Below are 72,089 nucleotides of genomic sequence, written 5' to 3' on the forward strand. Positions count from 1 at the left end.
GGAATGGAGCGCCGAGCCGACCAATGGCCAATGGCGGCGGCGGCGGCTGCCCCGCCCCCCGCCCCCGCCCCCCGCCCGCGTGCTGTCAATCACAGGCCGCGGCCCCGCTGCCATTGGTGGACGCGGGCTGTCAATCCCCTCCCTCCCCCCCCTCCCTCCCGGGAGCTGTCAATCAGCGGCGGGCGGGCGGGCGGTGTGACAGGTCAGTGCGGGCGGGAGCCGCCGCTCTCACTGTCTGTCTGTCTGTCCGTGTGTGTGTGTGTGTGTGTCACTGCGATACCGTGGGAACGGCAGCGGTACAACCCCGAGCGCTTCATTAATGACACAGGACACACGCACCTCCTCCCCACCCACCCACCACCCACCCCCCAGTCACCCCCCCCCCCCCCCTCCACCCCCTCCCACCAACACACACACACACACACACACACGGGGCGGCTTTCACTGTGAGCAAAGCCATGAAGCGCACTCACGATTTCAGCGGCTCCTCCGACAGCGAACCGGACGAGACGATCGAGGTGGTGGAGAAGGAAAGCGCGGACGAAAACGGGTAAAAGCGATGGATGTGTATATATGTGGATATATATATATATATATGTGGATATTATAGATTTTTTTTAAAAAAAAGCCAAATCCGTGTGTTTTGCCCCCCGGCCCCGGGGGGGGGGGAGGGGGGGTCACAGATTAACCGCACAGTGCGGGACATGGGGAGGGGACACTGCATTGGGATCAACATGTCCCATATACACAGATATCTATAGGTGCCCCTCAGTGTCACATATCTGTCTGTATATGTATTAATCTATATATTTATTTGTATGTATAGATACGATGTTATTAGCAACAATGATATTTGCCAAATCTTCTTTTCCCGCGTACGAACTCTCACACTGTCGGGAACCGCTGCGGCTCCGGTGATTCTCACTGTGAAAGCAGAGACCGTCTGTCTGACTGTGTGTGTGACTGTGATTGACTGACTGTGAGACTGTGTGACTGACTGAGTGACTGACTGTGACTGTGTGACTGACTGTGAGACTGACCGTGACTGTGACTGTGTGACTGACTGTGACTGTGTGACTGACTGTGTGACTGTGACTGTGAGACTGTGTGACTGACTGTGTGACTGACTGTGAGACTGTGTGACTGACTGTGTGACTGAGTGACTGTGAGATTGTGACTGTGTGACTGACTGTGAGACTGTGTGACTGACTGTGTGACTGTCTGTGACTGTGTGACTGTCTGTGACTGTGTGACTGACTGAGTGACTGACTGTGACTGTGTGACTGTCTGTGACTGTGTGACTGACTGTGAGACTGACCGTGACTGTGACTGTGTGACTGACTGTGACTGTGACTGTGTGACTGACTGTGTGACTGTGACTGTGAGACTGTGTGACTGACTGTGTGACTGAGTGACTGTGAGATTGTGACTGTGTGACTGACTGTGAGACTGTGTGACTGACTGTGTGACTGTCTGTGACTGTGTGACTGTCTGTGACTGTGTGACTGACTGAGTGACTGACTGTGACTGTGTGACTGACTGTGACTGACTGTGTGACTGTCTGTGACTGAGTGACTGTGAGATTGTGACTGTGTGACTGACTGTGAGACTGACTGTGTGACTGTCTGTGACTGTGTGACTGTCTGTGAGACTGTGACTGTGTGACTGACTGTGACTGACTGAGTGACTGACTGTGACTGTGTGACTGACTGAGTGACTGACTGTGACTGTGTGACTGACTGAGTGACTGACTGTGACTGTGTGACTGACTGAGTGACTGTGTGACTGACTGTGACTGACTGAGTGACTGTGTGACTGACTGTGACTGTGTGACTGACTGTGACTGTGTGACTGACTGAGTGACTGTGTGACTGACTGTGACTGTGTGACTGACTGTGACTGTGTGACTGACTGTGACTCTGACTGAGTGACTGACTGTGACTGTGACTGACTGTGAGACTGTGTGACTGACTGAGTGACTGTCTGTGACTGTGTGACTGACTGTGAGACTGTGTGACTGACTGTGTGACTGACTGTGACTGTGACTGACTGTGTGACTGACTGTGACTGTGTGACTGACTGAGTGACTGACTGTGACTGTGTGACTGACTGAGTGACTGACTGTGACTGTGTGACTGACTGAGTGACTGTGTGACTGACTGTGACTGACTGAGTGACTGTGTGACTGACTGTGACTGTGTGACTGACTGTGACTGTGTGACTGACTGAGTGACTGTGTGACTGACTGTGACTGTGTGACTGACTGTGACTGTGTGACTGACTGTGACTCTGACTGAGTGACTGACTGTGACTGTGACTGTGACTGACTGTGAGACTGTGTGACTGACTGAGTGACTGTCTGTGACTGTGTGACTGACTGTGAGACTGTGTGACTGACTGTGTGACTGACTGTGACTGTGACTGACTGTGTGACTGACTGTGACTGTGTGACTGACTGTGACTGTGTGACTGTGACTGACTGTGTGACTGACTGTGACTGTGTGACTGACTGTGACTGTGACTGTGTGACTGACTGTGACTGTGTGACTGACTGTGACTGTGACTGTGTGACTGACTGTGACTGTGACTGTGACTGACTGAGTGACTGTGTGACTGACTGTGACTGACTGCCGCCTGTGTTTGTTGGTTTGATTTTGCAGGAACCTGAGCACAGCCCCGGGCTCCATGTCCCCCACCATCTCCTCTCAGGTCCTCGCCAGGAAGAGAAGGCGAGGGGTAAGTCTCACACCGAGAGAGACAACAGCGTGTCAGGAACTCAGGGGAAATCGTCTGCATGTCTGTGTGTCTGTGTGTGTGTCTGTGTGTGTGTCTGTGTGTTTGTGTGTGTCTGTCTGTGTGTGTCTGTGTGTGTGTGTCTGTGTGTCTGTCTGTGTGTGTGTATGTGTGTCTCTGTGTGTGTGTGTGTGTGTGTTGTGTCTATGTGTGGGTGTGTCTGTGTGTGTGTGTCTGTCTGTGTGTCTGTCTGTGTGTCTGTCTGTGTGTGTGTCTCTGTGTGTGTCTCTGTGTGTGTGTCTGTGTGTGTGTTGCGTCTGTGTGTGGGTGTTTCTGTGTGTCTGTGTGTGTGTTTCTGTGTGTGTTTCTGTGTGTGTGTGTGTCTGTGTGTGTGTGTGGGTGTGTTTCTGTGTGTGTCTGTGTCTGTCTGTGTGTCTGTGTGTGTGTCTGTCTGTGTGTGTCTGTGTGTGTGTGTCTGTGTCTGTCTGTGTGTCTGTGTGTGTGTGTCTGTGTGTGTGTGTGTCTGTGTGTGTGTCTGTGGGTGTCTGTGTGTCTGTGTGTGGGTGTTTCTGTGTGTCTGTCTGTGTGTGTGTGTATGTCTGTGTGTGTGTCTGTGTGTGTGTGTGTCTGTCTGTGTGTGTCTGTGTGTGTCTGTGTGTGTTTGTCTGTCTGATATCTAATATTTGAATATATATATATTATTTAATAAAACAGATCATAGAGAAACGCCGTCGGGATCGGATTAACAACAGCTTGTCTGAGCTGAGGAGACTGGTTCCCAGTGCCTACGAGAAACAAGTACGTGAAGAAGTTCTTTGTCTCAACATAAAGTTGCTTTGAAGTTTAGGTTTGCTTTATTAACCTAAACAACGGAAATCACCAAACTTGTGCGTGTGTTTTTTTACACGATGGAGCGGATTCAAGTGTTATTTTTACACGTTACTTTTATTTTTATATATATAAAAAGAAAGTTTGGTCTTTTAACTTTGAAATAAACCTTTCTCATCGGGAAACCTGCAACGGTAAATAAAAGCTGCAATTATAAATATGTGACATCGTATATTTGTGCAAGTGATAAGGAATCTCAAATGCAAGGATTATTATTATTATTATTAGTGCCAGTTCCAAAATGACATTGTTTGACAACTACTGAAGCAATTTGAGACGTCCAGAAGACGTGATAAGGCGCTATATCAAATGCAAAGATTATTATCATTATTATTACTAGTTCACACAGATCCTTAACTCCCATCTTCATTCCTATCGGCAGGGATCAGCCAAGCTGGAAAAGGCAGAGATTTTGCAAATGACTGTGGATCATCTGAAGATGCTTCACGCAGCCGGTAGCAAGGGTAAGTTTCTGTTTATTGTCTTTGGTGCAAGATCAATGATCAATAAATAATAACAACAAATGGTAATAACAATAATAATCAAGGTGATGGTCGCTTGGGGGGAAGAACCTGAGTTACACTATTATGTACAGCTAGTTTGTCCACAAAATGTGCAGCCAATTCACTTTACAGTATAGGTGTGAAGTGTTTTAAGACGTCTCGAAGACGTGAAAAGGCGCTATATTAAATGCAAGGATTATTATAAATGCAAGGATTATAGCTATTAGCTAGTAGCTTTAATAAAGGTTCCTTTGAAATGGGCATTAACTAGTTACTTGCTGCAGTCTGATTCATTGCATCATGTCAAGTGATTTAGCTGTGATATTGCTGTAAATCCACTTTGGTTTACAACAACAACAACAACAAGATTCCATTTATAGAGCGCCTTTCACGTCAGGAGGACGTCCCAAGGCGCTGCACAGTTGGGTCATGACCCGAGCAGGGGGGAAATGGTCAGGGTGAGGGGAGGGAAGGGAGGGAGAGAGGAGGGGGAAATGGTCAGGGTAAGGGGAGGGAAGGGAGGGAGCAAGGAGGGGGGAAATGGTCAGGGTGAGGGGAGGGAAGGGAGGGAGCGAGGAGGAGGAAGAGAGTCGAGAGGGGAGCTGAAGGCACGGTCAAAGAGAACTTCTGTGGGCCTCGCCCTGCCATGAATACACTCTCTCGCTTACCCAGACTGTGTCCGTGATGTCTGCTGTCTTTTTATTTAATCTTTTTTAAAAGCTCGGTCAGAATAGGCCAATGCTGTGTATACGCCGTTTTATAATGCGCACACTTTTTTTTGCTATGGGGGCCTCTTTAAAATGACAGCGATTTCTTACGATGCAATGATGTGGCAAGGGAACAGGGCATTTAAATAATAATTATTAATTTCAAATTATGTTAGCCCAAACAGTCAGTAATAATAATAATATGCCTTGCATTTAATATAGAACCTTTTCACATCTTCGAGATGTCTGAATGCGCTTCACAGAATAAAGTGTAAAGTGAATTTACTGTTATTTTGTGGGCGAAACGCGGCAGCCAATTGTGCACAGCAGTGCCCCACAAACAGTCGTGGATTGATTGACCAAATTTATATTATTTAAAAAAAATTTTGAAGGGATTTTTGACATAATTCATCTGTGACTATTTTGAGAGCGAATGAATGCCTTTTACTTTAGAACAAAAGTACCTGAAGTGATGCGAAGGACCTTATAGTTTAGAAGTAATGAGGTGCTGATTTGAACCGATTTGATTTTTGCAGGTTATTTTGACGCTCATGCTCTAGCTATGGACTACCGCAGCCTGGGATTCCGGGAGTGTCTGGCTGAAGTTGCCCGCTACCTGACCATCATTGAAGGTCTGGACAACTCTGACCCGCTCCGTGTGCGTTTGGTCTCTCACCTCAACAACTACGCCTCTCAGAGGGAAGCGGCGAGCAGTCTGCCCACCACCCCCAGTATTGGACACCTGACCTGGGGCAGCGCCTTCAGCCACCACCCGCACCACCATCACCTGCACCCCCTACTGCTGCAGCCACAAGCCACCCACAGCAACACCTGCAGCTCTGCCTCGTCAGACCATCACCAGCAGAGCAGGGTCAGCAGCTCCTCACACACAGAAACCTCACCGCGTAGAGTGCCACCTAGTGGAAGCGCGGGTACAATTATTCCCGTGGTCACCTCCACCAAACTGTCCCCACCTTTGTTCTCAATGTCGTCCTTGTCTGCGTTCCCTCTCTCCTTCAGCACTTTCCCTTTGCTTTCCCCCAGCACCTTCAGTTCATCAGCTCAGGCGCAGACTGCAGCCAGCATCGGCAAGCCCTACAGACCCTGGGGGACAGAGATCGGGGCTTTCTAAAGACTTTCCTTTTGTGGGATTTTTCTCATCTTAAAGAGACAGCAAACGATGAGTTCTTACTTTTAAACTCAGCTGAGCTGAGCTATTACTGACACTCCTACAGTGGAATGCAGCGACGGGCTTCAATTCGCTGAAAGCCAAAACTGACTTCACACTACATATAAATCTAAAATTCCAGTGAATTTGGCTACATAGATAGCCTCTAGTTTAGCATTATAATACTTGATATAGTTCATGTTGGCAGTTTTACCTCCTTCTCACTCTGAAATACTGTACTTGATGCATTCAATCAAAAAAATGTTTCAGCAGTTAATTTTAATGGTAAAATTAATATAATTGTACAGTAATTCACGCGGAAGGCCTGAAGACTATTTTAAGCATCATTTTATCAGCTTCCCAGAGGCTTGGAGTGTAATGTTATTTTTTTCCCCTAAAAAATCTAATATAAAAATTGGATTTGTAGTGTTATTTGTGTTCAGTGTCTTAAATTTGTATTATTAATTTGAAAAGGGAGAGGGAGTGGTATCGAAACAAAGTGGAGATCACAGACTGTAATTTTAAGTCTAGGTGATTTGTGTTCAGCTACAGAACAGTCTTTCATTCTGAGGGTCAGGACTGTACACGTGTCACAGACCAAATCCCAACCTCTGGATCAGTTTATGTCTTGGTTATTTGCTTGGTTACAGATTGTCGATCGTTATTAACTTACTCCCTTCAAATCTTCCAGAAGTTTAGCAAATTGCTTTTTAATTCCCACTGGCACTGTACGTCTGTGTGTACACACAATGTCTTCTGTGTACGTGAACTCAATCATTACCAAAATGATTGAGGTAATGGAGGGACTGGACTATGAGGAGCGACTAAGTAAATTGGGCATGTTCACGCTGGGAATGAGAAGATTGAGAGGTGACATGATTGCTGTTTTTAAGATTCTAAGGGGGCGAAACAATATAGATCATGACAGACTGTTTCAACTTGTCCAGAATAGTAAAACCAGAGAACACGGCCAGCGATTGAAGGGGGGAAAATTCTGAACAAATCTACGCAAACACTATTGTGGAGTCCTGTAGCTCAGTGGTTAGAGCACTCGCTTTGCAAGCGAGAGACCTGAGTTCAATTCCAGGCAGAGGGCGAAACCTTGGGCAAGTTTCCTTACTCCACACAGAGCCTAATAATAATCCCTCCAAAACCAAAAACAATAATAAATTGGTCATTTTCAATCTACGACTGTTTGTGGGACACTGCTGTGCGCAATTGGCTGCCGCGTTCGCCCACAAATATACGGTCAATTCACTTTACAGTATATTCTATGAAGTGCTTTGGAACGTCTAGAATAATTATTATTATTTCAGTGAGCGAATAGTGAACCCTAGGGAGATGGTTGAAGCAGGAAGCGTTGATTCTTTCAAGCCCAAATTAGATAGATTTCTTTTAGGAAATAACATTATGGGATATAGTAATAGGTAGTTCAGGACATATGTGCATGCAACTGCCAGGAAGGTGGAAGGCGAAATAGATGTGGACCTTGGGCTTTTTTCATCTAGCGTTTCTTATGTTCTTATAACAGGAACTAGGGGAAGTATATACAGCTTCAATCCCGCAGGAGAAAAACTCTCAAAGTCAACTCGATGAGATCAGCATTTTTAAGTTCTTGTTATTACAGGTGTTTATAAGTAATGTAAATATTCCTTTTTCAGTGATATTTTTATATTTTATGTGGCTGAATGGAGCGATGACAAATCAGATTTCCAGCGATGTCTCAGTGTGTGTCAGATCCTGAAGGCATATCCAGTTCTGAAGCTGTTAAATTTGGGGAATGACAGTGGCAAGGATTAGCTGTTGGTTACTGTGTACAGGTTTGTATGGATTTACTAAACAGACAAATTAATAAACTACAAAGTGCAATTGAGTCTATCGTATGGTTTGTGCTTTTTCTTTTCTGAGAACCATTTAGGATTCATAAATTGGAATATGAAAGTCTATTGCCCATATGTGTAAGGAAGGTCTTAAGCCATCTAATAGAGACATGTTGTAAGGTGACCATTTGGCTCAGTTTGGTGGTGCTCTTGCCTTTAAAGTCAAAAGATTCTGAACCCCATTTTGGGACTTGATCCTCTAGTCCAGGCTGACTCTAGTTCAGTACTGGTGGGGTGCTGTACTGTGTGAGGTGCCACACTTTAGATGAGAGGTTAAACTGAGGTCTTGCTTGCCTTTTTAGGTGAATGTTAAAATTCCCACGACACAAGTGGAAAAAGGGAAGAATTTCTCTGGATGTTCTTGCCAGCAGTCCTCTGGATTAATTGGTCATTTACTGCATGACTGTTGGGACCTGACTGTGCCTGCAAAAAGCAGTCAATGCCAGGGAAATGTTTTATGATGTTGTTATGGGAGCTTGTCATCCTGTTTCTAGTTAATAATAACTCTGGTCTGACCAGTAATACTGCTAAACTCTGAACTGACCACATACTCTGCATTCATTTAACTAATAAATAATCCTTGGGCATGTATGAATGTTCTTGAATGCCATCAAAGTAAATGATGACCGTTTTTCTCAAGATATGAATAATGACCACTAGTAACAGGTCAGTACCAATAGTTTTGCCAGTGTGAATGTCACTTGTCATTAGCAGCACCCAGCAATCCAGGATGTATTTCGGGGTTGGGTTTAAAATTCTATACTAGAGAGTATGTCTCAGAGAACCTATCTCTCATCCATGACAAGAGTACTGGGCAATTGATCAAGCAACTGTCCCAACATGGCAACCACTGGTTCCTGGCTTAAAGGTCTTAATGAAACTTTGTGAAGGACTCACTGCAAAGGACAAAGCTTCCTCTATTTATGTGTTGTTAAATCAAATACCAACTCAGTCAGTCGGGGCGGGCAATCATTTGATTTCAATGTTAAAAGACGATCCAGAGAATAGATTTAGGGTAAAACAAATCTTGTTGCTATTTCAACTTTTTAGAATCAGGAATCTCTGCGTGAACAACAGAGAATCTACTCGATGGAGCAAAAAAAACCGACACCTCAGTATAGATCCAGGATATTTACATTGGAAATGAGATTGATGTGGAACAATGTGATGAGTGCAGTTTGAACCAGTCTTGTAGTGTAGGGAGGACATGCTGGTTTCAACATAAAGCCCAGTTGGGTGTGTACCTTACAGATGGTGAGTGCCCTCTGCTGGCTATTCTTGGGACTGCATTGCTCTGGTACAAACATTTGCAGTTGGAGGGGAGGGTGAGTGCTCAAAACCTTATACAACAAGAGGAAGATAATTCTCTATAAATCTCTGATCAAACCTATAGGTGCCAGTTTGACTCTTAATTCATTCACAGTCACTATTGAGCTGCCATTATTATCAGAATACACTTTCCACAGCAACAGAAGCCAGGATGCAAAAGTGATTACATATGCATGTTGTGATGGTATCTTTCCTCCATTTAAAGTAGTTTTCCCCCCTGTTCCTGCTCCCTGAGTCATGCTCTATTCACTGCGAAGAGGAAGGGGAAATGCACGACCACAATGTCCTGAAAGTGAAACACTGTCCTCAGGGCTATTCTCCCTCCCATTTCCTCTTCCTCTGGGGAAGCCCCTGGAGTCTGAGGTCCCATAGCTGAAACTCTGTGAGGGAACTCCGTGAGGTGGGGCATCCTGACCGCAAGAGTACATTCCGTCACTCTTGTTGCAAAGAGTCTGGGAGTAACTTACCGCAGTGATCTGTGAGAAAAGTCTCAAAAACTGGCACTGATATCTCTTTGTTTAGTTCAATTCCTGGTCTGGGCTAAGATCGCTGATAACAGTCAGGGCAGCAATAGGAGCACTGTACTGGAATTCAGCTCCATGGCTTAAGAGTGAGATAAGTGAATTGGTTGTTGCATTCATTTACACAATATACAATCGCTACACTTTACACGAAATCCTGGGAAGAGCTTTGAGATGATTTGATAAGGCGCTACATCAAAAGCAAGGATTATTACCATTGTGACTTCCAATTCCATCTGGCTCCATGTCAGACAGTGATCTCTTATTGAATGCCTTCTAAAAATTAAAGTAGATTTGTTTAGGTTGCTGCATTTAGCTGGAAATTCTCCCCGCAGATTGTAAAACAAGCCCAGCTTGCAAGTCAAGATTGAATTGCAGAAGATAACTAGCTTCAGGAAAAGTTTTTGTCAAATCTTACTTTGTTTGGGAAGTGAGAAGGATCTTAAAATGTATTTCTCATTTTGTTGCAGTTTCGAATCATAGGTGACAAGGGGTACAAAAGTACATTTTAGTGTGATTTACATCATGGCATTATTAAAGTCTTTCTCATGAAGTCAGTGACCCCTTTAAGGTTTGCTGACATACAACCAGTGAAAGGAATTATTGCGCTGCTGCCTCCCCCTTATAGATACTGTATAATCAGTGATCCTTACATTTGGGATAGCAACTTTCACATCAGGACGACATCCCAAAGTGCTTCACAGAATATAAGTGGGGTGACTGTGTTTTATGGGCAAACAAAGCAGCCAATTTGCACACAGCACTGTCCCAGAAACAGCCATGAAGTGAGTGACAAATTTTATTCTTGGCCAGGACACCAGGAGAAACTTATTTTTCTTTTTTTTTGAATAGTGTCATGGAATCTTTAAGTCCATCTGAGCTGGTAGACGGGATCTCGGTTGAAAGTCTTATCTGAAGGTCAGTGCCACTAACAATGCCTGAGCACCGCATTGGAGTGTCAGCTTAGACTATATGAGTTCCAGGGTAGGGCTTGAACCCATAACCCACACACACTCTGGATTAGAACTGCGTGTATAAAATGTTCGGTGAGCACGAGGAGAAACGGTTGCCTTTTTTGGCTTGGCTGGAAGGAGAGCAAGGCAGTGGGCATGCATATCACTGCAAATTGTTCAGTGCTGTGAGTGCATTTCAGGGTCAAAAAGCAGCAAGCACACACCTCCACACTGAGCTCATATTCTAAAGCTAAATACAACAGGTTATCAGATAAAATGAAGGGCAGCAGCGCACAAATCAAAACATTTGGCGTCAAGTAACTCATCTGATCTGTTATATTCATAACACTCCCTTTGAAAGTTTCACAGTCATAACTTTATCCTATTCTGTTAGGAAACTATCAAAGACAAAAAGGAAATCCTGTGTTGCTGCAGACCAGCACTTGACTGAAGCTCCTTCCTGCTCTATGGGAAGCTGCAACAACGGAGTCATTCAATAATGCGACAGATTATATTTTGGTTCCAGTGTCGAAAGGCTGGTTCACAGTCAGTTATTCTCTTGTGAAGGTGAAGCAAGTTATAATTGATAGATGTGGAGTGAGTTGGGTTGAAAAATCACTCTTTAAGAAAGTGGTAGCTTTTCTGGCTCCTCCTCACCAAAAGGCACTTTGTGACGTAAATAATAATACTAACTATCCTTGCATTTCTTTTAGGAAAAAAGCTCCTTATCATGTCAATGAGATGTTTCAAAGTGCGTCACAGAATATACTGTGAAGTGAATTGACCGTATAATTTGTGAGTAAAACGGCAGCCATAAGTAATCTGAGACTCCCAACAGATTATGTGGCACCAACTCCCAGTACTTGCACTCTGATCCAATCTTAGGTCAGAGCTCAGGTCTTGCAGGTCCGTGCGACATACAGAGACATCCGATCAGTGCTCTCTTACCTCAGGTGCTGACCCAATTGACCTGCACTCCATAAGATGTTCACTCCACTTCACGGAGCCAGTGTGGAATCTCGGTGCGTTGTTTGAACCCAGCAATGAGCCCTATATTCGGGTTCTCACTCACTCAACCTCTGCCACATTTCCCGCCTCCCCCAGTACTTCTCCCACTATCTCTGAAACCCTCATTTACACTTTCATTATGCCAGGGTCGATTATTTCAAAGTAGACCACCCAGAACTCTGCAACCTGTGTCCTCTCCCACAGCAGGCTTCACTCTCATTCCCTTCATTCTCATTCCCACTTTGCTCCACTGGCTCCCCATTCATCAGCAGATTGAATTCAAGTTCCTCATCGTCACATTCAATTCCCTCCACATCCTTGGCCCACTGTGACTGTGGACCTCGTACAAACATACCAACCTGGCTGTTCCTTTTGCTCAGCGAACACTGGTCTGCTTCATGTCCCCGCGGCCCATCTGCCCCAACACTGGTGGGCGAGCTTACAGCCATTCTGCCTTCGCTCTGTCATGCAAAGCAGGTAAGTCCCAGGTTCAATCCCTGGTTGTACTGTGTAAGTTGTTCGACACTGTGGGTTACTTTATTGCTAATTGTAATACAGTACATAAGACCTATAATTTTGAAACATCTGAAAGTGCATCACATATAATTACTTTCAAAAAGTGACTATATTTATAGACCTTGGTTGCTGAAACTGTTATATGTTATTAACAGCAACAACAACTTGCATGTATGTAGTGCCCTTCACAAGGGGTAGTGACCCGGAGCGCTTATTAAAGGTGAACTGCTTAAGATTAACAGACTGTGATGCTTTGTCCCTCTTTATTAACCACCATGGCTGAAGACGACAATGTCATTTTGTTTTTCACATAACGCAAGGCCAATATTTCGTCGGTTTTGCTCTTCAGGATCCATACTTTTCTCATCTCTTCCCTTATAGGTGTTTGGAATTAAAATAGTTGATAAAGGGAAGGAATTTGTGCCCTGGAGTGTTCTGTGGTTCCTCGCAAACATATGGTTAGAGAGTGTCAGAGCTGCTTGTTGCCAAGGTTAAGCAGCCACAGTTGCAGTGAGATCAGACAGTTCTTGGCTGGACGTCTAGGATGAAGGCCTTGCGTAAATGGAATGTTCCTGGTTTTCCCTGATAGTTCATTGAGTACCTCAGAGTGAGTCACTGAATCACAGAGATCTCAGCTGGTCTAGCGCTGGGTTCACTCCAATTAGCCTCAGTTCCCCTGCATAGGAAAGGGCTAAATCAGTTTGGCTTCAAGGGCCTTGCTATCTGACGACTGTCTCTGCTGTCTCTGTTCGACTGATTCCGGCCTTCTCCTTATCCCCTAGACCCTTCACCTCGTGCTTTCAGCCACTACGCCCGAAGCTGTGGAACTCTATCCCTCAATCCCTTTGCTTTGCCCCCTCTCTCCCCATTTTCAAGTAGTGCTTGAAGACTATCCTCTTCGACCGTGCGTACGGTCACCTTCCCCCTCCCCTGATCAGGTTCAATATGGAGTCCATTGTTGGATACTCACAGTTTGTCCATTGGGCAAGATAGCAGCAGTCTCCTTCTGCCTGACCAGCCCCTGAGTCTCTACCTTCAGGAGAGAAAGGGGAGATTGTGGAGTCCCATAGCGTAGTGGATAATGTGCTCGCCTTGCAAGCGAGAGGACCCAGGTTTGATTCCCAGGCAGGGTGAAACCTTAAGCAAGTTTCCATACTCCACATGCCTCTGTTTACTTAGCAGTCAGAAGGAACCCGGTTGTTAGTCGAATGGTGGATCGCTTACTGGGAGTAAAAGTCTCCCCCCACAAAATTTGGTCACTCAATCCACGATTGTTTGTGGGACACTGTGCGCAATTGGCTGCCACATTTCACCCACAAAATACACAGTCAATCCACTTTACAGTATATTCTGTGAAGCGCTTTGAGACGTCTCAATGATGTGATAAGGCGCTATATCAAATGTAAGGATTATTATAAATGAAAGACAGGGAGTGGTGGGGTGAATGAGAAGAAAGTGACATATGTCTGCATTGAGCCTCCTGTCAGCAGCTGTCTGAGTGGAGCTGGTGGTGGAGGTGAAGCTCGTGACCTGGGCCACACCACCCTCCTACCAGGATACAGTCATGTGGAGGGGAACACAAATAAAATAAATCATGGTACTGTTCTGAAGAAATACGATCCTTTGTGCTAACATTTGGGAGGCCGAGTATCTGCTGGCTGTTACAGTGCATGCAGCTGATAAAACAATTGGACCTAAGCTGGCTGGAGAGAGTTGGCTACCCTTATCCTCTTAGTGGCCCATAAAGCGCAAATTTAGTAACATTTACTTTCGTACTTCAAACGTCGAATCAGGCTAATTTGACTGAGTCCCAGCTCCCCCAGAATGACTTGATTTTGATTTGAATCTGGGATTGTTTCACAATGTGGAGCATTCAACAATGGTGAGTGGGTCCAATTTCTGTGATCAGTTTTTCAGCTCATTTTGATCACGTTATTTCACCGAGTGCAGTGCACCGCCCGATCACAGAACAATGGACCAAGAAAGATAAATTGGGCAATAAAGACTACATGGGAGCAGACTGATGATCTTTACCTGACGATATAGGAAATATAAACATACACACTATCCATCACAAGATATCATTGGCTTCTGTGCTTGAAATCACCTGAGTAGCGGAGCAGTGCAATGGGGGCATGTTAATCATTTCTAGCCCACAATTTACAACATACTAAGCAGAGAAATGGGTCCTTACACAAAGGACTACTCAGATGGCTAAGTGAACTTCTATGGTCTGGCCTCAAGCATACAGACCAAGAAGTTCCCAGTTTTGATCCTTGCTCTGTGCTGGGTTAACTGATCTTGGTCAGAAGCAGGCCAAAGTAGACATTCAAGGAGAATTTATATAATAATAATAATAATAATAAACCTTGCATTTGATATAGCGCTTTTCACGTCTTCTAGACGTCTCAAAGCGCTTCACAGAATATACTGTAAAGTGAATTGACTGAATATTGGTGGGCAAAATGCGGCAGCCAATTGTGCACAACAGTGTCCCACAAACAGTCGTGGATTGAAGTGACCAAATTATTCTGTTTTTTTTCTTGAGGGATTATTACCAGGCGTGTGGAGTAAGGAAACTTGCCCAAGGTTTCGCCCTGCCGGGAATCAAACCCAGGTCTCTCGCCTGTGAGGCGAGTTCTTATGTGGGTGCAAGATTACTGATCTTCCTGATGTTTGACATAGTGAAAGGTGCTACATAAATATAAATAGTATAATTACGATACAAAATAACATTTATATAGCGCCTTTCATGTCAGGAGGTGATTGAAACCTGTCACTGAGGCTGATAAAAAAGGCCTATAACTGAGGTCTGTAACTAAATCTGTTAAACAAGACCTCCACACTCATTACCCAGAACCCGAGTAAATTGACTCTGAAATCCTCCTCCTGATCTTTATCATCTTGTTTCTCTTTTGTCTGTAACAACAACAACAACAAATTACATTTATACAGCGCCTTTCACGTCTGGAGGACGTTCCAAAGCGTTGGACTGTCAGGGATTTGGATCTCTTCCAGACTTGTCTTTGTGCTTTTTACTCCCCGTACTTCCAACACTGCTGTCTGGGACTTTAATAAAATTCCCTCTCTTCGTTCCTCACTTCTTAAAATCTTATTCAGTCAAACCCTTGAATTCCCCTTAATTTCCTCCCTGCTCAGAATCCGCGCTGTCCTTGTGAAGCACTTTTAAGCCGTTCATCCAATGTGAAAGGTACTGTGCAGGGGTAGGTTGTTGTTACATCACTGTTGCAAGCTTCGGGCTCTCTGGGACGCTACTCTGCATGAGGGGTGCTATATAAATGCAAGTTGTTGTTATTGTTACACTGTACCTGATGGGGAAGAGCTTGACCCTGCAACAGAGGTTGCAAACATTTTTTTTAAAAAAAGTGCATGAGGCAGGCTTACTCTGAGCAGAGGAACTTTCTGCAAAGTACAAAGCAAGTTGCTTGCTAATGTTTGCAGGAAGCCGAAGCTGTGTTCGTCATCGGCTGTGATTGACTAAAACAAATCCCACAATGAAGGCAAGTGCTGAGCAACTCTTTTTCCTAATACTGCTCAAGAGGGTGATGATAATGATGAAGACAGTTGTTCATTCAGCGATGGAGTTTACAAGACAAGCTGGCTCGGTCTGAATCGCCTGAGCCTGCGAGGGGACTGGCAATGTGTTGAAGCTCTGTGTAGCAATTCTGTGCCCTAGTTAGAGCGTTGCATATTACACGGCATGGTGAGAACAAAGCTAACCACATCCAGAGGGAACAATGCTCTATTTATAGAAGACTTGGACCAAACTGGGAAATTCAGATCGTGTTCTGTATTATTTTTGGACGAGGAACAAAAGTGCTACTGCAATCCACTTCCTATTGAAGCTAAAACCATAGCCAACATTTAAGACCAACGTTTAAAAGGGAATCGGGTAAGACTTTGAAGAGAAACCATATAAAAAGGTTAAGAGCAGGGAATTGGGATCAGGGCATATCAGTTCCAGTGGGGTATCTCACACCAGCATCAGTTTGATGGGCCCAGTAGCCCTATTCTAATAACAATCACAATAATAGTAATAATAATAATACGTGCATTTGATATCTTATCACCTTATCACATCTTTAGACAACAACAACAACAATGTTTGTATAGTTCCTTTCACGTCGGAAGGACGTCCCAAGGCACTGAACAGCACAGAATCTCAGAACAGAATTGGGATTCAAACCTGGAGAACATAAGTCAAAGCCTTTACCATGAGGCCATCAAAGAAGTTTACAATTTTTGAAAGAAGTGTTTTATCCATCACTTCACTCAGACATCTCAAAGCGATTCACAGAATAAACTGTAAAGTGAATTGACTGTATATTTTGCGGGTAAAACACAGCAGCCAATTGTGCACAGCAGTGTCCCACAAACAGTCGTGGATTGAGTGACCAAATTATTTTTTATTTTTTTGAAGGGATTGTTACCCGCAGAAAAGCAATCCAGCAATCGACTAACTTTGCGCAAGTAAGGTTATGCTGACTCCTTTTTCACTATTTTGATGGGACGCTGGAGAAACAGTTCAAATGGAGTTGTTTGCAAAGTAACGAGGCTGCTAGTGTCGGGATCCCATCCTGTTTATAGGGGAATTCAAAGCACCGGTGCCAAGCAGGCAAACAATTGCAACTTGTGTGAATTTGTGCAAGTGCAGTTGTTTCCACGTTGCAGATTGGGACTTTGTTTCTGGCAGTGGACTTTCCTCTATCCCTGGGGAGGTCAGATCTTTATTTATACAAGTTTTCACTGTACGTGACAGTGATTCCCTCCCTCTGCGGTAGCAGACACAACACACCATCTACCTTAGTTGTAGCCTTCAGAAGAAGAATGAAGACCCACCTTGAGATCAGTGCAGGGAACAAGTGGTGTTTCAGCTATAATGCAGATCTGCTGCCAGGCGTTAGCCTGTGGTCAGTGTTGGTGCTGAATTACAAACGTGGCCTTTGAGAGACTTTTGCTGAGAAGCATTTCATTTATCGCTTAGCCTGGAGAACCCCATACAGTGATCTTGCATGTTCACACTTCATACACAGCAGAAGAAAAGGGGGAATTGCAAATTTACTGGACAAGAGGGCAATAGGTTAAGGTAAATCCCATCACACCTCATTCAAATAGATCAAGGGGGTGGAGGTTTAAAAATGTTTCTTTGTTCTACTTTCAATTAAGTGTGATCTTTGCCTGATCACTCGCATGAAGTACAAACTGGTTCTGATGTGGACTTGATGTGCTGCTGCCTGTCTGATGGATCAAATCAAAAGCTTGCCCCAAAACGTGTGCAGACAAATATCCAAAGCATCTCTACACTTCAGAAAGAAGGACTGGATTTTTGTGGTGCATTTCACACCAAAACATTTCAGTACTTGGCAGCTATTACTGACATGTGTGAAGTCCATATATATGTGAACATTTGTAAGAGTTGTACTTCTCACAGACAACTTTGAAGAGGTCCTGGGCACTCATGCCATTTCATCAGGGTTTAAGCCAAATCCTCTTAGGTTAAGAGGAAGCTAGCTCCCCTTGTAAGAATTGGCCTGTCAAAATGGAAGTTCTAATCTGATAGCGACACCTGTTGATTTCCTCAAAATCCGCTTTATTTTCAAAGTCTGATCTCCATAGCTGTTTTTTTAACCAAAAGGAAATCAGCTTGCACATTAAGACTGAATTTAGGCCTTTTTACATTTCAGGATAATAGTTAAAGATAACTCCAGGAGAGATTTTAGACCTCTGAATTATTCTATTTTTCTGATACTGAAATGTTAGCCTAGATTTTTGCTATGTTATTTTTTGCTGGTGCAAAGGCCTGAAATGAGGCTTTAATCCACAACCTTGTGATACCTTATAGGGTTGTTCCAGTGTGTCCTTACTATCAGTCAATTTGTGCTCTGGCAGATTTTAGATTCTGGAGAAGTGAGCCAGTTATTTCCACCATCAGATGAAACTGAACAGATGTGCAAGAGTCCTGACTCATTTGTTGTACTGTTGTATTTTCCTTCCCATGTTACTCAGGCTCGCCTTTCCTGTACAACACAGGAATTCACGTAGACACCAGACTGACACTCAGACTTCACCTGCATCTGAGAGTTTCATGACCTCTCATTTGCTGTAGCCTCAAAGGACGTTATTTGCTTCTCTTTAAAAATATGGAAAGATTTGAATGTTATAGCTAATGGATTTGAATGAGTTATAGAGAATGTTAACTATTCTTATTCAGTCAACGACTGATGACCCGGCAGCTGCTCAATACTCATCCTACGGAGAGCTTGTTTGCATTGAATGTCTCCTAGGCTGCTCTGAGACCCGTGTATTTACAAGGAGAATTCTCCCTTCAGGATAGGGGTAGGGAGGATTCTCAGACAAGTAGCTCAGTATTGTTATTGGGAATAGGCTCTGGATGTCACCTGCTGAACCATACCGTCCCACTGCACAAAAAGCATGGAGCAGACTATGGTCAATGAGGGTGAAAGTTTGGAGCAGACACACTGTATCATTGAGTTGCATGACACAGGTTCACAATCATGTTCCTGGCACGATCAGTAGCTGATCTCAGTTGGCATTTAGAAGCCGCAGTGTGGAGGTAACTATTTCCCACTGGCCAGTATAGAACCAGTCATTGCGGTTGGATATTACGCTACTCACCTGTCTTCGTGATATGGGTATTGTCGGTGGTGCAGAGAACAAGAGGAGAAAATAGATAAAATATTTGGCAAAAATGAAGTAAGAGATGTTTACGGATTTAAGCTGTGGTCAGATATTGTGGGATCTGGTTGCCCTCTGATATCTTGCCAAAGCCAACCACCTGGCATTCCTTGTACAGGTGCTTGGACAGAAAGTGAGGTCAAGCTATTTCACCATGAGCGCCACAACAGCTGAACCTAATCCTGATAATAAAATCACAATAGTAATCTTTACATTTGGTATAGCATCTTTCATGTCAAGAGGATGTCCCAAAGTGCTTCACATGCTTTTTGCAGGTCTCCCCAGCTCCACCATTCACAAGATCCAGCTCATTCAAAACTCTGCTGCCCGCATACTTACCCAGACCAAACTCTGTACCCACATCTCACCAGTTCGGCCAGGCTCCACTGGCTCCCCACTACCGAATGGATCGACATCAAGATGCTATTTATCGTGTTCAAATCCATTCACTTCCTGGCACCTCCCTACCTCTCTGAGCTTCTCATTCCCCATTCCACCACCCGGCGCCTCTGCTCGACTGGCACTGGCCTCGTGCTCATCCCTCGCACTCTCCGCCCCACCATCAGAGGTTGGGCTTTCAGCTGCTATGCCCCGAAACTCTGGAACACTCTCCCTCAATCCCCCTTTGCCAGCTCTCTCCCTTCTTTCAAGTCCCCCCTGAAAACATTTCTCTTCGACCGTGCTTACGGCCACCTCCCCCCCAGCTCGGAGTCAGGCTCCACCACTGTTAAGCGCTCTGAGACTCTACCCTGTGTGGAGGGCGCTATGTAAGTGCAAGTTGTTTTTGTTCAGTTTCCACATGCCAGTTCCGTCATATCTGGTCGCTTACTCTTTCCAGCAGGAGTGGCTCCCAGTGCTCAGGAGTTAGAACTCTGGATGATGTACTCCAATTTCTCCTTAAACCAGCATAGGGCGTCCCGTAGCTTAGTGGTTAAGGGCAAGTGAGTAGACCCAGGTGCGATTCCCAGGCAGGGTGAAATGTTGGGCAAGTTTCCTTGCTCCACACACCTCTGTTTACCTATCAGTAGTAGGAACCTGGTTGTTGGTTGATTGGTGGATCGCTTTCCGGTGGTAATAAAAAAAAATTTGGTCACTCAATCCATGTCTGTTTGTGGGACACTACTGTGTACAATTGGCTGCCGCATTTTGTTCACAAAATGCATAGTCATTTCACTTTACAATATATTATGTGAAGGCTTTAAGACATCTCAATGATGTGATAAGGTGCTATATCAAATGCAAGGATTATTATTATCATAGGACCTCTTCCCTCTACCGCTTCCCCATCTAATAACAATCCCTCCAAAACCAATTATAAATTGGTCATTTTCAATCTACGACTGTTTGTGGGACATTGCTGTGCGCAATTGGCTGCCGCGTTCGCCCACAACTATAGTCAATTCACTTTACAGTGTGTTCTATGAAGCGCTTTGGGACGTCCTCCCGACGTGAAAAGCGCTATATCAAATGCAAGGATTATTATTATTATTATTATCTACACCGGTTGTGATCGACTAGCACAACACAGACCAGACAGCACTAACGCTGCAATTTCCCTTATTGTTATGGCTGAGTGACACACTTTTCCCTGTGGGATACCCATCGTAAACCAAAGAGATTCCCTTTAGCTTAACATGAATGGAGGATTGTTTGTCCTGATGTTACGAAGAAGTCGAAAAAATTCAGAGTTGATGTCGAAAAAATTCAAAGACCAGCTCCCAATAAACAGACCTAACATTTTACAGTTCACAGAACTCCATTCTTTAATATCACAGCTTGCTCACAATGACATACATGAAAATACCACTAATGAAGATTAGAATAAGCAGGCAGCAACCTTCTAGGTAAGAACTTTAACAGCTGGGACTAACGTGTAAAGTATTGGGTGCTTGTACTTGGCACAAATCCCCCTCCCCCTCCCTCAAAACCAGGGAAATGCTCTGCTCACAAACCAGTAGGAATTGTAAAACCAACAGACCATGTTGCTTGAGAGTGAAGGGTCAAGGTCAGCATATGTTGTGTATACAGAACATGTGGTTTCTGGGTTGATGAACATGGAGAGGTCACTAGCACCATTGACTATCTGACCTTGATGCTCCTGTCAGGTTTTCTCGGCAGAGCTTCTGAAGAGCAGATCTAGCAAAGTCAAATCAGTGGAAAGAGACAACATCAAGAGCCTGTCACAGGACACATCAGATATGAACGGCTTGCATAACGTAGTACTCAAGATCTTTAACAAAAAAAAGTAGGTATTTACAAAATAAGACCCCAATAAAGTTGTGTTTCCACATCAAAGCTGCAAATTGATTGGCTCACTTTTGTTTGTGTCTTTTAAGTTACGTTTCGATTATAGTAAGTTGATTTGTTGACTTTTTTTTAAATGAATCCCATACTAATACATCACTATCCAGGATATAAGGGCAGGAGGGTTTGTTCAGGATGGTGAAATGCGTCAGGCATCAGCTCTCAGCCAGAGATCTCTTCCCGGAGTTCCTTGTTCCTGCGAACCTCTGTAGCATGCCTCTCCTGTTAAAATAGCAAAGCACATTTACCAAACATATGTCTCCTGCCAGTACATGATACAATATGATGGGATGTCACTGCTGGCAGTAGCAGCCACTCCGCTGTTCCTAATGATGAAAGCACAGTATTAATGAGGGCAATGCGATAGAATAAAAAGCAAACAGTAGGGGGTGAGAGAAAGTTTATCAGACTGTGAAGATGCAGTGAGCGGTATCTGTTGGGGCTGCTCTTACTTATTATATACATTAAGTCCTCACTAGGGAATAAAGCGACTAATGTCGGAAATTAAGCTGATGTTGCCAAATTGAGGGAATGGCTTGTGAAAGACTGCAGGAGGTCAAAGATAGAATGCAGAATCAGTTCAATGTCATTTTGGCGTGAAGAATATAAAAACCAGCAAACCATGAAATGGTAAGATTATAAATGCATTAAGAAGCTGAAACACTAACAAATTGTTAATTAAAAAAATATTTGTCTGCTAATTAACCTCCAGTTAATTTGAGCTACAATATATTACTGTGTTGGTTTGAAATGTACATAGTAAACTGCGACATGCAATGCATGTCAAAAGCTAGCTTATGGCTACCGGTAAGTAGTAATTGCAACTTTTTTATTATGCTGTTCACTCTTCCTTTCATTACTATGGCTGGAGTGCCCTCACTGCTCAGGAGATTTGGAGTCTCATTATTCCCTTCCCCGATGTCGTGTCTACATGTATGTCTGTTGTTGAAAGAAAGCCAGAGTCTTGTTTCAATCTCAGCCAGTAAACCGAGTTGTTCTCCATGGTGACTTGAGTATCTCAATGGGACTTGTTGGCTGCAGTGAACAAAACCCAGGCACTTAGAATTGTCCCTTTTACATCTCCAGCGGTGTGACTGTGTCTCTCAGACCACACGTAGAGACAGTGACAGAATCGCCTCTTCACAACCAGACCTGCTAACATGGAGGGAGCAGATTGGCTGTGTTACAGATGCACTACGGGCACCTTAACATAAAATGAAGCAGAAATTATTTTCCGAAAGATGGAGGTACTATTTCCTTTCTGTGTTACACCACAACATCTTTTAAAGGGAGTTTTTTTTTGCAGTAACCTTGAAGATGATTTAAAACTCTCCAAGTTATCCAGTTTCACAGAAAAAGGCAATAATCTAAATCCTTTCTGTATCCGCATCAATCTCAAGCTCTGCCTATTCCTTATCACTTTATCATCCTATTGTCTGGCCCGCCATCTAGTGACTAGAGTGAGAACTAACAAACTGCACCCATCTGGGCAGCCCTCGAGTTTGCAGATGGGAATCAGACATTTTACTGAGTGAGCAAGTCTAGTTTATAATTAAATTACTCGTCTGCTTCAAGTTATATCCAGCAAAATAACTTACCAAGTCTCACAACGTCCACTGTTGTATAAGATCAAATGTATTTAATCACAAAATGAAAGCAGGGGGGAAAAAAACAGCAGGTCTACAGAAAACATGTTTCGTTCTATTTTAATTTCCTGCAAAGAGCCATTAAGTGGCTGTTGTTACAGTTAAAGACAGGGAAAGAATGGGATTGAGTGATTGGGCGTGAAGTGGGATGAGCTCCCTCCATGTTAGCAGGCACAAATCTTCGCAATCACTGCCTTTGCTTGGTACTTACCCTCTCACGCAGACGTTCCATAAGTGCAGCTAAATGAGCCTCGCGGTTTTCCTTGTTCAGTTCCATCTTTAGAATCAGTTTCTCCTCTGCAGTCCTGCTGAAATTATTATTCTCTTCCACAGCCTTTTGCAACACCTCTCGCTCATGCTCTCTCTTTTCTGCAAGTTGCTTCAGGATCTGGGCTTCCTGAGACTGCAGACAATAGACAATACATGAGACTAACCCCTCACACCTCAAATACGTCACCTGCTCTTTGTATCGTGTACCTTTTAAGGACAAAAAGAATCTTTTAAAGGTGGTACAAATTATATTTATGTTGTCCTTTTACACAAATCAATCTATCTTTTACTGGGTGTTTTACTCAACATTCTGACGACATATCCAAGCTTAAAGAAACACCAAATCAAAAAGACCCAGGCAATCTACATACTTGACCATAGACATGAAGCTGCAAGTGAATATTTAGCATGTTAATTCGCTAAGGCACCACAACACTCAAGACTGAGAGAGGGAAGCGTAATAATACTAACCCTTGCATTCCTATTGCACCTCAACAGGTCGATGGGATGTCTCAAAGCGCTTCACAAGAGAGACTGAAAATGTTATGCAGAATTCTGCAGTGCGTGCCCTCTTCCACACCAAGCTCTGGGATCCCATCACCCCGTTCTTCACTAGGTTGCCATTCCTCAGAGAATTGAGTACAAAACCCTCATTTTTACCTTCAAGGCCCTCCACGGTCTTGCTCCCGACTATCTCTCCGACCTCCTAACCCCATAACAGCTTGTCCGCTCCCTCCGTTCAGCGGACAACGGCCTGCTTCAGGTCCTCCACACTTCCCGCTACACCATTGGCGCTCAGGCATTCAGCATCTCTGCCCCACATTCTGGAACTCTATCCCGCAATCTCTCCTACTCACCCTCTGTCTCCCGTCTGAAGACCTCCTTTTTCGACCGTGCCCTCAGCCACCCTCCCAACCTCCTTCCCTTCTGACCTCCAACTCCCAGCTCGGGTCCAAAACCCCTGATTGTCCAGCACCCTGGGATGTCTTTCCGATGTGAAGGGCGCTATACAAGTGCAATTTTTTGTTGTTGTACGACTGTATTTTGTGAGTGAAAGCGCCAGTCAATACGTGCAACGCAATGTTCTCACAAAAAGCCATGGAGTTAGTGACCAATTTTATTTGGGGATTATATCAGGAGGTATACTGGGAGAAACATCCTTTTTTTCCCGAATAGTGCACCTAAACAGGCAGATTCGGCGTTGGTTTAACGACTTATGTCATTAACGACAAAATGTAATTTTGTTTGTTGGTATCTGAAGGACAGCACCTTCGACAATGAAACACACCGTCAGCACTGCATTGCAGTGTCAACATAAACTATATTAGTTTCAAGTCCCGATGTGGGGCTTTGTCACCATTGTCAAAAACAGCTTGCTCAGTTTTCACTTAATGAAAAAGCTTTCAGCAAACCTTCACACAGCAGAATGACATAACACTCAACAAAATATATCACTCATCATTTGTGGGTGATGTCACTGTTTGCCCTCCAAATTGGCCATAAAAGATCTCCCTGTTGAGCTGTTGAAACTGTATCACCATTCCATGTATCGGAAACCTACTTTTGTTTCTCTGTTCTCCGTATCTGTACTTTAAGGAAAGGGAAGAATATCGTGGGGGGATGGGGGGATAACCTCCAAAAATATTTTGAAGACGCCAATGGACCTTTAAGAACAACCCCACAATTGCATTCAAAACTGTACATCTAATTTTGTGCTAATGTACTGAGCAGATCAGTAATTGCCTCGGGTATTAAATTTACTACTAATAATATCCTGTCATCATTTCTGACTGAGGTTTGTTTGTGTACTAAATCTATGGAAGAAGTCAGTGATCATTTGTTAAGAAACACTCGCCTGGGGACTGAATGGCACAGTGGGTAGACGACTGTCATTAATTTTGCTCTAATTAGCAGTAACTGTCAGTGTCTTACAGTGACCCAGTGATGCTGGTATGTGAAACAAAAGTCTTACAATAGCACAGTAGAAAGTGTCCTTTTGAGATCGGGGTTATGCAAGCTGCTGGCCACAGTAGAAGGAGCTCTACTCTATCCATAACTAATGCTGTACATGTCCTGGGAGCATCTGATGGGCAGTTTGGAGGAATGCTAATTCTATATTTAATCCACGCCATATTTCATCCTAGAAATCTAAACAGTCCTGTGTCTTTATCTGTTTACATGCCATAGAATAAATTCCAAGCATGATATTGTAGCTAGTCTGTATATTTTACATATGCATTTCCCCTCAATCACTTTGCTCATTACACTGTATGTGCATTTATCGGAGGAATGAAACACACTTCACGTTGCATTTAGTGACAGCGCAAAGGAATCTCGATTGAGTACATGTCATTCAGTATCTAACACTTGACAGCTAAACTTCAAGTGTATTCCAGTAGTCTGATCCTCAGCGTGGTCCAACAGGTGGTCCTTGGGCCGCATCTGGCCCGCTGAGTGATTTTATCCGGCCTGAGATAGTTTCCAAGATTCCAACTTCCGCTCCCTCCCTCCCTTGTGAATGTCCTCTCATGGCCGTGGCAGGAACTGGCGGTTTGGAGGACGCAGCGCAGAGAGTGAAAAGTAAACTGTCCGTTACTGCAGTGTGTACTGGAGCTGAGGGGAAGGCAAGCGAGTCTCCTTACCAACCGCGCCCTAAGCTACTGCTGGCTCCTGCCACTGCAGACAGTGGCCCGAGTGGCTGATTGGGGGAGATAGAGAGGGGAAAGGGGAATAGATGAAGGGGAAGAGAGGTGGGGGGATAGGGGGAAGAGAGGTGAGGGGAGAGGGGAGGGAGGGGAGAGAGGGGGGGAATGGAGGAGAGAGAGGGGCGGAAGGGGGAGAGGGAGGGAGAGAGGAGGGGAATGCAGAAGGGAGGGGGGAGAGAGGAGGGGAAGCGGGAAAGGGGGAGAGAGAGGAGGAAGGGGAGAGACGCAAGGGAGGAGAGAGGGGAAGGGGCAGAGAAGGGGCAAGGGGAGAGAGGAGGGGGAAGGGGGGGAGAGGAGGAAGAGGGGGCAATGGGGAAAAAGAGGGGGAAGGGGGAGAGAGGAAGGGAAGGGAGAGAGAGGAGGGGAAGGGAGAGAGATGAGGGGCAAGGGGGGAGAGAAATGGGGAAGGGGGAGAGAGGGGAGAAGAGAAAGAGTGGGGAAGTGGGGAGAGAGAGGGGGAAGAGAGGAGAGAAAGGAGTGGGAAGAGAGGAGGGGAAAGAGAGGGGGAATAGAGGAGGGGGAAGAGAGGAGGGGGGGTAGAGGGGGAGGATGGAAGAGGCAGACATTTCTCAGATAGGGAATCCGTCCCGTAGTAACCAAAAGGTTGGACCACCCTGTGACTGAAATGTAACAAATAGACATTCTGCATGAAGTGGTCTTCAAGGACTAATCAAAAAAGCACAAGGCAGTGAGGCATGTCTTATAGTGACATTGTTTAGGCAGTTGGACGAATGAATATGCCATACACAATGCATGATACATCACAGTATTACAGTGAGAGGTTACTCAATCTTCATGCTCTCCTTCATCTATTCAACCTTGCTCTTTAAATACTGAGACAGACAAATTAGGGCACCGTGGACTAAATTATCACATGCATATCATTTACATTATAAATGTAATGTGCACTGATTCCGACAAGGGCTGGGTCTATTTGCATGTATTCATTAGGCTAATCATCACAAGAGAGGCCATTAAGATGTAAGTTCACTTTGTGACAAATTAAAATAAAGATATTATAGCAATGGGGGTAATTATACTGGCTGCAATGTTCTGATAGATCTGGTGATTATTCATCTTGTGTGACTTTAAAATATGGAGATAGTATTCTGGAGTTCCTCGGACTCCCTCCCTCCCTCCCACCCACCCACGTTCAAGGCACATTTCAAAAACGTATCTCTTTGACAGCACTTTCGGTCACAACTCCCGTCCCCAGAACTTTCAGTTATTCAGCCTCTACTTTCTACTGCCTTCTCTTTCTGCCTTCACAACCTTAGTTAAAAAAGATATCTTTTCATCTTGCCTGTAAACAATTACTTTAAGTGCTCCACGATGTTACCCCCTGTGAAGGGCACTATTTAAATGGAATTTGTTGTGATGTACTTTACTCCCTGCTCAGTGATCCCCACAACTTCTGTGAACTGCTTCGAGACATCCATCCAAGGTGAGAGATACACCATGCAAATGCAGGTTGTTGCTATTTACCTTCCTCCTATCTTCAGCAGCCTCAAGCTTCTTCTGGATCTCATCCAGGGAGAGATCCTTCTTAGGAGGTGACAGAGCACGGTCCAGCACTGGAGCTGCTTCAGGAGAAGGTGGCTTTAAGATCACCTCAAAGGACTGACCTGAGGCACGCTTGTTGATTTGCTTAACTTCCATGTCTGGAGAAAAAAAATCATGTATTGTAAATAGGTGCACAGGCATCTTGTAAGAGAATCTCTGAGGTTTTAACATACAGCAAATCCAAACAGGATTCCTTATTATGGAATCCAAATGGTGAGGACTTTCGGGAACTGGATGTATATCACTTGTGCTATGCCCGACCTGCGGTAATACTACTAATAATAATAATCCTTGCATTTGATATAGCGCTTTTCACGTCTTCTCGACATCTCAAAGCGCTGTAAAGTGAATTAACTGTATATTTGTGGGCAAAACGAGGCAGCCAATTGTGCACAGCAGTGTCCCACAAACAGTCCTGGATTGAAAATGACCAATTTATTATTTTTTTTGGAGGGATTATTATTAGGTGTGTGGAGTAAGGAAACTTGCCCAAGGTTTCGCCCTGCCCGGAATTGAACCCAGGTGTCTCGCTTGCAAGGCAAGTGCTCTAACCACTGAGCTACAGGACTCCAAAAGTAGTTCCTGTGAATTGGCACGAGACTCCAGGTATATTTATTGAGGAATAACACACTCTTCAACCCTCTGAGATCCCCTGGTCTCAGTAGATGGGTCTGCAGTACTCCTGAGTACTGTTCATGGCAGACAGGCCAGCCTGCCTCAGTGGTCACTGGGGGCAGATTCTCATCAGCTTCTGTTACCTTGCAAGCTAAAGGTGTAATGATGGGGTGGTCCTAGCTGAACAAGCATTGGGAAGCTTGCAGGCAATGTTTATGATGGCAAGCAATATGGTTTAATGTGGTTAAACTCTAGTAATTACCACAATGCCTACAGACAGCACAAAGTAAAGATTGCTGAGAATGCAATGTTGCTCTCTCGCTTTCCTCTGTGGGTACTTGTACATGATTTTGGACTTGTGCCAACTATGGCAGATGTGAAGAATGTCCAGGCATCTGAGTGACGCTCAAAAGTGTAATATAAAAACAGGATAAAACAATCAACTTAAACCACAAGAAATTGTGTTCCCATCAGTGAACAATTGTGAACCATTAAAATCAAGAAGAAGTTGACATCAATTGCATGTCAACTAGAGATCACCGATGACTCACCATCATAGCTGTAAAGGGTGGTAGCATGTGGTTCAGAATAAAAGCAGGAACATATCAGCGAGAGCATAGAGAGCTCCTTCATTTTCTCTTTGTAAGCTGTAATAAAGCAGAGCACAAAGTCATTTGAGGAGAAACTCAATTTCTTCGGATGACACCAAGTGTAATGACTTCACAGCTGAAACACAGTGGAATGAGACAGTTCAGAGCAGAAGCTGTTGCTGATATAAATGACAACTGACTTGCAAAATTAATTTGATAATCGACTCAATGAGAATTCACGTAAATTTCAGAACCATTTTATTATGTGCTCATGTTTTATCTATTTGCTTAAAATCTTTCAGCCATTTTGCTCCCCCTCCCACCCCCTCTGGAGTTCTATCCCACAGACCCTCTGCCTTGCTCCTCCCTCTCCACTTTCAATGCCTGCCTCAAAACTTACCTCTTTGAACATGATTTTGGTCATTCCCCCTTCCCTTTCAAGCCTCCTTCCCCCACCCTCCCCCATCCCTTTTCAAGTGTTCTTCTCCCCCACTTCCCTGGCTTAGTAGCCCAGCGAACTGTGTAAAGCACTTTGAGACGTCTTCCTGAAATGAAAGGCTCTGAGAATCTTAATCATATTGTAATAGTTAGGATCAGTTACATCAGGATGAAGATATTAATAAATATGAACAAGATGTAGCATTTGTTCCTATGAAAAACTTTTGAGCATTTTACACAAAGAGAAAAGAAATGTAGGAATGAATACATTAACGTGACAATGGGGTCTAAATTGCAGGTTGGACTATTAGCCCATGAGCTAACTGTGTTCAACCACATGTCTGTGCCCTTAATTCTGCAGTTAACCAATGAGGAAGATTACAGAATCACATGGAATCCTTTTCTTTGGTGGATGATTACATAAGTAAAGGGCACTTGTTTATGTTTGAACATGGTTAACCCATGGTTAACCTCCACTTAGCCTCTTCCCAATAAATATTTACTTTTTTATTCTGAAATGTGTGTTTTTCCCTCAGACTCCCCAGGCCATCAATTAGGAACAATAAAGGGGAAGCCCCCTTCTCATGCCAATGGCAGTCTGAACAGGGAGGTGTGTAAGTGTCTTTTCTATTTTACTCTGTCAGTGGCAAATGTTTTCCGCCTTTAACTACTCACTGTTTGGCTCAGATCAACAACAACAACCACAAGATTGCATTTATAGAGCGCCTTTCACGTCGGGAGGACGTCCCAAGGTGCTGGACGGTTGGATCGGGACCCGAGCAGGGGGGATCTGGTTAGGGTGAGGGGAGGGAAGGGAGGGAGCGAGGAGGGGGTAGAGAGTCGAGAGGGGAGCTGAAGGCACGGTTGAAGAGAAAGGTCTTGAGACCGGCCTTGAAGGAGGAAAGGGAGGAATCTGCAATCACCACTCCCTTGCTCTATACCTATTTGTCCCAATACAGCTGTTCTCAACCCACTACCACTCTGCCCTGCCACAGTGATAGGGCTGACCACTGTCTGGCCATTTCTTACTCGATTGCTTGGTTCCCTCCTCCATGAATCATTTACCTCACTTTCAGGCTTATTATTCAGTGAGTAGGAGAGGACTTTGATTCAGTGAGTCTGACAAGGTTCTGGGTCACAAGTTCATTCAGCAACTCGGATAGAAAATTTCGCTTAGAAAGTCGTGTGATTTGAAGGTTTAACTTCTATAAGTGCGATAACCATCCTGTCTTTTCATCGCTACAGATCATGATTCTTTGTATTGTAGTACGTCTAACATTAAATATGGTGGACTGGTCAATACTGTTAATATATGGCCTATTTCAAAAATACTGTAGAATGTGTAAATATTTAATTTGGATTTTGCTTGAAGTCTCAACAAGCGACCTTGAAAAAGCAAGGCGACTGTTCAACATGTGCCATTTGTCAGCCTGACGCACATCAATGAGTCATCAGAAAATGTCGACAAAAATCAATTTCTTGTCTAGGAAAGCTGATGCTATCAATACCTTACTAGCAAGTTAATACTCACCAACTCTTCATGTTTGCACCAGAGTCTTATTCCACTGTGCTTGATATATATTTAAAACAAATTAAATATGGTTTAGGGGTGACCCATTCTTCTCTGCAGCAATTCTCATCAACCACTCAGCCCCTCATGAGACACTAAACTACTTCAGACCAGTCCTAGACATCCGTTGAAACAGAGGTTTGCTAATGCCTTAAAGTCCTTCAGAGAATTTTCAAGCCTGGTTGATTTATAAGTTAATGGTGATTTACAACAGTAAGCCATGTTTAATGGTTATTTGACTGAAACACATGAACACAAGCTTTACACCAAGAGACATGGGGGAGAATAACTAACACCAACAATTCTACATTTAATGCATGAAAGAGATGTAAAGTTATTGTTTGTTATTCTCTCCATGTTGCTTGGTGTAAGACGTGGGTCTGTTTTTCCATCATTGGACAAGCTTCATTATGTTTACAAATCTCCTCCCTACATCCAAGCTCCATGTATCAACACAAAGTCACATTGTCTATTACTGCCCTATTCTTTCTAAAGACTTTAAGGCTAACGTTCTGGAAACTCTTTATTTCTTCCAATTAATCTATTGACTTTTAAAACACAAGCATTGCATCATTCAACTACATCTACTTGACTTATTCATTTGCTATTCAGGTGATAGTACCTGCTCTATGGAACTTAACACTTCACTTGGACTCTTACATTTATGGACTTGAGTGACTGACTAGGTTGCTTGGCGCTCCTTGGCTATCATTGCAGGAGTTCAGAGCAGCACATTCTGACAGACATATCAGCTTTCACAGCTAGTTAGGTTATTCTCAAGGATATACTTTGGATGCCTCAAAGACAAGTGCACTCCCTTGCAGAAATATATCCAACATAAATGCTCAGTTTTGTGAAGAGCATTTTATACAATCACGAATGCTTGTTAAATGATGGTGTCACTTTCAACAACAAAAAACAACAAAATTACATTTGTATATCACTTTTCACATCGGGAGGGCATCCCAAGGTGCCAAAGCTTGTCAATAACACAAGCTATTCTTTCTCCCATATGTAGCACTAAGAGCATGTAACTACGCTATTTTGGAATAAAAGCTGTATTATGTCTTTTTTATTTATTACTCAGGAGTAAAATAACTATCATGTTCCACCAGCAAAGCACATCTGAAATATTGCCTCTAATAAACCATTTTGTTCATTATGTGCTATCTATTAGACTGATAATAATTATGATCTAATTTATGACTGAGAACTTAACAGTAAATCTGTCATATTTAATAGACAATCATTGACACTTTCAATTGGCCATTTAGATCATTTTGTTCAATCATTCTAACCATTACACTTTAAACTATCTTTTATATAAGATTACATCCAATTTGCAACTTTTCCCAATTGTCCTTCGAATTAATATATTCGTTAAACGCATCTTCCCATTGAGTCAAAGGTACATTTGAACCTCTCACCAGACCATTCTCTAATCTGTGTGTTGATATCTACACACACAGTACATCTGTCTGGTGGTCTAAATGTCATGCAGTAATAATGGAACAATGATCTTTGCCATGAATAATGCAAATGAATCACCATGCTTCAAATGACAGTGTATCCATTCACATCATCAATGCTGCCAAATCTTGAATATCTATTTGGTTGAGTAGTGCTTTTTGGTAATTTAATGCAATATTTGATATCATTGTAGTAAAAATATAATTTGTTTAGCACCATTTCTGGTTGAGATACCTTTCACTGCACCATAAATATATACAATTTACATTAATAGCTCGGATACCATTCTGCAACGTCAGATGGTGAGTTTGTTTTCATAGTCGAGACATACGGAGATTCAGCAGGTAAAAGGAGCAAATTTAGCACCTAGCAGTATGGTGCTACCTGACTAATGCCTAGTGCGTCAAGGTCTTATTATTAGTACACCTGCCAGCATTCTCTGAAAGCAAGTTCAAATGGATAGGGAATTGCTGATGGCAACCCAGCCAGCCTGGCTCATCAATAGGTGTCGGAGGAGCAGAGCGCTCACTGGGGACAGGGAATGTTCATACTCAGCTCCTGTTAACCCTGGAAACTACAGCCCTAATAAGTAGGGTGGTACCAGCTGGACAAGCAGAGTGAAGCTTGCCAGATAGTACTTTAAATTGCAAGCTACGTGGTTTTAGCTGGTTAAACTCCAGTGGTATCCCAACGTAAATGGAGCCTTGGCTCCTGGCAATCTATGTCTAATACTTTCAGGAATTAGGTGAGCAGGGTGCATAAATAAGGATTTATTATTTAAGTTCAACCTTACCTTCATCCGACTGTCAACCACATGCCCCTTCCTGCCTCCGTAGGACTTTACACATGAAATTGCCAGCAGCAATTAGTTCCATTTACATTATAGAATACTGTAAATATTCAAGATTTTTCCTCTTCAGACACGTGATCTTATGGGGGCAGATGCATTTGTCTTGTGTGTTGGGCTGCAGTGGTATCGGTTGTAATTGCATTTGTCTAAGTGAAGGCTTCTCCCAGTGGAGTCCAAAAAATGATTGATGAATGTATATCCTTCTAAAACAATAAGATTAACCTGCATCCATTGAAAATTCTCAACCATTTATACTTTGTACGTGCCTATATGTACAAAGCCACTACATTTTAAGGTAAATCCTGCTAAGAATATTGAAATGATTCAATGGCGTGTTGAGGTGCAATATCGAATAGAAGAATTTATTATACTGCATTTTATTAATTTAATACCACATTGGCATGAAACACTTAAGAAACCTTCTAATAATTCAGCCTTTGATAACCACGGTAATCACCCAACTCACAGAAGAGTCCCCTGAGATTTCCAAACTGTGAGTAGAATATAAATTGTCATTCTGAAAGGGTGTTACAGTTAGATTCTCTGTATTTTATGGCCAAAGGAATTTGATTTATAATAAATTCAATATTACAATGGGCTACCTACTCTGGCTTAGTTATTGTATTCTATGTGCATTATGATTCAGTGCCGTAATCACAGCGCAGTTTGCACTAAACATAGAACACCTGGCATGGCAGTGCAAATCTGAAGAAGCCCATGAGACAGATTACTCATTTCAATAGACAAGCAATGTACAAGCGGGATTGTCTCAGTGGCTTAAACGCTAGTTATAACCACATTACAAATGCCTCAGCAAATAAGGTTTTGTAAGCTACACCTTATGCAACGCCCTACAACTGAATGTCAGGTTGGCGAAAGGACTGCCTCCTCACAATGCCAGGAGTTTAAGCATTATTTATTGTAGGGATTTCTTTTTTTCTCTTTCTTCTTCATTATGTGTTATTTATTACATTGGCATCAACTAGGATCTAATTTATGACTTGGAACCTAATCTAAGGATTTTTTTCCAATGATACTTCAACTGAATATATACTAAAACCTCAAAACCAATGGACCAATGTGGGGCGAGTGACTAGAGTCGGTCTGGCTGACAAATGCCAGTAAACGCTTTGTTTGAATCCCGTGAGCAAAAGATAGCAAATAAGCTATGCCCAACATTTCATCCTGCCTGGGAATCAAACCCAGGTCCTCCAGGTCAAGGTTTGCTTGCGAGGCGAGTGCTGTAACCACTAAGCTACAGGACTCCAATATAAAATGAAATAATTCCAAACAACTTGAGGTGCTGTCAAAAAGATCCATTGCACAAACTCTTAATTTCCACTCTTCTGCTGAGCACAATGGTAACGTCAATTCAATTTCTTATCTGATCTGCTTGGCATTTTTGTTCTAAAAGCATTTATAGATTTCCCAAGTAGATCAATTCTCACTTCTCATGTTAGCTCTGGGTACGTGGTGGTCACTGAATTTTACTTGTGAGATACAGTGTTATTCCTCACGGATAGACTGAAATGCCATCCCTCAACTTAACCCAGATCTGTCAGCAAAGACATTTTCATTTTATGAGGTTTATAGGAGAGAGAGAGCTCAGGACTAAAGTATCTCTGAGAGAAGCCAAATACAAGTATATTGCATTACTTTGCAAATATACCAATGATTCACATAATTCTATTCCACAATCAACGAAGAAGAATGAGGCCCATAGCTGTTATTGAAACGAAACCACAAGTGCATAACAGGACATATTTTTCTGTCAAGTCTGGTATGAATGGTTCCAGAAACATATTACAATACTTAATGCACTCAAATGATCCATAAATCTTTTTTGAGAATGCAATTTTGTTTTAAACCTTTCTTACTGAAAATCTGATGGGCACCCACTCACCATTATTAAAATATAATGCTTTAAGGATTTTCTTTTTGCTGCTTTATAAAGTTTTGAATTAAAGGTTTGAGTCGTGAAATTTCCATGGTTCTTAGTCTTTGGGTGAAAGTCTCAAATCTTGTGATGGTGAAAACAAATTCAGTCTTAATTTGGAAGTTGATTTTTTGCAGCATCTTTTAAGAGAATTGCGGACATCTGTTGTCTTTCACAATGACATTTCAGTCAAAAAAAGGTAATTAGTTAACATATTTAAATCAAATGATTTTATTCAAAGGTGATAGCATATATGAACATTTAAGAAATTAGGCCAAAATTTAGTGCTGAAAATAGTAAAAAGAACGTTTCTTTTTTAAATTGTAGAGTAAAAATCATAAAACAATATAAATGCTTAGAAAAAGAAATATAAAAGGATACTGAAGGAGATTGCCTTAAGATTGGGGAAAACCATTAACACAAACTTGATGGTGAAGTATGGTGTATTTCTGGGCTATAACATTGTGTGAATCTGAATGCACGTATGTAGTGGTGAATGTGTATGTATTTGGGGAAGGGGAAGAGAAAGTGAGAGGAAGAGTGAGAGATAGAAAGATAACAAGAGCGAAGAAGAGTGAGAAAGAGCAAGAGGAAGAAAAAATGAGAGACAGAGAGACAGCAAGAGAGAGCTCACGAAAGAGTGGGTGACTCAGAACTATTAAATAATCAATTCCTTCTCTTTGAATATGGAAATGTGGTTCTCATCTGGGGATAATGACCTTCTCACTGATGTCAATCAGAATCCAGTCTATAAGGAGATAAATTTCAATAATAATTATTCTAATCTGTTGGGTTTTCCATTTATCCATTGTACTTTCTCTGACCGACATTTCTAAGAATTGTCTTAATGCTTTTTCGAATATGCGTAATGATTTTTCTCCTTGGTTAGATTGTATTACACTGAAACGGGATGAACAATGCTAATGTTTTCAAGAAGGTAATCTATAAATATGCTAATTCACGACTAGGAAAGGGAATGCTCTCTTATTAAAAAGGCTAATTGATAATAGGATATATCAAAGCAGTTCCTTTTTTTTGTTATACAAAGCTGTACTACCTGCCTTTAGTTAGAAAACAAAAATAATTTTGACTGATGGATTTTAAGGTTAGAAGTCTGGGGTAGACACACCCATCATATGCTGGAATGTTACTATGTGCTTAAAGCTACAAAAGTATCACCTTAGTGTTTGGCTCTTGTAGAAAACAATAAATAAGGTACTGAGTTAAGACTGGGCTGATAGGCGTGCAAACTAGAGGGGTGAAAATATGTCAATAGTAACAGGAGTCTTAAACCCAACTCTGGGTCACAAATAACTACTCATGTTGGTAACTTAATACAGTACTTAGCATTTATTGATGTTACCAGTAAAAAATTATACTATTGTATTGATTGTATATGATCACTGAGGGCATGACCTGAAGACGATCTTGCCTTTGTGATTTGCATGGTTTCTCTCTGGCTACCAGTAAGTATAGACAGAGACATGGACAGTCATGGTATTAAGGGGTATAATGAAAGGGTGGAAGCATTGGGATTAAAATATCTAACAAGACTTAATAAACTGGTGGAATGGATATTCTGCCCTGGGACTCTGGTACTCCAACCTAGAGTCCTTCCAAAACATACCCTCCCTCCCCACTTTCAAATCCCGCTTCAAGACTTACCTCTTTGATTGTACTTTGAGTCATCTTTCCTCCCCTGCAGCCCCTCTTTGGCTCCATTACCCCCTCCCCTAACCCGCCCCGTGCGGCCCAGCCAGCTTTAAAGGCTTTTGAGAGAACCTCTCAATGTGAAAGCCACTATATAAATATGAATCGCATTGCACTGAGAAGGGATTTAGCCCTGTGCATTAATTAAGCACCAGGAGATGCCACCCCTCAGGAAGGGGGCCATATAAATGCAAGCCATTGTTATAAGCATCTTTGTCCCCTATTCAACACGGAATCTGAACATTACTTAGCAGTATTATTTATCATAAGATAACCATCTATAAATCGTACTGCAGAATCTGCTGAGAAGATGGACAGAGAGCACTGCATAAACCATAACTGAATGTCATTTGAAAGTAAGTGCTTTGATCTAACTCTAGGGGCAACGAGCTGAAATGCATCTGCATTAATTTTTCACAGGAAGTTTTTTTTTGCTGACGTTCATGGTGATAGTTTTGACTCTTGACTATTCCAGAAATTGTGATGTGAAATGATACACACCTGGTATAGTCAGGCATTGCGTGTATTTAAAGAGCCTTTTATGAGCTAGGTCAGTGAGAGGATTTCTGATTCTTCCAATACTGTACTGCAGATATTGTAACATTTCTTTCCCTTGCTATTATTGATTCTTCTGGAGAAACACTATTGGGTGTGGAATAAAATGGGATCCAGTCTCTTGGCTGTCAGCCAAACAGTCTCTGCAGAGCCTTGCACTATTTCTATCTCCTCAGCGTGAGGCTGGGATAAGATTGGTAGGTTATTTATTACTTTGCAACAAAACACGTGACATACTTGCACAACCAGCATTTATAATTAATTATATATAACAGTCAGTCTAGTGCGTTTGTAGGTAGGTGTCTCATCATTAGTCAGCGCTCCGAGACACTATTCTGCATGAAGGCCATTTAATATCTATATAATTTATAATAAATAATATTTGTATATCCTTGCCTATAAATTCAAGTTGCTGTTGTTGTTCTTATGGGTTTTTTCTCTTATTATTATTATTTTATAATTTTATATATAAAGTTCTTCTGACTTGCTCCCTCCGTCTGCCTCTCTTTATGACAGTTTTCAAAACATAACACTGTACTGACAGACAGACCCTTTCTCTCCTCCCTCCTAGCCATTTTGGAGGTATTTTTTTCTTTTCTGTTCAGCTTCACTTGTGTCAATCTCTCCACCTATGATTGAGAGGCTAGGGGAGAGGAGGGAGTGCTGCTTCCAGGTCCCACCTGTGATCATTCTGCGGTGATCAGAGGGAAATCCACTACTTTTTTATTTCTTTCCTTCTGCAACAATTCCCACCCCCACATCTCAATGCTGGGATCTGTGAATCCACTTCACAGAGCGTGCCAGCTACAAGCCTGAGTCTCACACTCAGAGGCTCTGAACACATTAGTGCGGTAGTTCATCGCCCCACTGGTTGACCTCATCACAGGTTTCATTAATCCCCAAAATAATAAAATAATTGCTATATTTTCTCGCTCCCACGTGTACCCCCATATTTATCACCTCTTTCTTCCCCCATCTTCTCTAAGCAATGACTATTGCTATGGTTCCATCTCCAACAATGTCTAGTCCAAATATGACTATTTTCCATGTGTTGGCCCAGAAATCCAAGGTCAATATGTCCATAGAGGAGCATCACAGGCCAATACTGTTCTCACTTAATGTCCACATTCCAGTAGCAATCATCTGATCAGATCAGGAACATGAACCCTTACTGATATTTCTCCTCCGCAGAGAGTATTTGTAGTATCCCCACTTACATCACATCTGAGATCAACAAATTTAAACCAAACCAAGAATAAAAACTGTAGCCTTCCTGGTGTGCATGACTTGCTGCCATCATATGATATGTTTACCCACCAATGGGAATCCAGTATAGCTGTTTGCAACTGTAAACATAAATTGAATGAGTTTGTTTGAAGATATAATTTATATCTTCATGAAGTAGGTCACAGTATATAATTTAAATTTTTGGCAAATGTACTTAAGTTAGTGACAGAGCAGTAATGATCACAATCTCTACATTGCAGATCAATATGTGATATCTCACCAAATACTGTACCAGGATCACAAATCTGTTTCTGTTTTAAAGGTGATGGTTAAGAGGAATGCAGTATGAATTTACCATGTCACAGAGGTAGACATCTCTGCATGTTCATTGAACCTATACTTGAAGCAACAGTAAGTATATACGTAATAAGTAAGATATGGGCCAAACCCTTTATTGTGCTTATTTATATCAGAGCTTATTTGTGAAATGGTACGGAATAAATGTGCAGTAAGAAACCACAGTGGTTGCTTTTTGCTGATGCAGCCAAAATGAGCTATCTTATTCAAATATTTCTAGACATATTCCAGTTACGTTTAATTACATATCAATGCATGGCCCATCATTTGATGCTGCTTGAATTGTTTTGGTAAAGCTTGCAGCTGAGTTATCTTTCTATAAAGAGCATTAATTAAAATGGGACTTGCTTTCATTAAAGCAGAAATATCCTGTTAAATATTTGATATGCAATAATGCTGCACATCATTTTGAATATCCATCCAAATGTACAAGCCTTTTACGTTATTTATGAGAACAAAACCTTCCATCTCATTTTTCCAATGGTATGTGTTATTTATTTACTAAATGTCTTCAAGGAAAAATATATTCATTTGAATTCTCATAAAATAGTGTCAGAGATACTTAGCTACTTAGATAATGGGCCATTCGGCCCATTGTGCCATTGCCGACTCTTTTAAAGAAAATTAATGTAATCTTTTTCTAAAAGGTGATATCTATCTGCAGTGCTTTGTAATATTTCTCATCTCTATGTTTTGTGTTTCTTGCTTTAATCCTTAGCCAGTTGTCAGGTCTGCAGAGACTTGTACCTCTGGGGACAGTAAATTAACTCAAACATCAGGATATCATTATTAATGTTCTAATATTACGCTTGACACTAAAATAAATACAAAACTTACAGTTTTAAATGAAAATAAAATGTAAAGATAAATAATAATCCTTGCATTTGATATAGCTCTTTTCATGTCTTCGAGACGTCTCCAAAGCGCTTCACAGAACACACTGTAAAGTGAATTGACTGTATATTTGTGGGCGAACGCGGCAACCAATTGCGCACAGCAGTGTCCCGCAAACAGTCGTGGATTGAAGTGACCAGTTTATTATTGTTTTTTCTCTTGAGGGATTATCATCAGGCGTGTAGAGTAAGGAAACTTGTCCAAGCTTTTGCCCTGCCGGGAATCGAACCCAGGCCTCTCGCTTGCGAGACTAGTGCTCTAACCACTGAGCTACAAGATTCCACTTTACCTGTGCTCGTCCAACTATCACTATTTCCCTTCTATTTATTCTTCTTCCTTGTTCTGTTTTACCCTATCTCTACGTTTATGATATTTCTCCTCGTCTCATAGATTTTGTAATTCTATTTCTAATTTTCCAACCTGTCACTTACCTTTTCAGATTCTTTCTTCCTGCTCCCAAAGTCCACTTTGGAAGGTTTTTTTTGGTCAGCTGAGGGTGTCTAACATATGCGGAAACCCATCCCATGCTTAAATGTATCCAAAGCATACTGGGAATTCCACTTATGCATGGAAATTTCCTCATGTTTGGAGTCACTTTGGAAGATGGGGAGCTAGTTTTTCCAAAACAATTATTTCCATTGTCCCAAAGCCAATTTTTCACTCAAAAAAGGGCCTAAAGGCTCAATGATTGGCAGAGTCTGTCATAGATGTCACTGGGTCATTTGTCAAAGAGACGCACGCTTGATGGCAACCTCTATGACCCTTGACGTGATAGCCCCTGGACAAGTTGACCCCAAGGGTTAAATATCTGGTGTGAGGTAGTCTGGGAGTAGACTTTTTGGTCACAATTCACCTGTAATAACTTCATGACATTCTGCTCCACAATGGGGATTGCAGTGCGTACCCCAATGTTCCCAAATTATGTGGCTGACACATATTAAAATTGCTTTGCAACCACAGTGCAAGCTGATGTATGTATATCTTTAATATATAGCATATTCATACTCAAAGAATAAAACTATGTATGCTAAAAATGACTATATTTGCAAACCTTGCTTGTAAAGCTGAAGCCTTTTACTGATTATTTGGTATTTCTATAGAACTGCCAAGGTCTTAGCCATTTGTTTGGATGTTATACAACTATGATGGATTAAAGCTCCAACACAGAGAGGATTTGTTTGAAAGCGATTTGCTTTGCTTTGTGCTACAATTCAGGAAAATTCAATCATTTTCCTTCTAAAAGCAAAGTATGAATAATTTCACATTTGGAAATACGTGAAAAAAGAGATGTACACAGGCTGCGGTAGCTCTCTTATAACAAACAGTCATCAACAATGTTTAGTGTTAACGGTTCATTAATACTAACAGGATAGCTTCCATATGTAGGTGGCCATGCATGTGCAGAACTCTCTGTCTGGTTCAGATAATAATCATCCTCCTTGCATTTGCTATAGCGGCTTATCACATCATTGAGACGTCTCAAAGTGCTTCACAGAATATCATGTAAAGTGTATTTTAGGATACTGTTAATGGCGCTGGATGGGTTTCCGCATGTGTCAGCCTGGCTGACCAAAAAACAAAAAAATGATTAATTCACAAGCAAATATATGCATATTCATTTTGTTTGGAAGCAACTGTGTTCAGCGCTGATGATATTTTGTGCATCAAGCAAAAAAAGTGTGGGAGGTGAGTTGTTGTTGTACTGGACACGAATAAAAAAAGGCTTTAATTATATATATGTATATAATATACACACACACACACATATATATATATGAACAGTGTTCTTCTGTTCAAGGTCATACTAAGGCAAGGAGAACACTAAGTGAATTGTAGCTGCAGAATTCCCACAAAATGATTTGATAAAAGTCTTTAAATCTGTTTCACGTTGGCCCAGGAGCGTCAAATGATCTACTTCCAATCAAAGTGGTGTGACTGCAGGTCCCAGGGCTGTCTGCCTCAAGTTAATTCAATTCTTGTCAGCTCTCAGACAGCTCACAAGATAAAGCACGTGTACAGTACAATACAATTTACAGGCATAATGTTGCATCTGTGATGAATATGTGTGTGTGTTGGGGGGGGGGGGGTCAGCTAGTGAGAATTTACTGAGTTTATCTTTTTGTTATACCTCAATTGCACCTCCTGGTGGCCTGTCATGGAAAGGCAGTGACTTTGTTTGTGGAGAACACAATGGGCCAGGACAGCCTGCCCTGCCCTTCCATCCAAATGGGAATGTCTGATGGAATGTGCCCTGAAGAAAGAACCTAATCCAGGTTGTGCCATCCGGATTTATGTAACACTGCATTTGGTGGACACTGACATGAGCTGAATATGGCTTTTTTTTTGCACAACAAAGAACCATTTATTATGAAGCTTCAGCGTTTCTGAGTTAACGGTCACAAAATACCGGACAAGATAACAACTTATATGTTCATGACCCACGCAAGGAATGCGTTTTCTTCTCCAGGAAATACGAATAACTGCCTCTTCTACAGCAAAAAAACAGCGCAGTAAAGGAGCCAAGCAGACATTGCTAAAATCCTCCCCAGTATGCCAGCATCATTTCATCAGCCAGCTGCCAAGAAGATGGCTAAACGACAGTGCAGATTAAAGGCAAACTGAGCCAAGAGGTATTAGATTAGAAAAAAAAGAGAAAGCTTCAATTCCCAGAAAATTATGCAGTAGCAGAGATTTTATATAAAATGCAAAGGGAAGGACTCGATGATGATGAGCTGTGTCACCTTATTGCTTTTATTCCCAGACACCGCCCAAGGCTTGTTTTGGCTACCTTAATTTGCACAGGCACATCTGATCAGGTTTCAGCCTTTTATTCACATCTGTGACCNTTTTTTTCCTCTCCACCTCCCCTATTAACCCAGCAGCCTCTTGTTTAGAGCAGGCATGTCCCTGACCTGCTTGTTGGTGGCTGGAGAAAAAGCTTTGCATTGGCGACAGAATTTTTAATGGCATTTTCTGCAGTGATCAGCCTCCCACCAACTACAAATTATCAATACTGATTACACAGTGCTGCAGTGGGGAGGGGAGGTAGCTGTGAGCTGCGCAGGGCTGGCTGCACTCCCAGACTTTCGTCTCCAGCCATTTGCATACTGTCTCCTAACCAGAACACCACACCCAACCCATCTTCTCCCATGCAATCCATTGCACACTCTATTTTCCCAATAGATCCTCTATTGGGGGAGAGCAGGCTGGAGATAACTACAATTGTCTCCAAAGAGGGAATAATTCTAGCCATGCATTTGCTTCCTCGAAAACTCCAGATGGTAGCATTTATAGAATAGCACAGATTTGGCATCTGCCAGAATTTTGAATGCAACGCGTTTTCCCTGTTCTGGTTCCAACCCATCGCTCTTGTGCTAATATGAATTTACAGGGCAAGTGCAGCCGCATTAGCTGATGGTTATTTTCCATTGCAATCTTCCCACTTTCTTGCTGAATGGTGAAGAGATAACTACACCCTGCAAACACAGCACTTGTTCAATTGCATGGCTAAATTTATATGGAAAAGGTCATCCGTTCCGGGTATTGGAATTCCATGATTTAACGCCGTTTATAAAATCAAAAGTTTTGCCATATTATTTATCTCCTCCCTTTCTCTCGAAGGATTCCCATTCAGGCAGCACCAAAGCTGATGTCTTTTACACTGTGTCTCAACGCTGTGAGAGAACAGACACATACATTACATGGGTGGGGTCTGCCTGCATTGTGCGCTGTGTTCTGTCAAAAAAAAACGTAAGCAAAGCACATCACTGAAATAAATTGCACAAAATGCACCTTTATTCTCGAAAGATTTTAGACAGAAATCGACCCATTTAGAAATGCACGATTAGAAGAGCACTTTTGAAAAAGATAAAACATAGCATGAGACTCATACCTTTTGTTACACTTGCATCTTACTTTGTACAATGGAGCTTTCAAGCCTTAAAGATGTTTTTTTTTCTACAGATAAAGTTGGTTTCGTTCAATGCCTACTGTTGCAGATTCAAGCTGGTGCGTAATTTTAAATTAGATAAGACTAATTGTAGACGTTTTGAAGGTCTTTGTCTTGAGTACTTTCTCCCCACTCCCTCCACCCCCACCAAATGCATATTATCACCAGGCTCCCAGATTAAAATCTTTTACCAGCAAAAAAAATTAATAAAAATATATAATTTTTACTTAGCCATTAGCAAATATAATAATGCATAAATTCCTAGGAGCCTCGCGAGAGGGAACGGGATAGTGATTTAAGAGATAGAGAGAGAGAGAGAGAGAGAGAGAAAAAAAAACAGTTTCTATTGGAAAATACACGAGATGTCTTGCTGAGAAATATCAATGCAAAAGGAAGAAATTCTTACCGATTGCTGTTTTAGACATGGTGGAAGATGCAAAAGCTCAAAGGCTGGAAGGGAAAGGGATCCAGCTACAGCAACGTAGAGAGAGACGACTGAATAAGGCACTGAATCAGCAGTGTGGAGCTCTGGAAAGGAAAGAATACAGGCAGACCGCTCTGAATAATAATCACCTGCTGGGCAAAGCAGATTGGCTCAAGAGGTCCCCTGACATGACTGGTGCATACTCTGAATCTCCAGGCATTAAATATTGCTCCACCAATGATGCTAAAGTACAAAATGCCAGGATGCAGTTTGAAATGCAAATCAAGGTTTGCCCCCCCCCCCCCCCCCCCACCTCTCTTATTCTGGTAGTATATTCCAAGTAAGATGCTCAATGTCTGGCATCAAGAACTGATGCTGTTTGGGAGCATCAGTTCCTATCCCTCTCTGCAATTGTCTCCCCAATTGTGAATCCCTTGTGGAATCGACGGGAGCTGTCCCTGGTGCTGAACAGGAGCTGCCTGAATTCAGAGCTTTTTTTTCAGCACTGTAATCGCAGTGTTGCAGCATCCACAGAGAGATGGATAAGAGGGAGAGAGAGAAAAAGAGCATGTGCCACGCCCTTCCTTCATGTATTCCTTTCTGCCTCAAACCAAGCCCAAACATCCATTTTTAAAAGCAATTTCTACCGCATTCATTGTGACTGCAGCCACTGCCCAAACCCACTCCTTCACTCAGCTGTGGTAACCAGAAGTGCCAACATATGCTGGGAATGGGGTGTTTATTCATTCCATTTAGTTTAGCATTAGAATGAAAAGTGCTGGCAGCAGACTGTCTGAAAGCTCAGAACAAAAAACGAACAAGATAAACCTCAGGGGTGCGAGCAGGTGGCAAACGGAAGGTCTTGACACATTTTTAGGAACAGGCTTTTCTGCAGTGATTGCTGTCTGTGTGGAGATACATTGTCTCTTGGTTCCAGTTCATTGATTTGATTGACTCTTTCCAGACGCCAACTGGTTAATGGAACCAGAAGGTTTAAACACACAGATCTACTGGTCGTGCAATTTTGTGGACCTCTGCGTCGTACCCGCAGTCCAAATTTATTTTTAAGAAAAGGATATTCAGCCTGTCTGACCCCACCCTTTGGAACTCCATCCCACAGTCCCTTCGCCTCGCCCCTCCCTTGCATCCGCCAAGGCCCATCTCAAGACCTTACACTTCGACTTTGGTCACCCTTCTACCCCCACCCTCCCTGCCCTCCACCCCTTCTGATCCCAGCCCTCAACTCGGGTCCAAATCTCTGACTGTCCAGTGCTTTGGGACATCCTCCTGATGAGAAAATGGGGCTAAACAAACTTAATTTGTTGTTGTTTTTGACATTTACCAGTTGATTAAGATCTTGCCCACTAGAAGCAGCGTTCACTATGGGGACATAGACCTTAGTAGCATCACACAATCCTAGGTTTGATAATGCAGTGCGGTAACCTCAAGGGACCTTACCTCACCACTACTACCACCACCACCAGCTATTTGTTCTTCAATTCCCATGAAAGCTACTTCCATCACAGCTGAATATGTTTATTCAAAGCCCACTTGACTCTTTTGCAGCTGACACAGCAGAAAAGGTTAACTTCCATCCTGCTCAAGACAAAATCAGTCTGAACTGTCATATTTTATAAAATGTGAAAGTTAACCAAATGGCTTTAATTACTGTGTCGAACTTATTCCTTTACACCTATGCCACCCTTCACCTATTTTCCTGATAATAAAATAAATAAAAAACTTGTACAGTAATTTTCTTTCATGATCACAACATCTGACTCATAATTCCAACCTGCCTGACTACTACAGTTGGAAATGTTAATTAGGTCACAGTTAATCTTGGTCCTGGCAGAGACAATATAGGGTGCAAAGATTCTGAGGCTGTGCTTTAACTGCATTGCTGTTGTATGTGGGTGGAGCAGAAGGAATGCAATCTTGGTTTGGTGAAGCTGGAAGCAGTGAATACTCTGTGTGTCCTTAAGTGCCAGTGGGGTGGTACATGATCCATAGCTCTAGTATAAGGAATGATTTCCTGCCTGTGGCAGCATAATGGAGCCCATAGGGTTTAATCACAGCCCTAGCAATCTGATCTGAGTTAAATGCAAAGGCTAGGCTATCCTGCAATGCTACACTATTGTACAGCAAAAGACATGGCAATTATACATTAATGCACAACGGCTGCTATCAAACCTTGGGTCATTAGAAATTCTTTGGACTCTTTTACCCCTTGCAAGCATTTAAAAGATTAATAGTGCAACATCATATTTTTTTATGTACAATATCGACATCATATTGAGGCTGTTAACCTCTAAACTGCTTACATTTATTTAACAACTCTTTCAAAGCTGATTTCCTGGAGACATTTATAAATGAGCTCATCAAATTACACATCAATGCTTAATTGTCAAAGGGAAGCATATTATTCTTCCAGACAAATGTCTGTTAAATACATTATGATTTGATTTAGCTAAAATATGTCCTGTGTCTGGGTTGAAAGAGTTAGATCCTTGACGATTGACTTAATCAAAACAGCTACATGACTTATAATATTTTATTGTTACCGACAAATTATATTAAAAAATCACTTAAAAATAATAATAATAATTTAGTCAATCAATCCACAGCTGTTTGTGGGATACTGTTATATGCAATTAACTGCTGTGTTTCGCCCACACAATACACAGTAAATCCACTTCACAGTATATTCTGTGAAGCACCTTATCTCAAAGTTGTAATAAGATGCTGTATCAAACATAAGGATTATTATTATTATTACTGTATTCTTTAAGTTGGCCTAGGAAATTCATGCTTGCAGTGGACCTTTGACAAAAATGGACTGGATTTCCACAAATGTAACACCATTAACGTCAATTGCATGAGGTTGTAAATTTAAAAGTTCTAACATAAAAAATTGATTGGAATAAGAAAGAATAGCCTTTTAATATATACTCTATAAAGGACTACTATTACTACAATGGACAGTGTTTTTCAATCACAATGCTTGCAGCTCAAGCGGAGAATCAAACCCCTGTTCAAATGTAGCTGAGAAAACAAGAATACATTTTTTGTCATATCAAATAGTAAATACCAGTTGTTCTATTACCCCCAACCCCCTTACCTCCAACAAATATTTGGATTAACTTTCTATCAACAGACTTCGAAGGACTGTAGTAGTTAATGGTAAATTAACCACTTATGTGTAAATAATATTTGTAGATACTGTAGTCCATGCTCTGTCATGTGTAAGTGTTAACATGAATGGATAAGTTGTGAAATGTAGCAGAGAATTGCCACAATTAAATTTGTACTAGCATTAGCGCAGTATTCTCCATAATGTATTTTTTGGTCGTTGAAAGTAAGAGTATCAGGAAATGTTGAAAGAACAATTAAACTGATAGTTGGCGCATTTAAGGCATCCATAAAATTTGCATGCAACAACAATAATTTGCATTCCCTCTACATAGGATGATGTTTTGGAGTGTTCCATAGGCACGGTCGAAGAGTTAGGTCTTTAATTTGGATTTAAAGATAGAGAGGGGCGAGCAGGAGGCATTGAAGTTCCAGTTCCAGTGGATAGGGGTGTTGGTGGCATGGAGAGGGCTCTGTTGGTCTCATGTTAATTTGTTACTTTATTCTTGCAAAGTAAAGGATTTTTAGTTTTTTGTGTTGTTCTAGTAAACTATGGATGGGGTGGGGGGGGAAATGTTTTCTTATTTTAGGGAGGCTTACTCTTTTGAGTTTGAGAACCTCTGCTCTAGATTAATTTGTTATTTACCTCATGGATTCTTGTGGGACTTTGTTGGAGCAAATGGCTCCTGCATTTGTCCAAAAATACAGATCCTCACGTGACAGGGATTATTTGTGAAGCAATTGAGACATTTTGATGTGATAAGGGTCTAAAAAAATACTGTTGTTTCTTAATTTCTGACGAAGGGGACTAGCATGTCCCAAGCTGCCTCCTGACCCCGGTAAAACACATCTACACATGTTTTTCTGTGTAAAATGCACAGTGTCAAACTGGCTCAATTAGTAACACTGTCTCATCTGAGTTAAAGGTTGTAAATTCAAACCCTTTATCAATACATTAAGCTTACAATCTTGTCTGCCACTTTGGTACAATGCTGGAGGAGCAATGCATTGTTGGAGGAGCCGTGTTTCAGATGAATTGTTAATCCAAAGTTCTACCTCTCTGTTCAGATAGATGTTAACGAACACAGGGCACTAAGTGAACAAAGAAGGGAGTTTCTTCCAGTGTCCTGGTTAACAATCCCTCAGATAAAAATATTCAGCACTGGAATGAGGGAAAATTTATTCTTTTAGCCTGTTTGTAGGACATTACTGTGTCCAAATTGGTTTGCAGGTTCCTCTTCAAAATATACAGTCACAATACTTTATAGTAAAGTTTGTGAAATGCTTTGAGGCAGTTACCCAATGTGACAGGTGAGATATCAAAGTAAGGATTATAATTGTTATGAAGATAAATGCAAGCTGTGGTTTTTGAACAGGTTAATCGGAACCACAGTAGCTCCATCTTTTCTTTAATTATTCAGTTGTAGCCATGGGCATTTCATTGGCTGTTCAAAATGGAGCAAGTCTTTGTCCCAGAACAGGATCCTAGTGGGAACAGGGAAAATAGTCAGAGAAGGCTATATCCCTGACTGACGTGCATGAATGACATACATCATGATTGTGTCATTATGAATGTCCCATACTGCATAAACCTCACTGAGGTGCAAATAAATATATGCAGGTTGCAGAATGAGACTGAGCAGTGGAACATTGAGATTTACAGAAACGTGAATGCAAGTAGATTTTATTGTTTAAGAAATTCAGGGCACTATATTTTATCACCAGTGATAGCTTTAAGATGAATGGCTTTCACAAACTTTCCATTGTTCTGAATGGAGTAAACAGCAAGATGATCTCGCTATAACAAAAGACTCCTGTGGTCAGAAGGAATTCCTAAAGATGCTAGGACAGTTGTATGTTTCAATAAAATTGGCTGCATTCAATGCAAGTGACAGACTGCTTATATGATTTGAATGCTTTGGGTTAGCAGCTGTCATGAGAGTAACTGAGCACTTGCACTTGCTTTTTGCTATAATTAAAACAGTATTGCTATTAATAATAATCAGGTAGCATTGTTCATTGTTCATCTATCCCATCAAATCTGCACTAAAGCTTTCCTCCATGAGTCACCTAGTCTAATTCCACTCCCCTACTTACTTTCTGTACCCTTTAATATTGTTCTTTTATCTGATACCCTTTCACAAGAATTTATGGGCAGAATCGTGGTTGACCAGAGAGTGCAGAAATGAAAGTAGACTCAGTAGATTTAGTACATATCCCACCCCAATGTTCGACTTTTATTCCAGATCTCTCCCTCCCTTAATTACCAATTGACACGTTTCCAGCTAACTACTCTTCCACCCCTGTTCTCTGTCTTGTCTCTTACTTGGTCTTAGTATGTATCACTATTCATCAACACTCAGTTGACAGTTAGTTAAGCAAGTGAAGCCTGACCTGCAACTCAAAGCCCTAATGGGTTGGGTGGTCCTAGCTGGATAAGCAGTGGGAAAACTTGCCTGACAGCGATATCAATGGCAAGCTATGTGGATTTAGCTGATTAAACCTCAACAATACTCTGGGATCTCCAAGCCTTGACTCTTGCCAGCCTGTGCTAATATTAACTGGAATTAGGTAAGTAGGATGTCTGCCTCCTGGGCGATAGAGGGCATTCCATTCCACAACTTGGGAATTTCCATGTGTTGGTAGGATGCATGGAACTCCCGGTTTTGGTTTTGAAACTCTTATGCATGGTGATGGGTTTCCGTATTTGCCAAACAAAAAAAGCCTCAGTTGCTTCTCATACTTTTTTCTTCTGTTTCCCATCCTGTCTCCTTAATGATGAAAATAAAACTGGGACAAAATGACAAGTGTACCATGGCCTTGCATAGCTACTCGACCCAACATCAAAGGCCTTGAAATTCCCCTAGTCTTAGCCTAAATTTAAAAGCAAATTAAAATTATACAGAATTAAGTGTTTGTCAAATATCCCGAGATGCGACCCAAGTGAAGGGCGCTATATAAATGCAAGTTGTTGTTGTCTACAAAATACATAAATTTTACAGTAAATCCCGTGAAGTGATTTGAGATGCTCTTCCGACATCAAAGGCATTCTATCAAAAGCAAGGGAAATTACAATAAAGATTATTATTATTGTAAGTGTGGAAGATTCTTAAATTCTTATTTTGGAAGCTATTTTGTGTTGATTTGGTGTATTAGCAGAAATCAATGCAATCATGAGTAGGAGAAACGTAAACCCTGTTAGACATTAGACCGTAGCAACAGCTTGTCCTTTGACTTCCAGAATCTGTCGCCCACATTTTTAACTGCTTTATTGGTCTGTAAACCACTGCTTCTTGTCATTTATTGCCTCTTTGCTATCTTCCCCTCACCCTCCTCCCCAAGAACACCATTAGAGCTTTTTCATTCTTTGTTTCTATCAAGGAATTCTTTGTGAAGGCTGGAATATCATCAAAGCTCTCAGATTCAACAAGCCCGATGGCCTGAAAATTCAAAACAACACAAAAAAGCCTCTTCAATTCTCCACTTGAGATGGAGGTTATTAGACGTGAGCTTCCAGCATTGCCTTGGTGTTTTGATGGAAATTATAAATAACTGGGGACAGTGAAGGACATTATTGGCAGTAAAAGAAAGAAATGGTTATTAAAGGCTGCGCGTGCCATTTATCACATGATAGTGAACCTGCAACACTGCACAAAAACAGGGTTGTGGCACCAGTAACAGACTGCCATTATTTGACAAATTTGTCCTCTACAGCTGACAAATAAGTACCTTATAATAGTCTGAACCGAACAAGATTAATTCAACTTTAACTAAATCTGATTTGCATCAGAATTTAAAAAATGTTATGTAAATACAGAAAGATATTGTTGCTTTTTTGGAATTAGCTATTAGATGTTTCACTCTTTTCAGCGTATTGATGTTTTCATTCATACACAGTCTGCTTTATGGCAATAATCCTTGCACTAGATGTAGTGCCTGATCACATCGTCGAGACGCCTCATAGAGCTTCACAGCACATACTGTAAAATGATGTGACTGTGTGTATCTTGTGGATGAAATATATCTCTGCTTCTCTATAATATTATTTTACCTGGTGGGGGATTTTTAAAGCAGTAACCAGATACTGGATGTCCCTTCAGTGATTTGCAGGCTGGGAGTCACGAGGTAAGCCACACTGATTCTCAAAGAGCATTGATATCAGGGTTTTACAGCTGCAGATTTTATGGAAATGTCACCTTCAGTGAAACGCTTATCTATTTATTTCTAATCACTGTGCGACTCTTTACATTCAGCACTCAATAGGAAAACTCATAAAAAAGGAATAAGTGCAGTTGGTTTGACAGTGCCATTGTGTTTCCTCCCTCCTTCCAATCTTCCGACAAGCAGTACAATGAGATACATGAGTTATGCTGTGCTGCAGTAGACAAATGATCCATTAGCAGCTTTGAGAATCCAAGGCCAAAACATAGTCTTAGGCTGGAGTTCATTTCCTTTAATTTTAAGATCATTTGAATTTTGGCTTAAATCCTTAAATTCAATCTTATAGAATCGTAGAAATGTTCAGCATAGAAAGAGACAAATCAAGCCTGTCAAATCTACCCTTTTTTTTAATATAATAAGCTGCTTATTTAATCTCACTGCTCTGCCTTATCCCCTTGAAACCTAGCCTCTAACCTACATATACCCTTCTACTTCACTCTTGATATCCATGGGCTTTGCCTCTACCACCATACTTGGGAGGGCATTCCATATTCCACCAACTCTTTGAATGAAATAAATACTCCTCTGTTCTCCTTTTGCTCTTCTTATGGTAATTTTAAATTTACGTATTAACTTGGAAGTTGGTTTTCCCGCAGTTTTGATTTTGACCCATAAATCCCAATCTGCCACCTTTATATTTGGATATGGTTTTAATTCTTTTTCATTGCTTAGCTTCCAACCGAAGGCAACAATAACAACAACAAGATTCGATTTATTGAGCGCCTTTCACGTCGGGAGGACGTCCCAAGGCGCTGTACAGTGGGTCAGGACCCGAGCATTGGGGGGGAGATGGTCAGGGTGAGGGGGAGGGAAGGGAGGGAGCGAGGAGGGGGTAGAGAGTCGAGAGGGGAGCTGAAGGCATGATGAAAGAGAAAGGTCTTGAGACCGGCCTTGAAGGAGGAAAGGGAGGAGGCAAGGCGAAGGCACTAGGGGATAGCGTTCCAGAGCCTAGGGGTTGAGAGGCTGAAGGCCCGGCCACCGATAGTAGGGCGGTTGGGGCGGGGGATGTGGAGCAGACCGGAGCCAGAGGAACGGAGGGTACGGGCGGGTAGGTAGGGGGATAGTAGGTCGGAGAGGTAGGAGGGAGCGAGGCCGTGAATGGCCTTGTAGGTGAGGATGAGGATCTTGAATTCGATCCTCTGGGGGATGGGGAGCCAGTGGAGGCGAGCGAGGGTGGGAGTGATGTGGTCCTGAAGCCTGGTGCGGGACAGTACACGAGCTGCAGAGTTCTGAATGACCTGCAGCTTGTGGAGGGAGGTGCTGGGAAGGCCGGCGAGGAGAGAGTTCCCATAGTCCAGCCTTGAGGTGATAAAGGCGTGGACCAGAGTTTCAGCAGTGTGAGGGGTGAGGTAGTGCCGTAGTCTGGCGAAGGCACAATCATCCAGCCAGACTGTATGGTAATGGAAAGTCAGGCCTTCTCACAATCAGCACCTTTGCTCTGTTGTGGTCTGGCCAGGTTAAGGTATGTGCCCACTACAGCGTAATTACCAGTGAGGCAGGCTGCCAACGAAGCTTTCCTGAACCCATTCTGTCTGCAGAAGCGTAAAGGGCAAGTTGCCAAGACTCAAATGCATGGTGATAAAAATTCAAAGCAACTGTTAACCTTGTAGCTGAATAACATTTCACCATCTACTCAAAGGTTACAATCATAATAATAGTCCTAATCCTTGCATTTCATTAGGCCTTTTCTGTCGAGAGGATGTCCCAAAGCACTTCACACAGGATACACTATAAATTGTAGTGACTGGGTGTTTTGTGAGCAAAAGCACAGATCAGAGGCTTGTCACTCAAACTCCAATTTCAAGATTGAGGTGGATAGACTTTCATTTGGTAAGGATATCAAGGAATAAGCGCTTTGGGACGTCCTCCTGACGTGAAAAGCGCTATATCAAATGGAAGGATTATTATTATTATGCGGCAAAGGCGGGTATTTGGAGTTGAGGTACAGATCAGTCATGATCTAATAGAATGGTGGAACAGGCTTGAGAAGCTGAATGGCCTGCAACAACAATAACTTGCACTTATATAGCACTCTCCATGCAGGGTAGAGTCCCAGAGCGCCTGCTCCTGTTCCTATGCTCCTAAACCCATTCATATCAGTTTGGTCACTTTCTGGCTAGGCTTTTTAGAAGGAGGAGGGAAGGTGAGGAGAACAACAACATTCCATTTTTTTTTGAAGATGGAAGAAACTCCACTACTTGTCCACATTAGTTTGCAATGATCCAGCACTGTGATGGTCAACTTGTAGCCCACAGGCCGGAAGAGGCCTGCGAGACTGTCAAGAAGCAGCCCCCCGAACATTTGCACGAGTCTAGGTAAGTCTGTGCTCGATTGGTGTTTTCAGTTTTTCTTCATTGACTATTTGTTGATTTATGGCATAAATCAAAAAAAATTAAAGGAAGAACATTTATTTTGTTGGCCGACCTAACACATAGACCCAGCGTTGCTGTTTGTAGAGAAGTCCATGACCGAGATTATCGCATTAGTGGCTGGAAGATGATAAACGGAAATAATAATAATAATCCTTGTATTTGATATTGCGCCTTATCACGTCTTCGAGACGTCTGAAAGCAATTCATAGAATATATGGTAAAGTGAATTTACTGTATGTTTTATGAGTGAAACGCGGCAGCCAATTGCACACAGCAGTGTCCCATAGACAAGCATGGATTGAGTGAACAATTTTTGTTAAGGCATTATTACCACTGGAAAAGTGATCCGCCAATCGACTAACAACCTGGTTCCTACTTACTGCTAAGTAATCAGAGGCATGTGGAGTAAGGAAACTTGCCCAACGTTTCGCCCTGCCAGGAATCAAACTTGCGAGGCAAGTGCTCCAACCCCTGAAATACAGGACTCTGATGAAGGCAGATGGGGATTGGAGAAAAAACAGAAACAAGTACAATAAAGTGAGTGAGTGAATTGCAGAGCTGTGACTGACTTTATCGGAAATAAAAATTAGAATACATTAACTAAATAGGATAGAGAAGGTAAACCCAGAACAGTACATTCAGATACACCGATATAGTGCCTTATCATATCATTGAGAATTCTCAAACGCGCTTCACAGAAAATATTGTAAAGTGGATTGACTGTATTTTGTGGGCGAAACACGACAGCCAATTGCGCACAACAGTGTCTCACAAACAGTCATGGATTGAATCACCAATTTTTTGAAGGGATTATTGTGAAGGGTAAATTTGAGACCTGGAATTAATTCTTTACACATATAAAAAAGCATTTCTTAATTATCAGGAAGGGTGATTGAGGCCCCTGCACTGGTCACTGCTTGATGCTGTAATCATAATAATAATAATCCTTGCATTTGATATAGCGCCTGATCACGTAGTTATGATTCACAGAATACACTATTAAGTGAATTGACTACATTTTGTGGGTGAAACGGGAAGACTAGTCTTATGTGAGGATGAAATCAAAGGATCAAAGGTTCTTCATCCAAATTAATCTTATGATCTGCTCTATAGCAATCTATTTTAAGCTAACAAATCATAAAGTGTACATGCGGTGCAATTTAAATCAGTCCTTTAGATATTCCATATAGAATTTCTTCACAACATTTGTTTCATTTTAAATATTAGCATTTAAAAAAAAGTAAATGCTTGCTTGTGTGAATAGTCTAGTTTTAGGGAAAATTATATTAATATTTGGTTTACGGAATACAATGGAGAATTGTGGATTTGTGATATTTGAAGCAGACATCGCACTGGATCCCATTATCCCATTGAAGCATGCAGCTGTGGGCAGCTGAGAGGAGTTATACTGTATAAATGCTCCTGTCATGCTTTAGAGCTTTAAATCCACATTAAGACTCCCTTTAATTCTTTTATGAAACATTGTAACCAGCGATGTCTGGCATGTTTGTGATCAAATGCAGTACATAACTATTTATTGAAGTGGCAGTGAAAATTAAAGAGACTGAAAGAATAATCACTGTGACACTGGAGTCTGAAGCATATTTTGAGATGTGAGCTGTTCTGTGCTTTGCAGCAAATCAACTGATTGAACTAAAATTTATGATCAAATTCTGGGAGCGTAGTGCTAAAGGCAATTAACAGTGATGTGTATCTGCCCAGAAGATACCCTGTGCAGCATGACAGAGTTCCTGACACTGAAATCTTCTGTGTGCAAGGATCTGGTAACAAGCTTTCCATATCTCATCAGAGCAAATTCCGTTATTGGCAGGATTTCTAAGTGACACTGACTTGGCTTTCCCCACCTCGTGTGGAACAGAGCTCTCTCTGAAGAGATTAATCTGTATAGCTATTGTGATTAAAAATATGTAATGGCTGGCCTTTTGCTAACAAAACCGTTTGGGAGCAATAAGTCTTTTATCATGCAGCAAAACAATAGGAATTTTATGGTTGCCGAAAAGACTGTCGGGGAAGCAGTATTGCAGGAACTGACTGTCTCACCTCTGGGACCTGGCTTCAGATGGGTTGATCATCTCTTGTCTCTGATCACTCTTAATGGTTCTTGGTTTGGGTTCGATCAGTTTCAATCCAAATCCCAGTAGATCTTAATCTACGACACAAGCTGTCCACATCACTCATACTGACTGGCAGGAATGTCAAATGACTAGAATTATCCAAATCAGTCTTGTTTCATCACTTCAGCCTAAAACCAAGCCTGACTTATTCAGTTCAGTCTCATATTTTTATTGACCGTTTTCAATGCAAGAGATGCACTTTTCTAGGGAAATATTGAGTTGTCGCTGATTATAATAATAATAATAATCCTTGCATTTGATATAGCGCTTTTCACGTCGGGAGGACGTCCCAAAGCGCTTCACAGAACACACTGTAAAGTGACTTGACTGTATATTTGTGGGCGAACGTTGAAAGTTGAAAGAGAAGGATTATTGTGATTCAGACTTTACTTGCATGTGGCATGTTTTTGTACATGTGCATCTTATGTGTTTTTAGTTTTGCTTTGTTATAGAACTGAGTCTTTGTATAGCAAACATTGTGTTAAGATCTCATTGTAAGATAATTTGCCAATGTGATTGATCTTCAGTACTTATAATAATTCAGCATTTGATATAGCGCCTTATTACATCATTGAGACATTTCAAAGCGCTTCACAGAATATATCGTGAAATAAATTGAGTATGTATTTTATGGGTGAAATTGCATACAGCAGTGTCCCACAAACAGTTGCAGATTGAGTGAACAAATTATTATTATTCTTTTGAAGGGATTATTACCCCCCTGGAAAGCGATCTGCCAATCGATGACCAACCAGGTTCCTACTTACTGCTAGGTAAACAAGGTGTGTGGAGTAAAAAAACTTGCCTAAGGTTTCGCCCCATCCAGGAGTCAAATCTGGGTCCTTTCGCTTGTGAGGCGGGTGCACTAACCAATACACTGCAGGACAGTACTTTCAAAATGTTCATCTCTCTTCAGTTCTGTCTAAGGGAGGGTTAAGTACAGACAGTGGAATAGCACACTCCATCTTTGAGAATGAGGTATTGTGTTCTTAAAGTGGAAAAATGTGGGTATACCTTTTTTTGTGAACCATGGGATTAAAATTAAGAGAATGAGCAGAGTGCCTAATTCAGTTTAGTTTGTGAACTAGGACATGGGTGGGCTCACAAGAGAAACAGATTGATTCTGAAATGGAAAACAGTAGGGTTGGTATTCTGGAAGGGGCCATAGATCCTTATCAAAACCTCTCTGGTTTACATTGATCAACAGCAATCTATTATAGTAAACAAATCATAATCACAAACCTCTCGTATGACCAGGTGTGCAATTGCTGCTGTGTTGCTTTCCAGCACTGCAATAGGTGTGCAACAAACAGCCAGAGGTTTCTGGATATCATTAGTTTTAACTGAATAAATTACAGTGGAGAAACCTGCAAGAGTGAAACAGTGACTGTCCTGTGTCAGGCTGGGTCTGTGGGTAGCAACTCACCCCTGAGTTAGAAGATTGTAGGTTCAAACCCCACATTGATACTTGGAACCCACATATTTTACACTGATACTCCAATTCAGTGCTGGAGGTTCCGTCCTTCAGATGAGACATTAAATAGTCCTGTCTGCCTGTCCTCATGGATGTTAAAGATCCCATGGCACTGTTTTGAAAGAGAATGGAGTTTCTTCCAAGGTCCTGATCAACAATCCTCCAAATAAAATTGGTCACTCACTCTATGGCCGTTTGTGGGGCACTACTGTGTGCAAATTAGCTGCTACATTCACCTACAAAATTCACCTACACACAGTCACACAACTTTACAGTAAAATCCTGTGAAGCGCTTTGAGATGTCTTGATGACGTGATAAGACACTAAATCAAATGCAAGGATTATTTATTATTATTTATCCTAGCAAAGACAATTCTGCACCAAAACAAAGGAACACTCCTTGCAACCAGATCCTGCACAGCGATAATTATTCATATATGACAACCTTTTTTTCCAGAATGTTCTCTCAGAATTTGCTGTGTTTTTTAATACTAAGTCAGATCTGGAGCAAAAAACCCAACTTGAGGCTTCCCATCTGCACATAATTGCTGACCTTCAACCCCAATAGGCTTCAACAAGATCCTAACAATCTCAATTACCCATTTTTTACATGAATTGGAAAATCGCTTTGGTGAGAGCTTTTCAGTCTCAGTAGAATAGGTCGCTATGGAAATGGATTTGTTCCCGATAAACCATTCTGCTCACCAGCTGACTTAATTCCAGCGGTTTGCTAACAATAGTGAATCAAGCAAGCTTTCTTGTAGAAAATATGCTGAATATTCTCTTTGGAAACATCAACCCTTTCTTTGTGTTCCTGCTGTTCCTTAATTAAAAATGTACCTTGAGTGGCCAGTGCAGATGGTTAGGCACTGTTTTTCACCTCTGGGATTTGGGTTTAAATTCATCCCAGGTTAATAGTAGATGAAAGTCGTCTCTCCCTGTTGGCTATAAGGGTCCTCGATAAAATTAGCTTGGGCAGTCTGACCTGACGCCTGCTAAATGGTGGCTTACAGTACAAAGCTGTTTGTAAAATACCACTAATTGAGTTTAGTTGGCAATGTCAGTCAGAGAGGCCACAGGACAGCTGCGATGGGAAATGTCACATTGGTAGAGTTGATGCTTTGCCCAGCCCCTTAACTGGGTAACATCTTGTGCTATCAGCCCGGGTAGGGGGTGGGGGAACTACAGCAAGAGAGGAAGAAGTGCTCTGAATGTGTTAGTTTGTAAAAATCAAGGGAGGTTTTGAAGTGTTTGATTTTTGAAGCATGTTTGATTAAAGTGTATCAGATATTAAGTATGCCAGATATGGCGAACTGCTGAGTTGGAATTTTTTTACAGAATGTATTTGCTTGAGTCAATGAATTTCAGCTTTGATTTTTTTTGTGTTGGACCATTAGGCGGTGTGTGTGTTTGTGAATGTGGGGGTCGGGGGGAGATTGGAAATCACTTTGTTAGATCACAGTAGCATTTAAAATTTAATAAGAGGCAAGAGACCACATGAGTAAGCAGTGGCAGGAATAGCGATTACATGGTAAAAAACTGCACAGTAACAATGATACTATTCTTAGCATTTTGTTCGCTGACCATAACCCTGATGTAAAGCACTTTATGAACAAGAATAACAACAAATTACTTTTATACTGTGCTTTCATGTCGGGAGGACGCCCCAAGGCAATGGACAATTAAGGGTTTGCACCTGACCTGGGGTTTGGATTCGAGAGGAGTGAAGGCCAAGGGGGTAGGGATATGGGGGCAAGACCACGGAGGGCTTGAAAAGTGAGGACGAGGATGTTGAACTCAATCCTCGAGGGGTGGGGAGCCAGTGGAGCCATGTCAGGATGGGATGATAGGCTTGTGGAGGCTGGTGTAGGAGAGGATACGATCACCCCAAAAGCAATTCATAGAGTTTTTCTGTAAAGTGTAGTGACTGTGTATTTGTAGGCAAATATAGTCATCAGATTCCTCTAAAATATCCCACATACAGCAATGAAGTTAATAACCAGATTTGTATCTGGGGATTATTGCCAGGATACAGGGAGAAACTCCCTTCTCTTTTCAAATAGTACCATGCGATCTTCAACATCCACAAAAGCAGGCAGACAGGACCTCCTCAGTTTAACATCTAATCCAAAGGATAGATTCTAATACTCCAGTGCTCCTCCAGCATTGGATTGGCTCAAAATACTGACATGGAGCATGAACCCACAACCTTCTGACTCAAAGGTGAGAGGGCTACCAACTGAGCCAGTCTGACACTTGCATTGCAGCTCTTGATCTGAAACCACACAGTCTTAGAGAGAAAAGACAGGGCTCGAGAGATGATTTATTTCCAAAGCAAGAGAATGTATTCTCTCATAATTTTGCTTTAGATTTTGAAACAGTGCTTTTGTTTATGAGTGAATTTGGGAATATCTGATTTATTAGTATGCGTTTGAATGCACATCCAATGACTTTGTACTGGGTTACCTTACAGCTACTATCCAGTGGGAACTCTGAGATAATTTATAGGGATTGACAATATTGAATGCTGCCATGGTAAAAGCCTTTGTGTTACTGTAGCTCTTGCTGGGTGAGTAGATGTGTCCTAATAACCCGACAGCTGTAATAATTGCTGCAGACAATGGTGCTTATGTGGCAGAACAAGCTGGAAGTTAGTTACAGCATTACACATTGCGGTATACATGTACTAATTCATATGCAAAACACAAAAGCTTATCAATCGAAGACTCTGACATGTAGGATAAAATCTGGAACTCCATCCCATGGTCCCTTCGCCTCGCTTCCTCCCTTGCCTCCTTCAAGGCCGGTCTCAAGACCCTTCTCTTCGACTGTGCCTTTGGTCTCCCTCCTACCTCTCTGCCTTCCCTCACCCCTAACACCACCCCTCCCCCATGCTCAGGCTGCGACACTTGACTGTTCAGCGCTTTGGGACGTCCTCCCGACGTGAAAGGCGCTCTATAAATGTAATTTTGTTGTTGTTGTACAGCTTCTGGTGAAACGTGGATTGTTTCAAATTGACAATTTCCACAGTTTTTTTGAGGAAGGAAAACAAGCTTAGAAGAACTTTGTGCGGAATCCAAACAAGGATATATTTTGGATACCGTGATATGTTTGCAGCACAAGTGAGGTAATTGGTTGCCTCATTTCGCCTGCAAAATATACAGTCAGTTCCCTTTACAGTATACTGTATGAAGTGCCTTGAGACGTCTCGTAGAGCATTTTAAGAAATGAAAGGATTATTATTATTATTCTATACATGCAACCACCTTGGAACTGATATTACATGCCCTTTATCTCCAAAGTCCACGTTTAGTCCACATTTACACTTTTAGTATAAAACATTATAGAGATACAGTTACTACTCATTAGAGCGAATCTTGTAAAGCGCTTTGAGACGTCTTCCCAATGGAAAAAGGCACTATATAAAATGCAAGGATTATTATTATTATTATATTACTTGCTGTAATGCTGGAGCTTCCTCATTTCCATTGTGCAGTGATTTTCATAACACCGGTGAACATAGGCAAACATTTACGTGTGCAGGAGTTTGCTCTTATTCAGTAGTTTTAATGTTGTAAATGGGGACTTTGGGTTTCTTGCTGTGAATTTTTGTCTCAGAGTTTAACCTTCCCAACACGTACCAGAATAATGGTGATTGACAGCAGCAAGTCAGGCATTTTTAATTGCCGTCAGTCGCATCGCTGCCTCTGGAGGAGCCATGAAACCATCTCTTGTCTCAGTCCCCGTGGGTTGGTGAAATGTACTGCTGGTACCTGGAAAGAGTCTCCATTTATTTAATAATAGTAACCCTTGCATTTGGTGTAATGTCTTTCACTCCGGAAGGATATCTCAAAGCACTTCACAGGCTACATCGTAAAATGTATTGACTGTATATTCTGTAGCCAAACATGGCAGCCCATTTGAATGCAGCAGTGCCCCCAAAAAAACTCTGAAGTGAATGATCAATTTTTATCTGAGAAACTCCCTTCTCTTGTTAAATAGTGCCATGATATCTTTACCTCTCTGGGATGATACCCTGCATGAGGGGCGCTATATAAATGCAAGTTATTATTGTTGTTGTAATGTCCACCTGAACATGCAGATGAGGATTCATCTGAAGGACAGCACCTCCATCAATCCAGTACAATACAAAATACAATACCAAATTACATCTGCATAGCAATTTCACGTCGGGAGTACACCCAGGACTGAACTAGAATTGGGAAGCCAGTGAACTATGAGTTAAAATTCAACAATTTTTTCTGTACCCTCTGAAACGCTAGGTTTAATAGAGTAACGTTAGACCCAGAAGCAATTTTACCTAGTGATTGAGTGCTGCCATTGTTCAGCCTACTTTTCTCAATGCTGGATATTATGTTCATTGTTGGAAACTGTGTGAGATCTGCAGGCTGTTCATGGAGTGTCTGAGCCTAGAATATACCTAATGTATTCACAAGGATTCAGCAGGTGATGTTATAATAAAATAATAAATAATCCTTGCATTTGATATATACAATAATAATATATATAGAATATAATAATATAATAATAATATATAATATAGCGCCTTATCACATCTTTGGTACATCTCAAGGCGCTTCACAGAATTTACTGTAAAGTGAATTGACTATATATTCTGTAGGCGAAATTCACTGCATTTTGCAGAGCTCCACCTCTGTCTCAGTTAGAGGATGAACAAGAATTCATATGAGACTTGAAACTGATTCTGAGAGTATCTTGATAAATTGGCTCATTTGTATATTATAATATTTGTAGTTAGTTTAATCATTAAAGTATTGAAAATCTATGGTAATCAGTGTAAATTACTAAGGTTGATATTACGTTAAAAAAGAATATCCTGTTAACCTTTAACCTTCTAGATGAATTGAAGATCAGTTCAGTTTAAGAAAGCATCTTTATAGTTCTTTATCACATCAAAATGCCCCTTAAAGTGCTTCATGAGTAATTACTTTCATGTGTAATCTGATTCTTGCAATCAAATCTGGTAGCCATTTGTTCATCGGCAATGTCTCACAAACAAGAATGACCAATTTTATTTGGAGGATTGTCGAACATGTCACTGGGAGAAACTTGGTTCTCTTTTGAATAGTCCCATGGGACCGTTACATGAGTTCAAAGGGACTCTGGCTTCAGGTCCCATCTCAAAAATAGCACAAATATTACATACAATACAATACAATACAAAATTACATTTGTAAAGCGTCTTTCAAGTCGGGAGGACTTCCCAAGGTGCTGAACAGTCAGGAATTAGGACCCGGGGAGTGGGGTTGGGATCGTGGAGGGCAGAGTGGCCGAAAGCATGTCAAAGAGGAGGGTTTTGAGGTGTGCCTTAAAGGAGGCAGTGGAGGGAGCAAGGCAAAAGGAATATCGGATGGAGTTCCAGAGGGTGGAGGCAGAGAGACTGAAGGTCCAACCGCCGATGGTGGGGCGGGCTGGGCTGGGGACATGGAGCAGGCCGGAGCCTGCTGAGTGGAGGGAGTGGACAGGTTAATAAAGGGTTAGCAGGTCGGAGAGGTAGGAGGGGGCAAGAGGGCCTTGAAGGTGAGGACGAGAATTTTGAACTCGATCCTCTGAGAGATGCGGAGCCAGTGGAGCCAGGCGAGGGTGGGTGTAATGGGGTCATGGAGCCTGGTCCAGGAGAGGACACGAGCTGCAGAGTTCTGGATGATCTGCAGCTTGTGGAGAGAAGAGTTAGGAAGCCTGACAAGTAGGGCATTGGCATAGTCGAGCTTGGTTGTAATGAAGGCATGTATGAGGGTTTCGGCGACTTGAGGGGTGAGGCAGCGGCGGATTCGAGCAAAGTTGCGGAGGTGGGGGAAGGCAGAGTGGGTCAAGGCACGGATGTGGGGGAGAAAGGACAGTTGAGTCTCGAACAAGATGCCTAGGTTCCTGACTGGCTTGGTGAGATGGAGTGTGCATCCGTGGATGCTGATGCTGCCAGTGCTTGAGGTGCGGAGGCGCTGGCGGGAGCCAATCAGGAGACTCTCGGTCTTGCTGACATTCAACTGTAGAAAATTGGCTCTCATCCAGGACTTGATGTCTGACAGGCAGATGTCTGACAGGCAGTCTGTCAGGACATCAGTGGTCCTGGGGTCGAGGGTTGAGGCAGAGAGATGATGTTGCGATATGTTAATCATATGCGTTAATAGTGTTTCAATTCATGCCAATTCCCACAAAACAACCATGAAGTGAATGACTAATTTTATCTGGAGGTTTGTTGGACAGGACCCCGGTATAGTTAATGAGGAATTTTCGTTTGGAGCCTGCTCTTCCTTTTGGGTTTATCTTCCGCTGTGAAAATCCACCACATGCATCTCACTAACTAGGTGAAAAGTGCCGTGAGCTGGCAATGTGGGGGGGTGGTGGGGGGTGGGGGGGGGTGGGGTATCAACATAACAATAACATCCAGATTTTCTGAATCCTGGATCCTCATCCTTGTTCAGAAAACCTCAGCTCAAAGAGAGCATTTCTCAAAACATAAAACACATCCTCCAGTGAGATTCAGAAAGCAGAACTGGTTAGAACTGCTTCAGGTTCAGTTTTTCAAGCCACTCAGTGAAACAGCAGGGTGATTCCACCTGTCTGTCAATCAACCATCCAGCCCATATTTTCTCCGTAGCGTGTTTTCTCCCCATCTCTTTGACATTCTATTGCTTATGGTTCCCTCTTCAACTGTGAAGCCACACAAAGCATTAGCCCTGCATCCAGGCAGCTCATTACGATGTGCTTTCACTGCACGACTCCCAGTGGCAGCCTGGGCAGAGGAAGTGCTTTGTCAGGGTGTAAACGTAGAAAGAAGCAGTTATGTAGTGCTTACATCGATTTACATAGAATGTACATTATGGAAACAGGCAGTTCAGCCCAACACATGTGGTGTTATATTCCACATCAGTTTTCACCCATTCCTTACTCCCTCCCATAGCCTTCTATTCCATATTCCCTCATGTAAAGGTCCAGCTTCCTCTTAAATGCATCTGTATTATCTGACTTAATAACCACTTCAGGCAGTGAGTTCTACAATCTCATTACCCTCTGTGTGAAGAAGTTCCTCGTAAATCCACTTTTTGTTCCCTTAGTCGCTATCATACTAGTGTCCCCTGGTTATGGACTTGTGTCCGGTTTTTATTCCAGGGCACTAGGTGTTTCTTCAGACAAAGTGACTCCACCTGCCATCTGTGCCCCTCTCCACTTCCCCCACTCCATATGCTGTGGATTCTGCCTCATTTATAGTGAGAGTGAAATGTATAGGAGCAACTGCAGCAATAAAACCAATTAGTCTTTCCGTTTCAGGTTTTCGAGCTAAATTAATGAAGAGAAATTTCTAAGTTAGATAGAGGACAATGATTCCCTCATGTAGAAGTGGGAGTATTTTCAGAACAATACCGCAGGATGCACCAAGACAGTAGAACAAGAGGACATAGGTATAGAGTTGCAAAGGGCAATTTCAGGAAAGACACTAGGGAGTTTCTCTTTATGCAGAGGGTAATTGATGACTGGAACAGTTTGCCAGGAAGGATGGCTGAGACCAGGACACTGCACTCATTTCAAAATGGGCCATAGGTGAAGAAGGCCCCTTCTTATCACATACCGTAAACACATCTCACTTCAATGTGGAAAATTTCTTTATAAGTCAACAACAACAACAAAATTACATTTGTATAGCGCCTTTCAGGTCAGGAGGACATCCCAAGGCGCTGGACAATCAGAGTTTCGGACCCCAGTTGGGGGCCGGGATTGGGGAGCGTAGTGGGCTGGGGGGGAATCAGGGTGATCGAAAGCACGGTCAATGAGGTGGGTTTTGAGATGGGTCTTTAAGGAGGTAAGGGAGGGGGTGAGGCAGAGGGACTGTGGGATGGAGTTCCAGAGGGTGGGGCTAGAGTGGCAGAAGGCCCACCCGCTGATGATGGGGTGGGCGAGGCAAGGGATGTGAAGCAGGCCAGAGCCTGCTGAGGGAGGGAGAGGGCAGGATGGTAGGGGGTTAGGAGGTCACAGAGATAGGAGGGAGCAAGACCGTGGAGGACTTTGAAGGTGAGGAGCAGGATCTTGAACTGCATCCTCTGGGTGATGGGAAGCCAGTGGAGTCAGACTACGGCATTACCTCACCCCTCACGCTGCTGAAACCCTGGTTCATGCCTTTGTCACCTCAAGGCTGGACTATGGGAACTCTCTCCTCGCCGGCCTTCCCGCCACCTCCCTCCACAAGCTGCAGGTCATTCAGAACTCTGCAGCTCGTGTACTGTCCCGCACCAGGCTTCGGGACCACATCACTCCCACCCTCACTCGCCTCCACTGGCTCCCCATCCCCCAGAGGATTGATTTCAAGATCCTCATCCTCACCTACAAGGCCATTCACGGCCTTGCTCCCTCCTACCTCTCCAACCTACTATCCCCCTACCTACCTGCCCGTACCCTCCGTTCCTCTGGCTCCGGTCTGCTCCACGTCCCCCGCCCCAACCGCCCTACCATCGGTGGTCGGGCCTTCAGCCTCTCAGCCCCCAGGCTCTGGAACTCCATCCCCCAGTGCCTTCGCCTTGCTTCTTCCCTTTCCTCCTTCAAGGCCGGTCTCAAGACCTTTCTCTTTGACCGAGCCTTCAGCTCCCCTCTCGACTCTCTTCCCCCTCCTCGCTCCCTCCCTTCCCTCCCCTCACCCTGACCATTTCTTCCCTGCTCGGGTCATGACCCAACTGTGCAGCGCCTTGGGACGTCCTCCTGACGTGAAAGGCGCTTTATAAATGGAATCTTGTTGTTGTTGTTGTTGTTGAGTCGGGCGAGAATGGGGGTGATAGGGTCATGGAGCCTGGTGCGGGAGAGGTCACAGGCTGCAGAGTTCTGGATGATCTGCAGTCTATGGAGGGAGGAGTTGGGGAGTTCGACAAGCAAGGAATTGGCATAGTCAAGCCTTGATATAATGTTTGCGTGATTGAGGGTTTCGGTGGCCTGCGGCATGAGACAGTGGCGAAGCTGGCTGAAGTTGCGGAGGTGGGGAATGGCAGAGCAGGTCATGGTGCAGGTGTGGGGCAGAAAGGATAGTTGCGGGTTGAACAAGACCCCAAGGTTCCGGATTGGCTTAGTAAGGTGGAGTGTGCAACCATGGATGCTGATACTATCAGCGCCTGAGGTTTGGAGGCGCTGGTGGGAGCCAATTAGGAGAGCCTTGGTCTTGTTGACGTTCAACTGAAGAAAGTTAGCTCTCATCCAGAACTTGATGTCAGACAGACATTCTGTCAGGAAAGCAATGGTCCTGGAGTCGAGGGTGGAGGCAGATAGCTGGAGTTGGGTGTCATCCACATAAATGTGGAAGTTGGCCCCATATCTGTGGAGGATGTCACCAAGAGGGAGCATATAGATATTGAAGAGGAGGATATCAAGGACAGAGCCCTGAGGAACGCTACACGAGACGGTGCAGGGGCTAGAGGAGAAACCATTTGTGGAGATGAAGTGGAGGAGGTGTGAGAAGTACAAACTGAACCAGTCAAGGAGAGAGCCATGTAGGTTGAGGTGAGAGGAGAGGCGGCGGATGAGGATAGAGTGGTTCGATGGTGTCGAAAGTCATTTCAATTTAAGTCCTCAGAGTCTGTAGGCTTGCTTGAATCATAGATGAAATCCTTGACTTTTTTTCCCTTTGATACATCATGTAAAATGACTGCCTTAGAGCAAAAATTGCTGGTGTATTTATAGAGCTTATGCTGCAGTATGGGCTTGCTTTGGCTCTGCCACCAGTCGTGCTTTCACCTCCCTGTGACAGACGTGCTGGGAAACTCATGCTTGGTAATTGCAAGGAGGCACAGACAACCCTTTGCCTCTCTGATGCCCTTGAACTTCCCCTGTGAACCTGGGAGTCTTAATCTGTATCAAATAACAGAGAAAATATGATGTTAATAATAAGGATAAAAATAACAATCATCATCCTTGCTTTTGGTATAACGCCTCAAAACACTTCATAGGATTTACTGTAAAATGTAGTGACTGTGTATTTTGTAGCTGTGTATTTTGTAAATGTAAATACAGTTAGAAGACCAGCAGAGCCAGGCCAAGCCTGTGACCAGAGAACAGAATATATTTTTGAACAAGCTATAAATTGTAAACAAATCACAATCTTTTAGGACATTTTGTCTTTGCGCTCCGGATATAACTATTAGCATGACTAAATTACATCCAATCCTATCTCAGTGTGAGCACCGGAGCAGGGAAAGGCAGCCTGGAAATTTAGAGTAAATATAACACTCTGCAGGGCAGGAGGAAAGAATGAATTGTTTATTCCTTAGCAGTATTAACTAGAAAATTCAGTCCATCACCTGTTTTCGGGGAATGTGGTGCAGTGGGTCAACATAGTGTCCTAACACCCATGGGACTCCAGCTTGTACAGGGAGGAGTGAGGGAGTCGGGTGAGCAGGGCATTAGAATAGTCAAGCCTGGATAATACAATAATAATCCTTGAATTTGATATAGCACTCTGCACATCTTCTAGACGTCTCAAAGCGCTTCACAGAATATACTACAAAGTGGATTGATTATTTTTTTGTGGGGGCAAAACTCGACAGCCAATTGCGCGCAGCAGTGTCACACAAACAGTCGCAAATTATTGTTTTTTTTTTCTTGAGGGATTATTATCAGGCATGTGGAGTAAGGAAACTTGTCCAAGGTTTCACCCTGCTGGGAATCGAATCCAGATCTCTTGCTTGCTGAGCTCACTGAGCTTCAGGACTCCACAATGGATGTGCTGAAGGCATGAATTAGCGTACTTGACCTGAAAGTGCCATCTGCTGCAGGCACTGAAGTTTAATGTACTCACTGATCACCAAAAATAGCAGTATTTTTCCTCAAGTCTTTACAGTAGGATTCCCTGTTCTCTGGACTTAGAAAAAAAAGTGCTTTTTTTTGCAATCAGTGTATATTAGACTCATAAACAGATGGGTGGATAAATGCTGTAAGTTGTTGCAATGGTATCTATAACTCCCGATAAACACAACAATTCACCATAAAAAAACTCATTTAAAATTGATTCTGAGCAATATCTTCAATCGCTGTTGAGATCATTTTGAAGATATTCTAAACAGCAATCCAAATGACCACTTTATGTTCATCAGAACAATTGGGAGCTAGATTACCACACACAAAAAAATTGCAACAAGGCAAAGTGCAAAATACCACTGGAATTCAAACAAGAGATAAATACTGTCATTTACATATTTTATATTTTTCATAAGGGAATTTTTCCCCCAGCTGTAACCACACTCGTCAGTGGTTTGCAACCGAACCGTTTGAAGTTTTTCCTGATGCTTTCGTTTTTTTTCATATTCAGTTGTCTGTAATTTCACCGTTGTGTTTAATCAGACCGTATGGGTGAAAATGATAAGGAGAATAAACAGTTAGCTCAAACCGATGCCCAAGCACCAGCAAGCACAATACAGGCTGTATCCATGTTGTTTGTTATCTTAGTAAACTTCCTGGGAGTAAAATAAACCATGCTGCTTGCACTCCTCGGTTCCTGCTAATCCCTGTCAATATCCTAGTGATGCTAATGATGTCCATCTGCGACCAGGGCTCCCTCTGCCTCCTCGTCCTCCGTGATCTCTCCACTGCCTTCGATACTATTGACCACTCTATGCTCCTCCACTCCTCTCCTCTCACCTCAACCTTCATGGTTCTATCGTTGAATGGTTCCGATTCTACCTCTCACACCGTCTCCATTTCATCTTCACAAATGATCTCTCCTCTAGTCCCCGCACCATCTGGTGCGACATGCATCAGGGCTCTATCCTTGGTTCCCTCCTCTTCAATATCTATATTCAACTTGTGCTATATTCAATAGCATTCGTGACCTCAAGGCTTGATACAGAAACTCCCTCCTTGTTGGCCACTCTGCCTTCCCCCACCTCCACAACATCGCAAGACTCCGCCACTGTCTCACACCGCAGGCCACCAAAAACCCTGTGCACGCATTCGTAACACTCACGCTTGACTATACAAACTCCCTGCTTGTCGGCCTCCCCAACTCCTCCCTCCATAGGCTGCAGATCATCCAGAACTCTGCAGCCCATATCTTCTCCCGCACTGGGCTCTGTGACCCTATCACCCCCATCATTGCCTAACTCCACTGGCTTCCCATCACACAGAGGATACAGTTCAAGATCCTGATTCTCACCTTCAAAGCCCTCCATGGCCTTGCAGCCCCTTATCTCTGTGATCTCCTAACCCCCTACCAACTTGCCTGTGCCCTCCGCTCAGCGGGCTCCGGTCTGCTTCATGTCCCCCACCTCGTCTGCCCCCCACCATTGCCGGGCGGTCTTCAGTCACTTTGCCCCTGTGCTCTGGAACTCCATCCTGCAGTCTCTCCGCCTCGCCCCCTCCCTTTCCTCCTTCAACACTAATCTCAAGGCCCGCCTCTGGACCTTTCCTTCGATCAACATCCTTTCCCCCCTGCCCTCCACCCTCCGAATCCCGACCCCCTGCTCGGTTCTGAAACATTCATTGTCCAGCGCCTTGGGGTGTTCTTCCAAAGCGAAAAGCTCTATACAAATGTAATTTTGTTGTTGTTGTTAGGTTGCAGGATTACATGAGTTACTGTAGCTGGGATTTTGTAAGCACTGCTTCTTTCTTTAGCTTTTCTGTGCAGGATAATGATATGAGGTCTTTCTTGGCAGCTTTGTCATGAAGGTGCCAATGTCACTCAGTTCCCAAACCTGCCATTGTGCAGTGCTCCGAGACACTGTTCTGCGTGAAAACTGCTTTATAAATGCAACTTTTTGCGGTTGTTGTTACTAATAATCCTTGCATTTGATATAGCGCCTTATCATGTCTTTGAAACGTCTCAAAACACACCACAGAATATGTTGTAAAGCGAATTAACTGTTTTGTGGGCGAAACATGACAGCCAATTGCACATAGCAATGGAGTCCTTGTGGAGTCCTGTAGCTCAGTGGTTAGAGCACTCGCCTTGCAAGTGAGACACCCGAGTTCAATTCCAGGCAGGGCGAAACCTTGGGCAAGTTTCCTTACTCCACACACCTAATAATAATCCCTACAAAACAAAAAACAATAATAAATTGGTCATTTTCAATCCACGACTGTTTGTGGACGCTGCTGTGTGCAATTGGCTGCTGCGTTTCGCCCACAAATATATACGGTCAATTCACGTTACAGTCTATTCTTGAAGCGCTTTGAGAAGTCGAGAAGACGTGAAAAGCGCTATATCAAATGCAAGGATTATTATTATGATCATTATTATTATTACTATTATTATTATAGCAGTGTCCCACAAATAGTTGTGGATTGAGTGACCAAATTATTTTTTTTTGTTTTTTGAAGGGATTATTACCCCTGGAAAAGCGATCTGCCAATTGACTAACAACCGGGTTCCTACTTACTGCTAGGTAAACAGAGGCATGTGGAGTAAGGAAACTTGTCTGACGCTTCACCCTGCCCAGGAATCATACCAAGGTCCACTTGCTTGTGAGGTGAGTGCTATAACCAATAATCTACAGGACTTGTTGCCAATGGTTCTGTGACAGATCCACACCCAGAAAGTAAAGATTTTCTTCAACCTTGTCTGTGCTACTCTGACATTTGACTTTAATGACGTCAGAGGGTGATTCTTCACAGTATGTATAATGTCATGTCTAGAGAGGACGTATACACATACCGGTAGGATTTCGCTGTCGTGGGATAAACAACTTCAACCCTGGATTTATGAGACAGTAAAACTGACAAATCACTGTCTACATCTCAACTGGTTATTTGTTGCAGGGGTGAGTGCTGGACTCACTGTGAAGCTGAAATAATTCCAACTGGTTATCTCTGCTCTGTTTGCAGGGGGGAAGAAACTAATTTAAACCAAACACAGAAACTTATAAATTTGGTTGCGTTTGTCTTAAGAAGTGAAAATTGCGATGGGTTAATTAGTACCGGTGTTAATTATCACATTGTTATAAGTGCAGTCAACTGGAATCCATAATAAAATGTCATCATAAAATAAACTGAGACCACCACAGAGGATGGGGGGATTGAGGCATAGAATTCCACAGTTTTGGAGCATAGTGGCTGAAAGCACTGCTGCAGATAGTGGAGCGGAGAGGATGAGGGACATTCAGGAGGCCGGAACCTTAACCCTAACCCAACTGCCTGAAGTGGGCAGGTAGAGGAGTGAGGTGTAAACAGGTTTGAGAGGTAGAAGCGTGCCAAGGCATGAAATGAATGTAAAGTGCAACACCATCCACAACTGGGAATGCAGATGTGTGAATAAATACACATCCCATTTACTTGGCATTGAGCTTCGATGTTTTTGAAAACGTGGAGGTGAATTATCAAAATGGTGCATTGAATCTATTGCAAAGTGTTACAATTTTTACGCCTGGCATTTCTGAAGGCAGTATATTTATTGAACAATCCTTCCAGCAGAGTTGTAGCTTGTGAATGGAGATGTAAATGGTTAAAACGAGTACTTTTGTTGTAGCTTGGAGCGGATGGGGGAAAGGGGGATAAAATGATAAGTGACCCTCCAATAAGTGACATAGCTTGATTCGTTTTGCTCTTCATGTTGCCCAAGGGTTTAAGCATAATTGTAGCAATTATTGTAGTTATTAATTCAGGTTGTGTTGCAAAGGTAAATTAACACTGTGGGGGTAAAAATTCCATATAGCAATGCATAGCCTTTGGTGATGTTGACTTTTAATGATATTTCCTCTTGTGGTGTCACAGCGCCAAAATCTCTGAGTAATGCTGGATGGAACTTTTACCCAAAT

The 72,089-nt window shown here is 42.5% G+C and overlaps 2 protein-coding genes across 2 annotated transcripts; one reads left to right on the plus strand and one right to left on the minus strand.

Annotated features, from left to right (window-relative positions):
* The first annotated feature begins 428 nt into the window (after positions 1-428).
* On the plus strand, positions 429-6,428 carry hey1 (hes-related family bHLH transcription factor with YRPW motif 1). Its single transcript, XM_042332043.1, has 5 exons — positions 429-550; positions 2,661-2,736; positions 3,448-3,531; positions 4,004-4,085; positions 5,368-6,428. The coding sequence occupies exons 1-5, from the start codon at positions 459-461 to the stop codon at positions 5,961-5,963; spliced, it is 930 nt and encodes a 309-aa protein (XP_042187977.1). The 5' UTR covers positions 429-458; the 3' UTR covers positions 5,964-6,428.
* Positions 6,429-20,668: 14,240 nt separating this feature from the next.
* Positions 20,669-44,172, minus strand: stmn2b (stathmin 2b). Its single transcript, XM_007896793.2, has 5 exons — positions 43,979-44,172; positions 28,578-28,673; positions 27,334-27,509; positions 23,085-23,276; positions 20,669-21,449 (listed from the first exon to the last, which is right to left on the minus strand). Exons 1-5 carry the CDS (start codon positions 43,995-43,997, stop codon positions 21,390-21,392), a joined length of 543 nt encoding a protein of 180 aa, XP_007894984.1. The 5' UTR covers positions 43,998-44,172; the 3' UTR covers positions 20,669-21,389.
* Between the last annotated feature and the right edge of the window lie 27,917 nt (positions 44,173-72,089).

Source organism: Callorhinchus milii, unplaced genomic scaffold (genome assembly GCF_018977255.1).
Source record: "Callorhinchus milii isolate IMCB2004 unplaced genomic scaffold, IMCB_Cmil_1.0 Scaffold2, whole genome shotgun sequence".
NCBI lineage: Eukaryota > Metazoa > Chordata > Chondrichthyes > Chimaeriformes > Callorhinchidae > Callorhinchus > Callorhinchus milii.

Coding starts and splice junctions, on each gene's coding strand:
- hey1 (XM_042332043.1), top strand. CDS start 459: ATGAAGCGCACTCACGATTTCAGCGGCTCCTCCGACAGCGAACCGGAC. Junction 551..2,660: donor GAAAGCGCGGACGAAAACGG/GTAAAAGCGATG, acceptor TTGATTTTGCAG/GAACCTGAGCACAGCCCCGG. Junction 3,532..4,003: donor CCAGTGCCTACGAGAAACAA/GTACGTGAAGAA, acceptor TCCTATCGGCAG/GGATCAGCCAAGCTGGAAAA.
- stmn2b (XM_007896793.2), bottom strand. Junction 23,277..27,333: donor CTGCTGAAGATAGGAGGAAG/GTAAATAGCAAC, acceptor TATTGTCTGCAG/TCTCAGGAAGCCCAGATCCT. Junction 21,450..23,084: donor TGGAACGTCTGCGTGAGAGG/GTAAGTACCAAG, acceptor CTATTTTAACAG/GAGAGGCATGCTACAGAGGT.